Source organism: Rattus norvegicus, chromosome 1 (assembly GCF_021556685.1).
Source record: "Rattus norvegicus strain SHRSP/BbbUtx chromosome 1, alternate assembly SHRSP_T2T, whole genome shotgun sequence".
NCBI lineage: Eukaryota > Metazoa > Chordata > Mammalia > Rodentia > Muridae > Rattus > Rattus norvegicus.
This window is the reverse complement of record NC_141534.1, coordinates 145,151,451-145,212,398: the sequence shown is the minus strand read 5'-3', so window position 1 is coordinate 145,212,398 and position 60,948 is coordinate 145,151,451. Positions and strand designations below refer to the sequence as shown.

At 45.6% G+C, this 60,948-nt stretch overlaps 2 protein-coding genes and 1 long non-coding RNA gene across 4 annotated transcripts; 1 reads left to right on the top strand and 2 right to left on the bottom strand.

Moving 5' to 3' along the window:
- Nucleotides 1–1,399: 1,399 nt before the first annotated feature.
- Nucleotides 1,400–10,988, bottom strand: Mrps11 (mitochondrial ribosomal protein S11). 2 transcript variants are annotated; one of them, XM_087582066.1, is made up of 7 exons: nucleotides 10,922–10,988; nucleotides 10,654–10,720; nucleotides 10,420–10,527; nucleotides 5,424–5,522; nucleotides 3,533–3,662; nucleotides 2,388–2,453; nucleotides 1,402–1,750 (listed from the first exon to the last, which is right to left on the bottom strand). In XM_087582066.1, exons 2-7 carry the CDS (start codon nucleotides 10,716–10,718, stop codon nucleotides 1,643–1,645), a joined length of 576 nt encoding a protein of 191 aa, XP_087438192.1. In that variant the 5' UTR covers nucleotides 10,719–10,720; nucleotides 10,922–10,988; the 3' UTR covers nucleotides 1,402–1,642. The 2 variants fall into 2 exon arrangements, with proteins under 2 accessions (NP_001102618.1, XP_087438192.1); NM_001109148.1 differs by lacking the exon at nucleotides 10,922–10,988 and having other exon boundaries at nucleotides 1,400–1,750; nucleotides 10,654–10,791.
- A 36-nt stretch (nucleotides 10,989–11,024) lies between these two features.
- Nucleotides 11,025–19,775, top strand: Mrpl46 (mitochondrial ribosomal protein L46). Its single transcript, NM_001013068.1, is given in 4 exon segments — nucleotides 11,025–11,273; nucleotides 12,639–12,825; nucleotides 13,543–13,716; nucleotides 19,242–19,775. Coding segments are annotated over 4 exon segments (834 nt in total). The 5' UTR covers nucleotides 11,025–11,051; the 3' UTR covers nucleotides 19,493–19,775.
- A 12,495-nt stretch (nucleotides 19,776–32,270) lies between these two features.
- LOC103691168 (uncharacterized) lies at nucleotides 32,271–38,230 on the bottom strand. Its single transcript, XR_015647171.1, has 3 exons — nucleotides 37,921–38,230; nucleotides 36,030–36,105; nucleotides 32,271–34,597 (listed from the first exon to the last, which is right to left on the bottom strand). It is a non-coding gene; the product is annotated as an uncharacterized LOC103691168 (long non-coding RNA).
- Between the last annotated feature and the right edge of the window lie 22,718 nt (nucleotides 38,231–60,948).

Below are 60,948 nucleotides of genomic sequence, written 5' to 3'. Positions count from 1 at the left end.
TAAGAGGGGCAGCTGCTTCTAGTTCTCACTAGTCTCCATTCCCTAGCAACCACAACCCCAGCCCCGCACCGCCACTTGTTTCTTTTCTTGACCCTACCCAGTCCTCTGTAGAGAATCTTCATGAAGACTTTTCCCTAAACCTTTTAACTTTTTCTGCTTGAGCCATGAGGGGCTTTAGGTCCTTTCTCCATTTGAATAAAGGCCAGACCACAGCAAATCACAAAGAATGGTTTCAAAAGCTCATTTTTTAAAGTCAGTTTTCTTTGAAAATGTTACTCTATGGTCATCAATAAAGAGACTGCCACCATTTTCACTTTCTCGTACCCAGCATGTGTGTGTGTGTGTGTGTGTGTGTGTGTGTGTGTGTGTGTGTGTGTGAGGCATGGCGGTGACACTGTAATCCTAGTACTCAGAAGGTTCAAGGCCAGCTTGAGCTATATAGTGAGACTGTAAAACACCAGAATTCTTTCTAACTTGCTTGGACGGTTTTACATTACAATGCTCCTTCTAGCAGTGGCTCTCACAGGAGAGCCTCCAGGAGACTTAGTCACTCAGGACACTTCTCAGGTCCTGCTAAGGATTAGAAGGAGTAGGGAGACATTTTCCCTTCATTTCCTCTAAGTTGGTAGATGTCCTTTCTCCAGTTCCAACACAGTCCCTCCTGTCTACCCGAGGCCAGCAGTGGTCCTCACTATACCGTGCTCAGGGAGGCTCAAGGCTTCACCAGCCCAGCTGCAGCCCTGAATGGGAGGAGTTGCTATTATGCTGTGGGGATTTCCTTGTTAAGTATCTGCTGCTCTCTCAGCTGAGAGGCTTGAGAAGAATATCTCTCCCTTGCTGTGCTGCTCTCTCTAGAGCCCTGGGTTCCTGCATCCGTGCATGCTTGGCTGGGGGGCAGCATGCAGCTTCTGACCTGTGACTATCTTTCTGCCCCATCTAGGTTTACACCAGCATAGTTCATAGAGCCCCACCCCTCCACTACCCACCCTTCTTCCTGACAAATGCTGTCTTACACAACTCCACCAGCCTACTTTTGAGATACTTTTCCCTTGGATCTGGGAACTGCCTAAGTTCATGGAGTATGAGGGATGAACATTCCCAGAAAATATGAACTCGAGAGCACCCCTCCACGGCTAGGCTAGCTTCAAGCATGCCCACCACCTGTGGGATCCAACAGACTCCAGAGGATGGCAAAGAGCTCTCACCTCACCTGGGCTAATTGCTCAGTTGTTGGCTGTGACGAGATCTGGTCACCTCAGTTAAGAGGCTATAAAGGCAGTGTGAGGAGAAGGGGTGCAGTGGGTTGAAGCCCACTCACACTGTAGCCCTTCTATCCAGGCCACACTTATAGTCACAATCTTTCAGGAGTCTGTAACACTGGGAATGAAAACTCACAGCTACTACAGAGAACAGTCCTTTATTTTCAGAGCAGAGGCTGGAGCTGGCCACAGTGGCCAGCAGTTCCCACTCCCTCATGTCCAAGAGGCCAGCCTCGGCACCTCCAGCTTCTGTGCAAGGAGAGGAATGTTCTCCCAAGGAAGGCTCGAGAACAGCCCGCTCCAGCAGCCTCCACAGTGGGCTTTCTGTAGGATCCACCTGAGTCAAGACTTTAGGTCAGGTTCAGGTCCAGGTTTCCTTGCTATCACAGTCTTCGAGCCTTCCGGGGTCGGCAGCCATTGTGTGGGACAGGGGTGTTGTCTGTGATGGAGATCACTTCCAGACCACCCATGGTCAGTCCTTTGATGGCAGACTGGAAAGACCAGAAATAGGCAAATGGCATGGTCTTCAAAATGATGACCCAGTATCCTCAGACAGGGCCCCGAGAAGGATGGAAGCTCACTGTTGATGTCTATGACTCCAGCCCCCACTGCCTTCACCTTGTGCTTTATAATCTGAGACCAGGTTCTATCCAAGCACTCTGGTCGCTTTACAGGAGTGTTTTCCTCTCCTGGGACACACACATACAATCACACACACACACACACACACACACACACACACACACACACACACACACACACCCCAACACATCATTCTTTTAAAGTCAGAGAGATGTCACTTTCTTGGGGGAAGCTATAGTCCCACTGGTCTCAGGATCCCTTTCAAGATGCCCAGCACCTTGACCCCTCTCCATTGCATTCACTAGTCTGTGCTGAGGATCTGCTTGTGAGGTCCCCCATAGTCCACTCTTCCATCCCCAGAGGCTGGCACTCAAGAAGGTGATAAGTTAATCTATGACCCAGGCTTGCTCCTCAGGGATTAGCAGATCACAGGAACAGCAGAGAGGAACTTTAAGCGATGCCATGGAAATCTACCAAGGACTACTCTCCACACCCGACTCTGAAGAACACGTGTGCACACACTGTAGAGAACCCCTAGCTACTTACCCAGCGTCCTGGTCCAATGCCTTTCACTACGACTCTGATGTGGGTCACTCCTTTGCCTGTGGCTTTCTGGAGAGAGGCAAGTGGTTAGTGCTCCTGAGACAGTGCTGCAGCCCAATCTCTGGCTACTGTCTCCAGGAGACACGGGGTAAACGGCAATAACAGACACAAACAGGGAGGCAGAAGACACAGATTGAAGCTAAGGATGGATGGCCCTAGTGGACAGGGGTAGATTAGTGAACAGAGCCAAGGAACTACAGTGACAGCACTGCACTGCCACCTAATGGACATTTGGAGGTAGTGTCTGATTTCCCTCCACATGCTGAGGTGTTACCATAAATAGCAAGGTTGGGCCTTCTAAAAAGTAGGATTTAGTATCTTTACAGTTAAGTGTGTGTACAGTCACTGTGGATCCCGGAAGATACTCAAAAGCTACCATGCAGAGGTTTCCCAAACACTGGCATGTGTCACTTAGCTGAATGTGCTCTGTCTGATGGGTAATTACATTCTGCGTTTTGGGGATCATTACACATAGCGACCAAAGGTCTCCTTATGTCCAGCTTTAAAGGTCAAGGTGTTCCTTCAGGAAGTGGTCTTCCTGTCAGAGTACACACATTGTGGTCTCTGCTACAGCAGAGAACATGTGGCTCCGTTCAAGGAGCATCTGGGTTCAGATCAGGGAGCTGAACTGGCTGCTTGACTGTGACCAATCCCCCAGAATCTGATCATCTGAAAGAGGGGATAACAGCAGGTTCTTCTGAAGACATGGTAATAACGAAGGGCCTGGAATGGAGTTGCTTAATTTGCTTCTAGAAAGATCTATGACACTTCACTTTGCGACCTGTGCTATAGGACATGCTTCCTGAATAGAACACAAGCCCCATGCTGTCCCACTGGTCTTTAATGGAAGGAGCACTGGTTGCTAAGCCCTCAGCACTCTGGTTATCCCTCTGAACATAAACGACATCATTTCTTCTCCACTGAAGCTGAGAGAGAAAGTTGGTAACCTTTCTACAAAGGCCTCTTAAAGCAGCTGCAGTGTCAGGGCATCTAGTGGGCAAAGATCTCATTGCTTCTGAATCTGGTTTAATGAGACTCCCACCCCCCATAAGCCACAGGGAAACGGAACCACGTGGTCAGGTACTTACTGCTGCTGCAGCTATGCCTGCCGTCTGTGCTGCGATGCCGGTGCCCTTCTTGGCATTGCGAAAGCCTTCCGTGCCACAGGAGGCGCGGGCCAGGGACGTGTTAGTGGCAGAGACTACCTGGATCTGTGTGCTGGGAAAGGAGGCATGTAGCTCTACTACTGCTCAGGAAGGGAGGGAGGGGGCTTGCTAAAGTCCTTAGGAGCCACAATGAGAAAGGAAAGAAGGTCACTCGGCTATGCTAAAGGAAGATGATAAACCACACGCTTAGAGGGCGCTCCATGATCCAAGGGCAGGAGAGTGTTCCCGAAGGACCCATTTCCACCTGCCTCACCTGCGGCAGCATTGATGCCACTTGGTGTTTTATAAAAACCTGCATGTTTCACATTAGGCAACCGTTAAAAAAGACGAGGCTGAAAAAGTTTCGAGTATCTTCCACTCTACCAATGGGAAGAACGGTGTGTGTGGGGTGGCTTATCGCTGACAGGTGCACCCGCGTGGTGGAAAGAGAGGACTAATCGGTGCAAACTGTTCTCTGACCTCACGTGCTTATGCTCCACCCCCAACAACTAAGTGAAAATGTGATGAAGTATTTTTATAAACAGAAGGATATGGAGGTGTACTCCAACAATGACTGAGTCACATCCAAATACAGTGAGTGTCACCTCCAAACCCGTCGCCTCCCCTCGGCAGTGGACTGCTCTGAAGTGAACCTATTACCTATCATTTCAGAGTTAATCATAAAGACTCAAAAAAAAAAAAAAAAACCCACAAACCAGTTACCACTAAGCATTATCACAGCGGATAGTTCAAATGCTCATGACATTCTGTTCAATGACCAAGAATTATTTTAAGAGAAACTTTTTTCTAATTTGCTCTAAAATGGTAGACTTTAATTAAGACTGACTTTAAGAAAGTCCTAAGGTATGTTTTCTGTCTCCCTTTGTCACCCCACCTTCTGCAGAGCTTTCTGGGTGCTCCTGGGAGGGGGAAGTGAAGGGGAGCTGTCCAGGAGACCCGCTGGGTCAGCCCTGAGCAGGGACCACCTGCTTGTTGGTCTTGCTATGGTGCTCACTCTGCCTCGGGCGTCTCTTACATTTCCTGCACTGAACAGAAACATTCGGATGCAGGGCGGCCTGAAAAGGCACAGATGCAACAGACAGGGAGCTCAGAAGCCATGTCTGCGTGAGCCTGAGAGAAGGAAGGGAGATGCTGCTGAAGGCTCTGCAGCCCTCGGGGGCGCACGCTCTAGGCCAGAGTTGTTGTCTCCCGTGCTGTACTGCAACCGTGTGGCAGGCAGGCTGTGACCCAAACCTGCAAAGCTGTCACCGGTGCCCTATGCTTCTTCTGCAGCTGGGAGACCAACTGCACCGGTGTCCTGGGCTATCACACCATAGCAAACCGTAGTCTTTCCCTCACGGCCACACTTAACTCTGCAAGGGAAGGGCTAGTGCACAGGGCCTAAGGTAAGAAGGCTAAATAAGGGGCTTATACATTCTGGCTACTTTACAAATAAATCATGTATCTGTACATTGCTTTTCTCACCATTTGCTTCTAATGCAGTCCTGCATAGGAGTCTCAAGGAAGGCAAAAAACCCTTATGACTACAATGTACTAAATCTATTTTATACTTTCATGAAACTTAAGTAAAATTTATAAAGGAAGAAGATGGTTTCCCCAAACAAGATGAAGCTAGCATCTGACACCCCGACTTCTACTCCAAGAAGGCCTGAGGCAGAAGCAGTTCATAGGGGACTCACTCGGGCACCCGGTTTCTTACTTTTTTTTTTTTTTTTCTTTTCTTTTTTTCGGAGCTGGGGACTGAACCCAGGGCCTTGCGCTTCCTAGGCAAGCGCTCTACCACTGAGCTAAATCCCCAACCCCAGTTTCTTACTTGTTGTAGGTTGCTTTAATGTGTGCAATTGGGACTTCCTCAAATTTCATCCCTGCCCACTGCAGGGAGCTTTCCTGGCCTGGAACCGGAGGGTAAATGCTGCAATCAGAAGAAATATTTTCTTTGATTTCCCGATTGTTAGTCCCTTAAATCAGAAGAAATCTATACGTGCTTAAAAATAAAATAAAATAAAACAGGTTGAGTTTGGGGATGTACACTTGTGAGCCAAGCAAAGTGGGGGCAGGGTGGGAAGATGAATTCAAGACTCATCAGGGAGACACACACCGTAGGATAGACTGTAAGGCTCTACCCAGCCAACAAAGGCCTCAGACCCCTTAAACAACTCTTCCCCCAACACACATACCAAATCAAAAAGCACAGACAAACACCGGGCTCTGGAGAGGGTTCTCTGCGCTGTTTCTTTTAAAACCTGGGCACCCTGGTGTCTCAGGGTTGGGAACACTGGCCTTGACAGTGTGCTGAGTCACTGGGTTTCCCTGGGGCTGGAGTCTTCATTTCCAGGTGGAGAACTCAAGCCCAAGCAGAAAGAGGGCCAGCCTTGGACCAAGGAGGTTGGCTTTGAGTAAACAAGCACCCCACTGTCATTCAGCATTTCAGATGGGAGTAACCCGGCTGTTTCATTATGCCTACACACCTAAATCAGACTCACACACCCACACTGTAGTTCTACTATGCTGAACTCACTTGTAGAAAACACGCTACCATTCAAGCACAGCTCCCCCACCCCCCGCCCCATCTGCTTCTGTAGGAATATTTTCAAAAGCTAGCACAATGCATTGTTTCCTGTGGCCCAGTCTCAGTGTGATGCACAGCCTGTAGGTGGCTGGCCTATCAGCTTCTGTACTCCGAGGGAAAAATGTCCCAGTCCTGTACACGACATTACTGTTTCAGTGATCATCATTTCTCCATGGATTTTTTCCCCCCTCTGTTGCATAAATACAAGTCTAAGTCTGAGTAAAACCAGTATAGTGCCCTTTATATAGCAAGATTTAAACCAGGAGCCCAAGTCACTTAATCTGGGGCATGGCCAAAATGAGGCCTTTAAACTTCTCAGGTTCAGCTGGGCATGGTAGTGTATTCCTGCAACCCCAGCCAGGAGAGCAACCATGACTGTAAGACCAGCTACGATGACAGAGTTCCTGGTCATCCTGGGCTACATAGCAAGAAGCAGTCATAAAACAAAACAAAACGAGATTCTACCAGGTTGAAGGTATACTGAGTTCTTCTGAGGAAGGCTCTAAGGAGAGACAGAGCTTTCTGGGATTAGTCTTTCTGCCTACTCTCATGGCGGGGAGGTGTGGCAAGGTGTGGTTCATTTGCTAATGGACTGCTTTATTTTGCTTTGCTTTTGAGGGTCTCATTTCATAGCTTTGGCTGGCCTGGAGCTCACTACATAGACCAGGCTGTCCTCCAGTGTGGGATCTACCTGCCTCTGCTTGTACTGTACTGGGATCAAAGGTGTGCTCCACCATGCCTGGCTTAATTGTAAAATATTTAAAAATGCAAATACAAGCAACCAAGGAATGCTGAGAATGGGAGAAATATGGCACTGTGATGGGTAACCCAATACCAAGTGGTCAGCCCTGAGGAAGTATACATAAATGTAGCAGTAATCACACTCATCAGGTTATATTTATGTAGCTAGGAATATACCTCCTCCCACAATTAAAAAAAAGAAAGAGGCTATAAATTTGAGAAAGAGAGAAGGGGATATAAGGGAAGAGAAAAACGGAAGAGGGGGAATGATACAATTATATTTAAATTCAAAAAAATTATTTAAAACTCAAACTACAAACGCCGTAGCTGGCTCCGTGTCATCTGGCACTACTTCTAAATGACCACTGATTATTTCAGCTAGATCTCCACAAGATCTGCACTTTCATTTCTAAACCTTGTCTCCTTTAATTGTCATCTGTCCTACCTTGGCTATGTGCTTCTTGGGGTCACAGCCAAAACATGCGTCATGACCTTGGCTTCCTGGCCATCCTTCAACCCCTTGCTATCTTCTGGACAGCACTCTGAGGAGCCCATCAGATCGCTGCCACTCCACACACCTCAGCTGCTACTGCTCTCCTGGTGGGGACTAAATCCTAGTCTCAACTCCCCTGTCTCTCTTCACATCCTCCTGGCAAACTCCCAGCCCTTGTTAACCACATCTCTCTAGACAGCTTGAGTCTGTGCAAACACGGCATGGTTTCTACACCAGGGCTTTTTGACTGACATTTTGGATAAAACACTTCTGTTGGTGGCTGTCCTGTGGACAGCGGGGTGCTTGACTTCACTGGATTCTATCTCCTAACTTATGACCACTAGAACTTTTTCGTCACTGCTAAGTCCCTGGGGGAGGGGAGGGGCAAGATCTGTCCCTGCCAAGACCCAGTGCTTCATCTTAATGAATTGCCAGCATCAAGCAGGCTCTCAAGATGCCGGACAATCATCCTCAGTTCAATCATCCTTCCGCCCTCCTGGATGCCTCTTCTACATTTCCTTTTGTCTCCGTAAACATCTGAGGCCTTCCTGTTTCCTCAGGGCCAGCTGATGGCCTCTGCAGAGAAACAGAATCAATCAGACTTTCTTCCAGCCTCCACCACCAAACATCTGTGCCCACGGCCTTTGAGGACTCTCCTGTTGTCGTGCTCCAGCTGCATTATTAGCCCCACAAGGACACTGCTCTGGCAATGTTCCCACTTCACCATCAGCCTTTCTCCTGCTTCTCAGAAGCAAAACATACGGTCATGTCATAAAAGTCAAATCAACAAGAACAACAACAACAAAATAACCTCCCCCACATTTCAAATCCCAGGTTCCCAAGAGCTTCTCATTTTCCCTTACAGCAAAGCCTCCATAAAGGAATGGCAATACTTGTTTATTTTCTTTGAAACCAACCCACACTGATGAAAAGTTATTTCTGAGCTCCTCATCAGAAAGGCTGTAGTGAAGGTCACCAACCAACTCCATACTCTTAAATGCAAGGAGCGATCACACTATGTGCCTGTCAACCCGTCCTGTCTGCAGTGTCAAACAAGCTCAGTCCCCTACTTTGCACCACGCTAGAGGAAAATCTTGTTTGGCTTCTTCCTGTCTTGAGGAGGATTTTTCTTTTGCTTTTTCTTCCTTTCCCCAGATATCTGCCTATACGACATCTCATCTCTACTCTGACGTGGTGTCTCAAATGTTTTCTTTTATTATACAAGGCCTTTAAAGAGTAAGCATAAGTCATCTTAAACTTAACCACACAGGTCTCAACTGTCAGTCCTGCCATTTTAATATATAACAATTCCCTATTTTCAGTTGTTTGGAGCCCAAATTTGGGCCATCATGCCTTTCTTTTCCTCACATTTTATATTAACAGATCTGTAGCTGGTGTGGACGGATGCCTGTAATCCCAAGTACCCAGGAGGCTAAGGCAGGACTGCCCCAAATTCCAGGTCAGCCTAGGTTGCACAGCAAGACTTTGTCTCAAAACTAAATAAAACACCAAAACAAAAATCCGCTGGCTATACCAGTAAAACTATCACCCTGTTCTAGACACCATCATTTTTACCTATTTCTATTGTTTTCTAACTGCTCTCGAGTCTTTTCAGCTTCCATTCTTGCTCCCCGTGGCTTTACAGACTCTCTGAAGAGTAAGGCTGAGGCTGGGGTATGCTCTTGTAATCCAGGCACCCAGGGGTAGCCTGGGCTGCACAGCATGGTCATCCTAAAAATGATGAATGAATGAATGAATGAATGAATGAATGAAATGGCATCAACTCTTCTCAGAGCTGGACAGGATATGGCTATGCCTGACTGCCTGCTTGCTGAGAGGGCTTTTACTGTTGGAGCAGGGATGTTACCAACAATCCTACTAGTGTCTGGGATTGCCAAATGAATGAATATAACAGTCTTGGATTAAATTCTATCAGTAGCTCCTCACTGTCTGCAGTGGGTAAAGTGTAAAAGCTCCAGAGAGACAGGGCACTCCTTCACCATTTGGATCCTTCTAGAGCAGTGATCCTCAGTGTTCTTAATGCTGTGACTTTAACACCGTTCCTCATATTGTGGTGAACCCCAGCCATAAAATATTTTTGTGGCTACTTTATAACTTCAATTTTGCTACTGTTATGAATCATGACATAGGTATATGTGTTTCCCGATGGTCTTAGGAGACCCCACCAAAGGGGTCACAGCCTACAGGTTCTGAAATGCCTTTCTAGAGGCATCACATGTGAGTTCTCTGACAGCGTGCCTTTCCACACGCTGCTACCTTTGCCTGCAATGATCACACTGATCTTGTCCAGCTGAGTTCCCAGTCACTATCACACTCTACGGTACTTTAAGTCTTGTGTGACTTCCTCAAGGTTGCCTTGCTCTCTCAAATGTCCAGCCAGTTCTCACCTCTATTATCCGGCTGATCAGATTATGTTTAACACATTTGCGTGTGTCTTCCTTGCAAGTTTCTGTACTACTTCTGGGGAGAAATAGCTTCCATTTCCAGGACTTCTCATGGTACCCAACAGGTAGTTGGTTTTTGTAACTATTAAACAGATGTGAAGGCACGTGAACGTATACACAGCCCGCATAGGAAGGATTATTACTAGTGGGACGTTGCAAGATGCCGGTTCCCAGGGTTAGGCACAAAATTAAGAAAGGTCCAATCTAAGATGTGCAGTTAGTGTAGTCCTTCAAGACACTTGGGTTGGAGGCAGAGAAAGATGCTAGTCAGACCTAAAGTCTATCTTACAAGGTGTATTTATATACACCGGGCTCTTAGCTAGCTAACAGTTGTTAAGTGAACAGCTACTTTATGCCACAACTCTATCTTCACCAACAACTCCTCTAAGCATTATCTCCACTTTTAGAATGCTGATTTGCACAGGCTCCCATAGATGGCAATTGACAGCCAGGAATCCACTGTTTTCTATGATTCTGGCGGGTAACCGGCAGAAGTCACAGGTTGCGAGTTTCCAGAGGGCTGGATCCACTTAACCCTCACCTGAAGCGACTCGGAGCCGCTTCCTTTTCAGTGTTCTGCCTGGCAGCTGAGTCTTCTAACCTCGGGGCTCCGGTGTGGATACTCTTAGCTGGGGTAATGGCCACAAGCCTGCAAAAAAGGAGAGTCCGGTGAGGGACTGGATTAATGGTGTTTGGGGGTTCAAGTGACACATAGGACTGGAAGGCAGGCGGTCAGGCTCGAGAGTGACAGTGGATTCGAAAGAGCAATCCTTACCTGGTCATCCCAGATCCAGCCCAGGACCGCAGGAGCCACGACCCGGAGTTTCTTACAACCTGCATGACTGAAATTGACCCTCGTCAGCTCCCGTCTCGGTTTAGCCATGAGCCCCACCATGAGCATCTGTGGGGGCGCTCACATAAGGGAAATCACCTGATTGCTCTTAAATAGTCATGTATTTTTGTTCAAATTAAAATGCTCTTTAAAGCCATTTATATGGGAATCTTTCCCCTTTCTAGTGGTCTAACAGTAGAATTTCACCTACCTTTTCCAAAGGCAATGGTTCATTCTACTTGGTAAACCTGCCTCCTCGCCGGCGCGCGTTGCCTCATGGGAACCTGGGGTTGGCTGAGGACCCTGCCGGGAGCCGCGGTACTTTGTGGGAAGACGGAAAGATGGCGGCGCCCATAGGGCGTACTCTTTTAGGGGTGGCTAAGGGCTGGCGGCAGCTTGACAGACTCTGGGCAGGTAGTTCTCGTGGCCTGTCCCTTGAGGCTGCGCCCTCAAGCAGCCGGTCTCCATGGCGCTTGTCCGGCGCCTTGTGTCTGCAGCGGCCACCGCTGATCACCAAGCCGCTCACCCCACTGCAGGAAGAGATGGCGGGTCTATTACAGCAGGTAAGACAGGCAGGCACAGACTTCGTGGTGCGGTGGAGGGAAGCAGCAGAACCAAGGAGGTCTTGATTCCATGGTGACTCTGGTACTTTGTCTGTCCTTGAGAAAATGCTTTCACTTCTCGATCTTTAGTGACTTCTGCAAGATGAAGTTACCGTACTGAGTTGCCTTAGTATATAGCAGGTGTTCAAAGAGTTTCATTGGCTTGTTTTCGCTTGAGCATTCTGTGTGGATAGTTCGCTCAATACAGTAGGGATCTGGTGGTGAACAGGAACTACTCTGTGTAGCTTAGGAGCTCTTAGACTACAGGGAAGTCTTTGTGATGATGTTATGAAGAAAGTCGTGGAGACAGTGGGCACGTCCTTAAGACGCACGTGGTAAAGTTTACTTTGCTTTACCGCAGGGAGCAATTTCTGTGAAGGGCAAATGAGAAAATACCGGCAAAAACCCAAGTGTAGTTGCTGTCAAGCTGTCAAGTCTCAGTAGATAGTGATGGAAGGTCTTACATATCCCTTGACTCCATAAGGCTTTTGTCTTGGGAATACTAAGGGAAACTCCCTTCAGTGCTTTTTGCTCAATGTATTCACTCGCTTGACCATTTTTTTTTAGCAGTCCTTTTTTTTTTTTTTTTAAACCATATAGATATGGTTGTCTCGGGGTCAGAGAGTGGGAGGAATTAAACCTTTCTCCTCAGTTCCTGGTTTATTAGAGGTCATTCTGAAAGCAGGGGTTGAGTGCTATGAAAGTAGGGGTTAGTTAGATTGGTAATGGTGTTAAACTAATACTGTGCATCTGTGTGCAAAGAGATAGGCAGTTGTGGCTATGATAGGCACATAGCTCTGGTTCCCAGAGAGTTTGCAGTACTGGAATTAGGGGTATAGTCAGTAACCAGTCATATAACTAATTACAGACTTTGGTAAGTGCTGTTAAGGAAAACACAGTGTACTAGAAGAGTTTTACACAGAACCACATAGGTTTGATTTTTTGTGAGAAGTGCCCAGGAATATCTTTTTGAGAAAGTGGTATTTAAGTTGAAATTAGAGGGATGAATAGAGATCCGGAAGAAATGGCCTGAGGAGAGAGAGACTAGGAAGAAGGGATGTTGTAAAGTACTCAAGGCAGGAAAGTCCTTGAATAGATGCTGGTCAGAGACTAATAGACGCAGTGCGAGAGGTGGGTCCACAATGCCCTCTGTTCTTCCTGACCGTCTTGATCTCTAACTGCCTGCTTATAGTTCAGTGGGCTTTTAAAAAAATTTGTATAGTGTTTGATTATATTAAGAGTGTGTTAAGAGAAGTACTTTTTAGCCTGCCAGGGACACGGTAGCTTTTGCTTTTTTCTTCTCCCTTTTCCTTTTAAACTTCCCAGGTAGAGGTAGAGAGAAGCCTTTATTCAGACCATGAGCTCCGTGCTCTGGATGAAGCACAGCGACTGGCAAAGAAGAAAGCTGACCTTTATGATGAGGAGCAAGACCAGGACGTTACACTCGCACAAGACTTAGAAGATATGTGGGAGCAGGAATTCCTCCAGTTCAGACCTGGAGCTCGGGAAACAGGTTTGTGACCTTCTGGGCCAGCCACAAGGGAGGGAGACACGGGCATTCTCACATCCAAATGAAGAACAGTTGCCTGACTTTGGCTTTGCATTTTAGAAGCTTCAAGTAAGAAAACAGCTTTCAGGAAACTAACACTCCCCTCCCTATTCCTTATATCTTCCTAACACGAGTATTAAAAAAGGCTTATGCTATATTCAGGTTGTCTCGGGGTCAGAGAGTGGGAGGAATTAAGCCTTTCTCCTCAGTTCCTGGTTTATCAGAGGTCATTCTGAAAGCAGGGGTCAAGTGCTATGAAGGTAGGGGTTAGTTAGATTGGTAATGGTGTTAAATCCAGTGGAGCAGAGGTTTTTTGTTTTTGTTTTTGTTTTTTGTTTGTTTGTTTTGTTTTGCATTGCCGAGGTCTGAACTCGAGCCTCCTGCTTACAAGGGAAGTGCACTGCCTCTGAGCTAGATTCCAGTTCTTAGTGTTTGAATTTTTACAAGCATTGCTTCTTTTCCAAAGGTTTCAACTTGAGAGGAGTTTGGTGCCGGTCTCAGTTCTTAGCTTTCATTTTGAGTTAGAGTTAGGCTTTGGCTTTAAGTTCTTAGAGGACACACAGGGGTTGTGATGGCCCCTAATGGAAGCTCTAAAACTCAAAGCTCTAAATTGGTTTTAGTAGATCATATTCCTTTAATTTTTTTTTATTTTTCTCTCTCCTCCGATCATCCCTTTTGTAGAAGCCGATAAAAAAAATGACAGAACCTCATTGCATCGTAAGCTAGACAGAAACCTCATTCTCTTAGTCAGAGAGAAACTTGGAGACCAAGATCTTTGGATGCTTCCTCAAGTCGAGTGGCAGCCTGGGGAGACCCTTCGAGGGACAGCTGAGCGAATCCTGGCCACACTCTCGGGTAACTTCTTTACCTCCTCCTGAATCCCTCCAGATTCATTTCAGGTTGGCCGAGATTGGGCATAAGGATAGAGAATGGGAAGTTTAATGGATACTGATGAGTAAGAAGTCAGGTAAGAGGCTGGGTGTGGAGGCATACTTCTTTAATTATAGCACTTGGAAGGCAGAGGTGATGGGGGTGTGTCTCTGTGAGTTCACAGCTAGCCTGGTCTATATCCTGAGTTCAAGAACTACCAGACCTACTTAGTGAGCCCCTGTCTCAAAACACCAAAAACCAACCAAACAAAAATTCCAGCAACAATTTTCCTTAGAATTAAGTGAGTATTTTTAATCTTAATATATTGAGTTTTTGGTACATTAAACACCATTCTTAGCCCTTCCCTCCTCTCCTTTCTGCCTGCCTGCCTGCCTTCCTTCCTTCCTTCCTTCCTTCCTTCCTTCCTTCCTTCCTTCCTTCCTTCCTTCCTTCCTTCCTTCTTCCTTCCTGTCTGGTAGCCAGGCTGGCCTTGGACTTGCTATAGATGTAACTGAGGATGACCTTGAATTTGCGATCCTCTTGCCTTCACCTCCTGAGTGTTGGGATTATGTGCTTGAGCCACAGTCTTATGCAGACCTGAGGATGGATCCCGAGTCTTGTGCATGTTATGCAAACACTGTACCAACTGAGGTATAGCTCTAGCACCGAGGGGAGAAACCTCGGTTGCTAAGTTCATTGCCTTAATCTCTTAGGTACATTTGCATTAATCAGAATTCTTACACTCAGGACATGTAAGTTTTGTTTTTTAATACTAGAGATGGAGCTAATAGCTTTGTAATTGGCAGGCAAGCATGATACCACTGACCTGTATTTCTAGCACGGCTGCCTGGTACCATAGTGTTGCAGTAAAAATAAAAAATGGATCAGCAGCCACCAGTACCCGTGTGTCCTGGTTGTCTCTCTGCCAGCCGCTTTCTCACACTGTCCCCTTGGTGGGTTGCCACGCCTGGTCTTGTTCTGCAGACCGTCCTAGTGTGGCACCACGCCACGCTAGCCCTAGGCATTCTATAGCTGCCCTCTCCAGGCTGTCTCTCTGCCCGCCGAGAACTTTGCTTACATCCCCTGTAGCCCAGTAAAATCAAAGTCCTAGAAAGTTGTAATTTGTCCATCAGATTTATATGTTAAATCTCAGTCCACAATGCATCCACATAGTAAATTCACTGCCAATTAATAAAGATATAAACCGCCCACCTAGACAAGATAAAATTGACCTAGTCCACCTGTATCTGGATCATCAGTCGTCTCCATCTTGATTTTTCCCGCTTCTCCTTCTCCTCTCTCTTTCCTAGACTTTTTCCCCACCTACCCTTCCTTCTCATCCAATGATAGGCTTCGCCTTATCCTGGATCTGTCTTGCTGCACAATGACATCATCTTACCATAGCTCGTCCATTGATGCAGCTAGAATCTTCAACATTACCTCTGCCCTCGTTCTGCCGCATGCGTCTTTGGGTCTTTCACATCACCCTGCCGTATTTTCACACTTTTAGCACTTATGTCCTTTACTTCTCACTAGACTATGGTATTACTAATAGTAGGGATGGATCATGCTTTGTGCGAGACTGTTCTGTGTATTGTAAGGTGTCGAGTATCTTTGGCCTCTACTCACAAGTTGCTAGTAGCAGTATTTTGTTTCCCACCCCTATCCCCAGTGTGACAACCAAAAAAAGTCTCTCCATATTGCCAGAGAGCAAAATTAGCATGGTTGAGAAACAGAATACTAAAAATGTAAAAGAAAGTTCCGCCTTGCTTTTGTTTTATATCTCCAGTGCTACTACATATGGTTTCTGCATAAAAATCCCTGTCACATCTTTGCATAGAATTTTTCAATGTTTTCCATAGACATACAAGTACCCACTCATAGCCTACAGTTTTTATCCTGGTCCCAATCTCAGCAACTCTTTTTTTTTTTTTTTTTTTTTTTTAAAGATTTATTTATTTATTATATGAGTACACTGTCACTGTCTTCAGACACACCAGAAGAGGGCATCAGATCCCATTACAGATGGTTGTGAGCCACCATGTGGTTGCTGGGAATTGAACTCAGGACCTCCTGAAGAGCGGTCAGAGCTCTTAACCACTGAGCCATCTCTCCAGCCCAACCTCAGCAGCTCTTAGTGAGTTAATGTATAATCCGATTTCTAACTGAGGAGAGCTTTGTGCTCCTTGAGTCAGTGGATTTTCAAGCATCTCTGCTTTGTGACATGCAGGTCCATGTAGGAAGAACGCCGTCTCCAAGTAGAGAGCTCTTCATCCCAGACTCCTGTGTGAGCAGGAAACAGTTTTTGGTGGGTACAGTTGTCCAGGGCCCTCTGCCAGTGGGTGGCAGTGAAGAGTTGGGCACTATGCCCGCTCCATGGTTACTCCTGCCGTAGTGGGGAATACGTTCTTTTGCCTCCGCCATTGTGCCTTAAATGGTTTATTTACATTTCATTCCAGCTAGAATTCTGGGTCCCCTGAAGGTCAGGATAGAATCCGCTCCTCTTCATGAGTTCTCCGTGGATCCTGCCATGTAGTGGCCACTTGCTGGGGTTGAGTAAGTGGCTTTGGTAGTAGTGTGAGCACATGGCCCCTGGGTTGGCTGTGCCAGGGTAAGAGCTCCTAGAAGTGTGAAATGTTTCATGCCCCTTGACCCTTCTCACTAGCGGCCTCTTTAGCCTGTGGGAGAGGCCACACGCTACAGTGCTTCTGTCAGTCTTAGCTGTCCCGTAGGAGTCGGCAGTCGTGGTTTTGTTGGGTACACATTCTGGGTTCCCTCATACAAGCTTGCATGACCAGTGCTTGGTCAGCTCTCCCTCCTCCTGCCTTGTGGAGAGGGGCTCTGTCATGGCACATGCTTTCTTTTACTGTTCCCATCAAACACATGCTTAAGGAAAGAAAGTATACCAAGTAGGCATATTTATATTTAATAAATACATAAATATAAATTGATGGTAAGTAAGCGTATTTCAAAGAAAAGAGCACATTTAAAGTAGAACAGCGAAGAGGAGTTTTCACAATAAATATTTAAGAAAAGCAAAAGTACATTCCTTCCCCACTTGCTCTACCCCTCTGCAAGATGGAGTCATAGGTGTGCATGTGGGGGAGGTGAGGATTTGGGAGCTGAGCCTGCTTGACTTCCAGTGTGTGGTGATGGGAGCTGTTACGGTGGCGCCTGCTTACCTGGACCTCTCCAGAGTAGGGAATAGTCATTTTAGTTTGTAGCTGTGGCAGCAGTAGAAAGAATCTCTCTTGAATTAGTGTGTGGTGTTGGCCTCTGCTGCTGAGACCAGCCATCTTTCCATGTGCGCATTGTATTCTGTGACCTGTCTGCTCAGACTCCTTGTTTGTAGTGAAATTTTTTTAATTTGATAATATTTTAATCTGTGTTTTCCAGATTATAGAAAAATGGTATACCTATTCACTTAAGTTTGGAAAGCACAGGAAAATATAAAGAAATATAAAAAATAAAGAAAATATAAAAAATATAAAGAAATATAATTCCACCACTCAGATTCCAGATGTCTGCTCAGCACTTGCTGTAGCATGTGAACATACTTTGTATGTAAATTCATCTGGTGCTAGTAATGTTTTGTTGAGTTTGAGAACATCAGTTCATGCATATGTTTAATGACATCAGCCTCTAGTAAGACCAGCATGAGAAATACTTCCTCCTTTTCTGAGGGGATGCTCACTGACACTTCCTTTCCTTGTAGTCTTTTAGAAACGATCTGTACATATTCCAGCACATAAAGATTTCTCATTAAATATTAAATTACTTGTGTGTGTGTGTGTGTGTGTGTGTGTGTGTGTGTGTGGTCATGTACATGCTAAGCATGGAGTGTAAGGTCAGAGACCAATTCATGTGGGTTTGTTCTCTAACCATGTGGGTCCTGGTGATCTTACTCAGGTATCATGCTTGGTGGTGAATACTTATACCCTCTGCATCATCTCTCAAGTCCTGACTTCCATTTATTTTGAGATAGGTTCTCACTGTGTAGCCCAGGTTGGCCTTGAACTAACCAGGTTGTCTAGTTTGCCCTTGAATTTGCAGCTCTCTTGGCTCACTCTCCAGACTGCAGAAGAAGAGAGGCATGTGTCCCAAGCCTGGCTCCTAAGTGCTTCTGGATATATAAGATATTGTTCCTTTGTTAAGTGTGCTGAAAATTTTTTTCGGAGTCTTTTGTTCTTTAAGACAGGATCTCATGTAGTCCAGGTTGGCCTCAAACTGACTGCATAGTGGAAGATGACCTGGAACTGCTGATTCTCCTGCCTCTACCTCCCAAGGAGCTGGTTGCTTTGGGAGCATTGGGAGTGTTGGTGTTGCTAACACATCCTGCTCCAGTTTATAGTATTGTCTTTGGCGGGGGGGGGGGGGGGGGAGGGGAGACAGAGACAGAGACAGAGACAGACAGAGACAGACAGAGAGAGACAGAGAGAGACAGAGAGAGACAGAGAGAGAGAGAGAGAGAGAGAGGGACTGAGAGACTGAGAGACTGTCTGTGTGTCTGTGTTTATGTGTCTGTGTGTGTCTGTGTCTGCTGTTTTATTTTTTTCTCTGAAAGATTTGAATTTTCTGTGAGCAAACCTAATTTTTTTCTTTTTTTTGGAGCTGGGGGGACTGAACCCAGGGCCTTGCGCTTGCTAGGCAAGCGCTCTACCACTGAGCTAAATCCCCAACCCCAATTTTTTCCTAACTTATTGTCTTGTTTGGTAGGCTGTCACCTTTTGATATGTAAAATATCACATATTCTTCTAACACTCTTGTTTTTATTAACTGAAAAATTTGAAAATACACCATAATTCAGAGAATACAAATTGTTCATGAAAGCGTCCGAAGTGAACAACTTCTATGAAAGTGTGAACCCGTGGTATCAGTTACAGTGTGAAGACTGAGGTTGGGCTCCAGCTCTGCTTTTTGTTTGGCTAACTGTTCTTCAGTGCCGCTTAGTAATTCTGCACTTTGCTGGGTTAGGGTCATTAACTCTTTCTTGACTGCGTACTGCAGAGATCAGATCTGACTTGGGTGGGGTGATGGATGCCTTTGATCTTAGTATTAGAGATGTTGAAGCAGAGAGGTCACCACTTTGAGGCCGGTCTGGGCTACATAGAAGGTTCCAAGCTATCCAAGTTACAAGGCAACACTTTCAGAATCTCCCTCATGCCTACTCCACTAAAGGTCAGCTCGGAGACCCTTTAGAGGTGATGAGCTTTGATTGGCAGATAGCCAGTTTCTCGGTCCTGTCTCGGCAGTTGATGACAGGGCCGAATGTGGAAGCTATCTGCCATGACTCCAGATCATCTTAATTCACTGTCAACTAGGCCCACAGTGGCAGCCTCGCACCTAGGCTGGCATGTGACTTGAGAGGGAGGAGCCTCTTTCAGGACTGCCACACTCAACTGGATCACCTTTAGCTCTGCTAGAAGTGGCTTTTCTGAGCCTCCTGTGATCGGGTGAAGAGGCAGCAGATGGCTGTACCCTAATCTTCCAATTCTCTCTTTTCCTTTCAGAAAACAACATGGAAGCCAAGTTCTTAGGGAATGCACCCTGTGGCCACTACAAGTTCAAGTTCCCTAAGGCAATTCGGACAGAGAGTGACCTTGGGGTCAAAGTCTTCTTCTTCAAAGCTCTGCTGCTCACAGGAGACTTTGTGCAGACTGGGAAAAAGGGTCGGCATGTGTGGGCCAGTAAGGAAGAGCTAGGCGACTATCTGCAGCCCAAGTACCTGGCTCAGGTCAGGCGGTTTCTCCTGGACCTCTGATGGACTCGGCTGCCTGTGAATGTTGCTCACACAAGTCATGTGTGCACCTCAGGCGCAGTGTTGACAGACCGTTTACAGGAACTGTCAAGCAGCAGACTCAGTTCTGAGAATTAGATGTGCCTGCCATGGTGTTGAATTTTGATTTGTCCTTGGAGGACAACTGGCTTCGCCTAGTGAAGAGGGGCCAAGACAGAGTATTTCTCCATAGCAAGTAAAAGCATTGCGTTACAGCAGACTAACAGACCTACCGGGCCCAGAAAATAAAGAAATGAATTGACCTAAATTCCCCAGTTCTGATAAAGTTTCTGGGCCTACGAAAAGCCTGTGTGTGTGTGTGTGTGTGTGTGTGTGTGTGTGTGTACACATACATACATACATACATACATACATACATCTTTTCCATCCTAGCTTCCCTTTTCCCTTTGATAGGGAGGAAATACCTTCTTTCTCTTACCTTCATGAGCTTCCATTTTGGAAGTTTTATATTTAGGAGATTAGTCACTTCTTAACTGTTTAGCAATGGTCATCTGAAATAAAGTTTGGCTTCTCTCCAGCCTACCATGGAAGAACCGTGCATGGCCAGGTGGTACCCAGGGAGAATGCTATCTTCTTGTCTCTGGGGTTTAGGGCTTTGGCCGATGTGTGGCCCAGAAGCCGGCGTACAGATAAACACGTGCTGCATAGTTCACTGCAGCTGACTCAGAGCCAGGGATTGCTCGGACACTCGCAGACCCATCACTGCCCAGTTTCTCTCACATAGACTTCTGGGTAAACTGTCCAGCCCTTTCGTGTGAGCTTGTGAAGTGGAGTTCCTGTTTCCACACCAGTTGGTACCTGCTGTTCTTGCATGTGTTCAGGGAATTTGATGGTTTTGATCAAGATTGGGTTCCTAATCCTGTTGCCTCTGTTTCCCCTTTACCTTCTGCATGGCTTCTCTGATAACTGATGTCCCCCGTGAGAGGCTGGCTCATCCGGAGCGATGCTTTAGAATGGCCATAGTCATAGGGTCAAGGTGCACTTGTTTGGAGTATGTTGTATCTGTGAACTGTTCTGCCTGATGTTAGGGCAATGGGTATCCCTAACATAGAAGGCAGAGGCACCAGGGTTATTGTTGTACACATGCATAACTCCTGTTATAGCGTTTCTTCCTTTATTTTTACTTACTGTGGTGCTGGGGATCCAGCCTATAGCTTTGTATGTGTTAGGCCAGCACTCTACATGGCCACACGCTCAGCTTACAGCCGTGCCTCTAGTGGTAAATAGCATGTATGTAATCAGTAAGTTGAGAACTGGCACCAGGATAACCTGCTAGTTCCTGTGACATTGCCCCCAGAAGGTCAGTATTTTGAGATAGCATGGACGAGATGGAGTACTTTAGAGAAAAGCTGAAGATTTTAGAAGTGCCCTCTTGTGCAAACAAGGACTGGCTTAGTAGCCAGAATCACTAGTAGTCTCTCTGGGAGGTCAGCTATGCTGGGAAGGGGCTGAGTGTAAAGGAGGGGGTCATGAAGGAACCCCAGCCTACTTGTTTTAAAATAACTGGGGAGGATGGGCCCATCACAGACTATGCTCTTAATTTTGCTGGAACTGGTCCTTGAGGATTTGTGTTTCAAGGTTCGCCCCTCAAAATCTAGCATGCCCAGGATTCCAGGCTGTGCCCATGTCTTCATTGGTTGCATTCTGATCCTACTGCTCTAGCTACAGAATTTCACAGGTCTCCGGAATCCTCTCCAAAGCTATTTTTATTTTTAGAGTGTGATTTTTGCAGAACAAAAAGGTAAGTCTGCATAGTGTTAGAAATGACTGCTGAATGGCACCTTGAACCATCCACTGGTTGCCAAATGTGACCAAAAATTGTCTTCTTTTGTGTCTGTCTTAGAGCTACAGTTGTGATGAAGTGAGGAAGCACCATGACCAAAAGCAAGCTAGGGAGAAGGAGATTGATTCAGCTTACACACTCACAGCAGTGTTCATCATCAGAGGAAGTCAGGAAAGGAACGCAAACGGCCAGAACCCAGAGGCAGCAGCCAGTGCAGAGGCCATGGAGGGATGCTGCTTACTGGCTTGTCCATCATGGCTTGCTCAGACTGCTTTCTTATAGAACTCAGGACAACCAGCCCAACGGTGGCAGCACCCACAATGGACTGAGTTCTTCCCCATCAATCACCGTTAAAACGCCTTACCAGCTTGTGGGGCCCACAGCTTTATCTTATGAAGACATTTTCTCAATTGAGGCTCCCTCCTCTCTGAGGACTTTAGCTTGTGTCAAGTTGACATAAAAACTATCCAGCACAGTGTCCTGGGGGAGAAGGGCAGGGCAAACTAAGTAATGATTCTATTTCAGGGGTCGAGTACCCATGAGAGAAGGAGAAAGTGCTGTGTGTGATGTTGAGGGCAAGTAGCAGGCATGTATGTGCCAATCAGGAAGGGGTGGGGCTGGGGCCTGTGTGTGTGCACCTGTGGGTAATCCTTAAAACAACCTCTGAGACCCTCAAAAGTCTTGAGAGGTATGCAGATTCTCCCAGTGATTCCTAATCTCCTGAGACAATTTCTTTTAGCTCTATGTGAAAATCCTGGCACGCTTGTAAACTTACCTTCTAGGTCACCTCCCTTTGGGCCACTTCTGACTTCTTATGTGCTGCTAAAATTAACTGTTTAAGACTAGCCAGCCTATGCTTCTGTCCAACTGTACCTCAGCATGCTGGTGAGTCAGCTCTCCCTGTGACACCAAGCTTAGAAAAACCAGCAGGTTGTTTGAATTTTTGGCATGTTTTGGCTGCTACTACCATAACCATAGTGAAGGAACTCCCAAGGATGGTGACAGGATGAAGTTCCTTACCCATGAGGTACATTTAAAAGATTTATTTATTCTATATAAGTACACTGTAGCTGTCTTCAGACACACCAGAAGAGGGCATCAGATCCCATTACAGATGGTTGTGAACCATCATGTGGTTGCTGGGAATTGAACTCAGGACCTCTGGAAGAGCAGTCGGTGCTATTAACCACTGAGCCATCCCTCCAGCCCCACAAAGTACATTTTCATCTAAACTATCTGACAAGTATCTTTATCCCTATTTTATCAATAAGGCAAAGACTTGAAGTGGTTACCTTGTTCAGGATTTCTTGCTAGGTGTTAGAGGCTGGTACTGAAGCCCATTTCTGCAAGCAGCAAGTTCTTAATCTGCCTTAACTATCTTGCCTGTAAAAACCAAGATGATGTTGCTTCTCACCCAGGTGATGTGATAATTTTTTGAAAGCTCTTTAGCACCATGCATAGCTTGACATCAACACTGTGGTGTGCGTGTGTGTGTGTGTGTGTGTGTGTGTGTGTGTGTGTGTGTGTGTCCCACTTTCTATGTAGGCTCCCAAATGCTCTTGGAATCACCTGTGTAGTCCGTATCTCTTAAAACCTCTCTCACCTTTCCTAGGGTGTGTATTGCGAAAGCCAAGCATTTCTGACCTGCTTGGAAAGGGACATGGGTAATTTGAACATTACTGGGTTCCACTCAAAACAGGAGTGTGGTGGATCAGCCCTATAAACTACCTCGACTGTTTGGATATATTAGCCTTGCCCGACCCTGGACCTGGGAATCCAGAGCTACCTTTAGACCCAGGCTTATGGGGGCACTAAAAGCAGATGAGACCTGGCGACCCATTCTATTATCTTATGAAGGGGAAACATACCAGCTGAAAGGTCAGGAACCCAATTATTAAGCATTCCCAGATAGCTGAGCTCCAGACACACAAGGTGAGATAAAACCCATTAGCCTGAAGTCTCAGGGCAGTCACAGCCCCCGCCCTTCCGGGAGGCTTGGATGATGGCCAGTTACTTTTACCTGCTGTGGGACGTTACTTCATAAAATTGGGTGAGGGAGGAAAATACCACTGTTTCCAATAGAGGCATCCATTGTAGGTGGGGGGTCATTCTGGATATGAGCCATGGCTACCTCAGCTAATGGGTCAGACTGGCTGCTCTCCAGGAGGGTAGGAGGGCATGAGCAATACAGAAGGAAACATAGATGCCTGTATGCACACTTAGCTATCCCACTCTGAAAAGCTATGAACAAGTACTTCTGAAGGCCGGCAGCATAGACGGGCTAGTGACTGGAAACTGAAAGTGGATGTCCTGCTTCAGTCTCTGAAGACTGGGCTGACTTCGGGGAGGGAGAGTGCCTTAGTTAGGGTTTCATTGCTGTGAAGAGACACCATGACCACAGCAACCCTTATAAGGAAACACTGAGTTGGGCCTGGCTAACAGTTCAGAGATTTAGTCCATTGTCATCAGGGCAGGAAGCATGGCAACATACAGGCAGACATAGTGCAGGAGAGCCAGCTAAGAGTTCTACATCCAGATTGGCAGACAGCAAGAAAAGACAGTGACCTGGATTGAGCATCTGAGACCTCAAAGCCTGTCTCCAGTGTCACAATTCTTACAAAAAAGTCATACCTACCCCAAGGCCACATCTCCTAATAGTGCTACTCCCCGAGCCTATGGAGGCCATTTTCGTTCAAACCACCACAGAGAGCCTTTAAGCTCTCCTTTCCCTCCAGTAAGGGGAAAACCACACTAACGTAGTCAGATGAGGGCTCCTTGGAATAGTGACCTTTCAATATAACCTCTGATAGAATGGGCACACTAGTAGTATGGGCTTGGGAAAACAGCCAGCTGATGAAGCCTGGAGTAGATGAATGGGAAACATCCTCGATTGAGAAGCCAGGTAGAGGCTTCGCAGATTCTTCACTGGTGGTTGGAGACATGCATGTAAGTACTATAGGTGATACAAGTTTGAGGTGTGCACTTAGGCTGTCCCTGGAGACCTTCACCATACAAGGCCTCTGAAGCAGCTTCTTGCTGAGCACAGTCCTTGATGCCCTGACTGCTGGGCAAGGGGCAATTGGAAGCTGACATATTATCAGTCAGGACAGATTCTGGGTTCTTGTGGCCATCTCTGGAGGTGTCACAGATGGATGTTGTATCCTCCAGAAGGGGAAGGGACCCAGGCTCTTATGTCCTGGGGCTTCTTTGTGTAGCTCTGGCCAGTTCTGTTTGTCTACATCACCTGGCTCATTCACGTCAGCCCCGCACGGCAAGTTTTATTCTTGCCATTTGTCTATCAGGACATGCATTTAGGGAGGCAGGGACTTTGTAACAGTCTCCCAGCTAACGTATTGGAGCCAGCCTTTGAACCCAGAGCTGTATGATCTGAAGCTACCCCATCTCCTGCTGCTTGGACACTTGCCTTGCTAAATCGGAATTCTTGAAGCAGTGACCCAGGAGCAATCAACTTCAGCTTGGTGGACCAGAACCCCTGGATAGGTTGAGAGCCTGAGGATTTGGAGTAGAGAACTGTGAGGCTTAAGGAGCTGAGATTCTTAGACATGCAGAAGAGAATGATGAAAGCCATGGTCTTTGTGGTGTGCATGGCACAGGAGGTTGGCTCTCCCTCTGAATGAGTGTAAGGCACAGTGGTGGGAATTTGGAGAAGGAGCGCGTGGGAATTCTTTCACGCGTGAGGGTGAATTCTTGAAACATTTCAGTGATCCTTTAATAAGCAAAGGAGAGGAGAAGGTTTTCACTGCCAAATGCTGGGAATAAAATGGTGATTAAAATCCTGGCTAACATCCCCGTGAGGGGCCAGGAAACAGACCCATCAACAAGCCAAAGAGACTATGTGCCTGGCTCTCTCCCCTGTCTGGCTTAGGGAAGGCCTCCTAGTCAGGGCTGAGTGGAGATCATAAGAGCCCAAGAATGAGGAGGAGGAGGAGGAGGAGGAGGAGGAGGAGGGGGAGGAGGAGGAGGAGGAGGAGGGGGGGGGAGCCAGGAGAGGACAGATAGGAAATTGACACGAAGCCATCTGCAGAGACTGCGACAGAGTTCTGTGGGGTGTGAGAGCAGAAGATGGGCAATCCATCTTTGTGTCTTTGCTTCTTAACTGTCCCAAACAGCTTAAAGCCAGTTATCTGAAGGCAAAGTCATATATTTCTTGATCTCATTCAGAGCCGCATCTTCAGTGTTGATTGGAATCTAAGCAACAATGCTCATCTTGTCAAAGTGAACTGTGGAAGTGGATCTTAGGTGTCACCTAAGTCCAACATGGCCAGAGTGTGTCCTCAGATAATGGGACTAATCATGCTTTATCTGACGGAGTCTGCGATGGCTATTCCCAGTTGTCAACTTGACTATATCTAGAATGATCTACAATCCATAAACAGAAGGCACCCCTGTGATCCAGATACTGAGGCTGGAAGGCACAGGCTTTGATCTGGATCTTGATTTGGGATGACATAAGCTTTTGATCTATACTTTAAGGCATAGTGCCCATGAAAGATTAGCCCCAGGCAAGGTGATACTCACCTTTAATCTCAGGAGACTTAAGCAAGAAGATCTTTGAGTTCTAGGACACCCTGGGACAGAACAAGTTCCAAGTAAAGAACACTTTAGGTCTGGGCCTGGTGGTATACATCTTTAATCTGGGCCACACCTTCTGCTGGAGGCCTACATAAGGACAATGGAAGAAGGAAGGCTTCCTTCTCTGCCTGCTTGCACTTGCCTGCCAGAGCATCTGTTGGAGCCTACTTCTTCAGGATCCCAGATTATACGGAAGACCAGCTGAAATACCCTGCCTTATGTGATTGAGGGATTACTAGATTCTTGGGCTGCCCACCCACAGGTGCCATTTGTTGAGTTAGTTGGACTGCAGACTGTAAGTCATTCCAATAAATTCCCTTAATCTGTAGGGACATTCCATAGGTTCTTTGACTTTAGAGAAACCTGACTAATACAGAGCCCAAGTTTAGCAACTGCTTTCTCTTTGGGGTCTGTCATGCATAAAATACTATGATTCCTGCATCAGTTAGAGCCAACTGACTACAGATGTGACCCCAGACCTAGAAACAATGGAATTCCAGCTCCCTCTGCCCTTGCAGGAACAGTGTCACACGTAACCCAGGCTGGCCTTGAATTCACTATGTATCCAGGAGTGGCCTTGAACTCCTCATCGTCCTGCCTCTGCTGCTGGAATTACACTTGGCTACACTGGGATGTTTGTGAGAGTATCAAGAACAATCAGAGCCACTCCACATATCGTGATGGTCTTGTCTCCCCTGCCCCAGGCTCACTTCAAAGCAGAGGCAGAAGCCCTTGAAAAAGCAGAGGTACTTAGAGGTCTCACCTTCAAAGATCACAATCTAATGGTTTGAATCCATGAAAATCAACTGTGTATATGCTGTGGCAGCAGATCCTGTAGTGTATCTCAGTTTCTAGTGTTTGTATAGCTCCCACGGCACACTCCTTCAACTAATTATTGTGCAGTAAATTTTGTGGATTTTCTTTTTGCTTGTTTTAGTGCTGCATTTGAACCCAGGGCCCCACACATGGGAGACAAGTGCTTTACCACTGAGCTACACCCTGCCTGAAGCTAATGTCTTTATCCACATACTCCAAAAGAATCTTGGCCTCAAAGGTGACAGCATAGCCCATCCCACTCTTTGGGGGACATTCTTCAGCTGATAGTGGGGCTGATATAAATGCCCAAGCTGGTTCATTTTGGCCTTGGCTGATACGATTGAGATTCTTGGTGTAACTGGAGGTCGTTTGGTATCTAGGTGGACTCTGAAAGGAGGTCTAAAAGGTGTCCAGGCCACGAATGCAGCTAGGAGGAGTCTGGCTTCTCCAGGTGGCAACTTGAAGATGACACTCACTTCGATGGAAAAGTAAGTTGCAGATATAACTTTTGGATTTTGCAGCCATACCTCTTGTACAAGCTTTTCGGTCCTCTTTAGACATCTTGTGTGCATAAGTGTGGCAAAACCAGCTTAGCATGCATGTCTGTCAAAGATGACCCATGACCACATTTCTCTACCACATGCCACACAGAGAACACTTCTGTACACGTCTGCTGTCCTGTCTCACTCTTCTCTAAAATGCGCTCTCTCTCTCTCTCTCTCTCTCTCTCTCTCTCTCTCTCTCTCTCTCTCTCCCTGGAACATCACGTCATATGCCTTTGATCATTCGCATCACATTCAGCTCCTTGGACATTCACAGCACACACAAACATGCACACCGAAAAGCTATCAATATTCTGGCCACGCATACACATACCTTTGAATGTTCACCCCCATCACACCCAAAACCCTCCGATGCTTCTCCTACCACACAAGATGCAAACCTCTGAGATCGACCCAATACACCTGTACCTCTGATACATCTGTGCCTGCCACACTCACGTGCTCACATGCATACATCGCTTTCTCCGTGCCTCGAGACTGATTTGATAATTCACGTGCACATTCTTGAGCATTCCTCACACAAACCCTCATGAATATTCACCTCACGAGTCTCAGGTCCTTTGCCCCGTGTGTGTGTGTGTGTGTGTGTGTGTGTGTGTGTGTGTGTGTGTGTAAACCCCGTAACCTCTCAAGCTTTCTTGCCGGCTGGCTTCTAACTGGATTTGTCCAGTGAGAGGTCCTGGCAGGAGGTTAAAGGGAAGAGAAGCTAAGGCTAAGGATTCCTTCCCACTGTGTGCCTAAGTCGCCTGCTTAGCATCTCTGTGGTCCACAGCCTGTAGCCCTCTTTGATTCACCTTCCTGCAGCCTGACGGGTTGCACTGCTTTCTTTCTTCCTCTGTTCCCAGCCCTAGGGGTTGTTGTTTTACTCTTGCTACTCCCCAAACTGCCTCTCCATACCCAGTTTCATTTCCAGATCTCTCAGCACCATTGTAACTCATTCTCCATGTTGGAAACTCTCTTTTGCATGGTGTAACGTGAGCTACCTTTTCCTAACTTCGTCCTGACTGGTGTTGAGCCAATGCCATGATGATAATGGAAGTCACGGTGACACTTATACACACGTGTAATGTATTTGGATCATATTACTACCTTCTCATCCTTCTCTTCTTCCATGGTCATCTCTCTTCAATTTTGGGGGGCATTATTTTTTCTCCACAGTCTACATATGAGAGAGCCCATGTGACAGTGTTTTTATGAGTCCAGTTTATTGCCCTTAGCATCCATTTTCCCCATAAGTGACATGACTTTGTTCTTTGTGGCTGACAGCACTCCACTGTGAACACATACTGTGTTCTCTATGTTCATATGTGAATGGGCACCTAAGCTGATTCCACATTTTGGCTTTAGTGAATAGTTGGTCATCAACACAAGCACGAAGGAGGCTCTGACATGTGCTGATTTTGATTCCTTTTCAGATATACTCAGGCGCAACACTCACAGGAGAACATTCTCCTGCCTACTCCACAGTCTTTCCTCCTACTGTGGTCGGATCTTTGTTGAACTGAATCCTAGTTCATACTCTTCAGGTATTTCCCGAGTGAAGGAGTCCAGTGACACCTCCTCCCTGCTGCCCCAGACTCTGTCTTCTTGGATAGCATCCATTTGATGGACAGTGTCCTTGTAGAAACTTAAAGGGGCATTTTATAGGACCAGATTTTTGCATCATTTGGCTAGATATGATTTCAGAAGCCAAGTGGATCATCACTCCCTGGGTCCTCAGGAAAGAATGGGGGCCATATTTCTCCCCCTAAAGATTTATAGTGTGGCAACTGGTCATTGAATCTAAATTCATAGTTCTTGGACACATCCTTGGACAAACCACTTTGATATTGTCTTTCTTGTTCTCAAAATTACGAGATATTGTTGCCAGTCATTTATGACTGTTTTCAAAATGCCAGGGGAACGGTTTAATCTTGAGCAAGTTTTATGCCAGCATGTGGGCCTTGTTCTCTGCATTGGCAGCGTAAGTCAAATTGGAGTCATATCCTGGTTGGGGCAGCTGCTGGTTCATGTGCCTCAGGGATTGGGTGGGTCTGTGCAGTACACATCGTATCCACAGGGAGGCGCCACACACAAACGTATATACCTTCTAGCTACTCTAGGCCAAGAGCTGAGCTGTGGGTCAGAAAGCCCACTGGCTTTTCCGCTTTCTAGCACGTTATTACCACCAGGCGGACATCTGCCCTTGACAAACTGAGTCAAGGCAGGGCTGGCCACTGCAAACACGCAACTATACTGCAAGGAAGAAGTCGCCAACCAAATCGTTAATACATTAGCTTAATGCATCAGAAGGAGCTGACAGGATTAAGCAGAGATCACTAAAAGGGCAAGGCAACTCAGGAGAGGTTGAAAGAACTGGAGAAGAGGGCAAGGACACCAGCATGCTAGCAGGTTGCCCTGCACTTGATTCGATTTCACAGAGTCATGGGTTGGTGGGTTCATCCTGTGTTCTAAGTTTCTCTGTCGCCCGTAAGATGCCAGAGGAAAGTTGGATTGAAGAAGCATCTCCAGTTGACAGATAAGAGAAGAGCTGGAAAGAAGTGGTTTGTTATGGGCAGAGCTGGATCTTAAGTCCAGTCCTCCTGTGCCAGGATGCCTGGTTCAAGCAGGACATCCAGGCTCCTGGAAGCAGCTAGTTTTACCCGAGCCTGGAGTGGGTTCGGGGGATTCTATTCATCACAGCTTCTGGCCTATGGCAGGGAGACAGTGCTGACCTTGGCTTCACATGCAGCAGAGAGTAAAGCTCATTGAGTCACCTGCTTCTACCCCCTTGCCATATTTTGGAGCAACAAGGTCTGGAGTTGGTCACTTGACAAGGATGGAGCCAAAAGCAAGAGAGTAGGAAATCTTGGTTCTCATCCTGGGCTTTGCTCGCACGTGCTGTGGGCTCTGCTTGGTTCTAGTGTGGGGTTCTCAGCATCTACTGGGAGCCTATGGGTCTCTGCAATTGCCCTCAAATGCCAACCTCCTAGGTGCCAGCCTTGCCCCACCGCCAGCATCTCCTCCCCTGCTGGCCAAGCTCCTTGGCCTTTGTAAGACCTGCTGGGCAGAGCGGAGGATTACCCAGCATGCCAGGGTTGTGGAGGCCAGAGAATCATGCTCTTGGCTGTGCACAGCTTTCCCTGGGATTACAAGATAATGCATTTGAAGAAACATTAATGCATCCAAGTTTATGGATTATATGGGAACGAAATCGTAGTAATCTCCTCAGCCATCTGGGCCTTGATACCACTTAGCCAGGACCTCCCAGAAGCCCCCCAGGCCATCACACAGGGCTGGGGACAGGGATGGCCATGTTCCTTATTCCTCAGGCTAGGCCAGCATTTTCTAAAGGGCCTGGAAGGGCCCTCACAGTTTGTACCTTCAGTGTCAGAGAGGTGGGCAGGGCAGCGATAGCGGAGCAGAGATGCAGAAAACCATTCATTACCAATAATGCTGCATATGGGCCGCCAACCTGCGTTTGTAGTGAAAACCCGACTTTGCAGTTTAGAAAGCATCATTAGGCACATTTCTAGGGCTGGAGGCGGGGAGGGGGACTTTTCTCCATCTTCCATCTTCCTAGAGAACTCTGAGCGATGGAAGCCCAGCCCTTCTCTACCTCCAAACCAGGGGACGCAGGTTCTCTGCAGCCAGGACATTGGATTGTGTACTCACGGCAGAGGGCAATCTCCTGAAGCCTTTAAAAGGGGAGGAAGCGGAACAGGGCGACGTGCAGGGGCAGAGCACATGGAGTTTTGACTCTAGCCCACCAAGTACGGATTCGCTGTCTCTGTATGACCCCTAGCGGGTCATCCATACCTTCCGGGGTTCTTCCATGGAATAAGTGTGCCTATTTAAGGTAAAGATTATATTTGTCTGTTTGTACACGTGCAGCAGTGTATGGGAGGAGATGAGTGGACAACGTCTACTACGTGGGTTCCTGGGACCGAACAGATGTTTTTCAAGCTTGGAAAGTAAGGACCTTTACATGCTCAGCCATCTTGCTGGCCCAGCCGTGCTTTCCATATCATTCATTCATTCATTCATTCATTCATTCATTCAGTAGTGCTGGGGGTTGAACCCACAGACTCACAGTGCTATGGAAACACTTTAGCACCGAACCACATCTTTAGCCCTTAAGTGCGTGTATTTAAAGAAGAATCTTCTAACTATTGCCAGGGCCCTACTCATTCTGTATGTGAGTGAGGTTGTAGCGGGTAGCTCGCACCAACGGTATTCTGGTGTGCAAGCATTGGGAGGTGGTGGGTGGGTGGGTGGTAGGTGTCATTGGTATGGTACCTCATGCTGATTTCCTTGGTGCAAACGCTCCCACTGGGGTTAGCTTTGATGTCCCACTAACTGCAGAGCTGAGAAGAAGTACATGCTATTAGCTTTAAAGAGTTGGTTCCACTAAAGCTCAAGGCTGCTACCCACAAGTGGGAGGAGGCTCCTTAACAAGTATTACACGGTTCAGATACAGCTCAGAGGTAGAGTGCTTGCCTTGCATGCACAAGGCCCTGGGTTTGATGCCAGCAGTGAAAATACAACGACAGGTGTTCATACCGGTTGGTAAATGGTCCCTATCTCAAGAGCCCCTCCCTTACCCCAGGAGCCTTGGCCCTCCTCCAGTGAGCATCTTAACCTCTCAGTAATCCATCCACTACAACGATGAACCCCTGTGTCAGTGACCTAGCCAGTGTTTCTTCTGGTTGGTCACGGCTTTTGAACCAGTAGATAAATGATTTGGGTACCACAGGCCTTGTGGCCCCCAAGATGTCATGCCAGTTTATATAGTGGCCCTGACTTATGGGGATAATGCGTGATTACTGCCAGCTCCTTTGTGAGGCCTCCTCCCCTTGCAGCTTCAGAGAATGGCTCTAAGGCAAGGAGCAAGCCTGGTATCTGGAATCTGGACTGGTGTAATAGAGGGTGTCTATCTCTATTAGGGTAGAGCCTGTACACGGTTTGCTTAAATGATTAAAAATGCAATCAATATGACCAGCTTCACTGGCTTGGAATATCATATTTCTTTTATTTCTCCAATTAGCTGCTCGAGCAGTCTTGATTACTCAGAAGTTTATTTAGGAGCGCTCTTTTGAGGCTTCTTGTCCCATCGAGTCGTTGGCTCTGTATGAAGGAAGCAGTCCTATTTTCAAACGCCAGGCAGAAACACAATTCAAGCCGGATCAGTTGGCTAGCTGGCAGGCTGGGTTGGAGGCTGCTGTTGTGCTTTGCTCGGGACTCACAGCCTGAGAGGATGTGCCAAAGTAGTTGGAGTCAGGCAATGTGGAGCAAGGCAGGCAGTAGAAATGGGCGGGATGGGTTGGGGTGTCGACATTGTGGCAAGGTCTGTGGTGAAGTGACACATGTGTTTCAAGAGCCAGCTGTGGCCACGGAGGAGCGTGGGCCCAATGTTATCGGTCTGTCTTGTATTTTCAAATGAAAACCACGTATGTGGGGATTTATTTTTGAGGCATAGCTGGCATCCAATAAAACACAAACTTAATGAGTTTTCACATATGTACACATCCTGTGTATATAAGCTTCATCCATAGAAAGATCCAGTCAGTTTCCACCCTCAGAAATGCCCTGCTTGCTTGTCACTGGGTTCTTCTGCCAATACACAGGTTAACTGTTTGACTTGAATAGACAGAGGTGAACTTCCTTGGCCCTTAGAGCTCCTGTGATGACTGCACAGGCTATGTTCTCTCACAGCTGCCCTTTCTTAAACCCTTTCTAGATTTATGTACATTTTGTTTTAAGACAAGGGTCTTCCTGTATAACCCAGGTTGGCTTCGAACTCTCAATTTTCCTGCTTTCCACGCCCAGCTCCACTATCGGGATTTATTCATGTTACATGCACCACCGGGTCATTCCTCTCTGCGGCTGTGTATGTCTCAAATTTGTCTGTGCATGCTCTTGCTGAGGAACACACGTTTGGGCTTGTTTCCCCCTGTGAACTGTTGTGAACAAAACTACCATGAACTTTCAAGACCCTCTTTTTTGCACACACATGCATTCAGTTTATCTCAAATGCATGAGATTGGTGCTTGTAACCAATTCTATTCCTTATAGATTACATCAATTTACACTGACACAATGTATGTGAGTCCTGGTGGCTCCCTTCTTCGTTGGCACTCTTGGCCATCTGTTGGCATCGTAGTGGCTATGAAGTGATACCTCAGTGTAAATTTGTGTTTCCCCCACTGAATGATGACTTTGGTCACCTTGACATGGATTTATTGGCCAGTTAGTATCTTCTTTTGGAAAGTTTCTTTTCTGGAGCTGAGGAATTCTTTAGTGGTAGATTTCTTGCCTAGTAGGTGAGAGATAGATCCATAGCATTGCAAGAAAGGAAAAAAAGGAAGAAAGAAAAAAGAAACAAATTCTTTCCATTTCAACTTCTTGCCTTTTTTTTAAAAAAAAACTTGAGGTAATTTATCATTGTTGTTATGGTTGTTGTTGTGTTACATTTATTTATTTTGTGTGCACAGGCACATGTGGAGGACAGCCCTTGGGAGTTGGTCCTCACCTTCTCCTCTGTGGATCTGGGGGATCTAATTCAGATCTTCAGGCTCGGTGCCATGTCTCTTTACCTGATGAGCCATCTTGCTGGCCCTTATTGATTTGTATTACATGGATGTTGCTTATATGAATTCTTCGGGCTTTATTTTGTTAGCAATTTCTATTTTAATCCATGGTGGTCAGAGAATTTGCTGTATGGTTTTAGTATTTGAGATTTACCAGTTTTTGTTTTATGTCCCAATTATATGGGCTACTTTGGTGACTCTTCTTGTAATTTTGGGTGGGTTTATTTTTGGTACTGGAGGTACTCGGGTTCTGCAACATACTAGATTAAAAACTCCACCGAGCTACACCCCAGCCTCCTTTTATTTATATTCCACAAATAATTTAATCCAGAGATGACAAATATTGTTTTCTCTGGATGAATCTCAATTAGATCTAAGTAGATGTGTCTACAGTTGATGGCGTCGACACAGGGTTTGGGTGTTTGTCTATTTCATGACTCTTTGGTTACTTGTTTCATCCATTACTGAAAAAATATATCAATCTAGCCATGTTTGTAGATTTGTTTGTGTCTATTTTTAGCTTGTATTATATTACTTGTATCATCTGAAGCTCTGTCTTAGATGCACAGGTACTCATGACGGTGAAGGCTTTCTGATGAATTGATTCTTTCATCATTACATTGGGCCCCATTTGTTTCTAGTAAAAGGACTGCTCGCTTGACACAGACACCATTACTGGTTTTACGGATCATCTTTTCTTGTCTGTTTACTTTTAAGCTGCATCCTTCCATTTAAAGTATGTTTCCTGAAAAATAGCAAGGTTTGAGCTTGTTTCTTTTCCTAAATAATGACACTTTTCTACCTTTCTTCCTCCTCCCCGTTCTAGTCCTCTCTACCCTCATCTTCTTCCTCTTATTTCTGTGCATTCACATCTATTTGTTTTACTAACATGGCGTTGAGCTTACCAATCCTTTCTTCTAGTCTGTTCAGTCTGTTACAAAATTGTTTATTCATTTCAGAGAAATTTTCCCCCCTGTATGTCTAAGCTTTCTACTGGATTATTCTGTAACGTTTCTGACTCTCAAATGCAACTCACTGTTTACCTTCTACTTTTATGATTTTTCTCTAACTTCCTAAAATACTTGCAATTGTTATTTCAAAGTCCTTGTCTGATAACTCCATTATCCAGGCCACCTGTAGGGCTGCTTCTGTTGACTCTCTCTCTCGACATCATCACTCTTCTTTACATTTATGAGAATTTTAAATCACAGATATATAAAATGGAAGCAGGAGGAATTAAAGCAGGCAATGTTTGCCCTTCCAAAGGGGATGTTCTTTATTCTTGCAACAGAAAACAAAAATATGGATGCCATTGGTTTCAACTGTCTTGAGTAGGGTCCAACTTCTCCATTGGAAACTAGAAGATTACATGATCTCTGTCTGATTTTCTTTCCTGGCTCCGTCTTTTTATTATGTGAAAGAGCTCCTGCTCTGCTTTTCAGCCCAAGTCCGTATAACACTGTATACCCAGTGAAAATCTAGTGGGGGAGAACGGTCAGTCACGACTGTTACCTCTTCGTTAAAAGCCAATATGGCATTCCAGGTTATCTTGGTTCTCCTTTATTTAAAATAACTCCAATCCCCATTCCCACCCTCCACACACTGCAGGCTTCCCTCTTTGCATCCCCACAGATCATAGGGAAGAGTGAAATCAGTTTCTAGTTCCTACTGACTTATGAAAGACTGTCACCATCTTTAGAACTTGACTCATTGAGATTTATCTTAGTCCTCAACTCTCTCTCTCTCTCTCTCTCTCTCTCTCTCTCTCTCTCTCTCTCTCTCTGTCTCTCTCTGTCTCTCTCTTAGTTTAGCTGATGTTTTCTCATTGTTATGATGGGAAAGAGTGCCTAGATTTCATCTTTCATGGATTTGTCCAATTTACCCATAAGCCCAGATATTGTTCCTTTAGTGTGAAATCATTACAATTTTTTAAGGTAGCACAAAATTTCAACTAATAAAAAATACAGAACTAAGGAAATGATTCTATGGGCTGAGATAGCCCACGAGCTTTTATTTTATAGCCCCTGGTCTGTTTTCCTGAAGAAACAGTGTAAAGGTTTTCATTAAGATCTGCTGGTACTTAGGAAATGGTGACCTTGGGTTCTTCATGTCCTTTCTAAGTGTTACATTAGGCAAAAAATGCTAAGAACGTACTTGATAAAGACATATATACTCACAGACAACACATCTCCAGCCACTGAAGTCCCTGGAGTGCATCAAAGCTTACTTTAAGTCCACACATAATGGTGTTTTCTAGAAGAGGAAGAATTCAGGTGACAGAGACATGTATAGTGTGTGTGTGTGTGTGTGTGTGTGTGTGTGTGTGTGTGTGCATGTCCACATACGCACACATTTAGGGAAGCTAATTAGCCAAGACTCTCAAGTGCACTGCACTGTATAACTCACACACCCTGCACTCCATACCAAGATGCCTTTTCTCCAAACTCAGTTTGTGCCCATGGTGTGGATCAGGAGAACAGAGGACCTAAAGGGTAGGGGCTGATGGGAAATGAAGCTATTCCCAGTGAAGGCCACTTCATCCCAACAGACCTTGCCTTCTGTGATGGCAATCGTTTCCCCATCTGTTTCATTAGGAGCAGTTAATCTCAGACTTCTCTAATGAAACTTTTAATGAGTCCAGTGATAAAACTCTGCACAGAATATATCATTCTCCAGGAGTTAGTTGAAGTTCTGTCAAATGCTTCTCCCTGGGGTTTGCAACTGATCAGTGGGAAGGGAAAAAAAAAACCCAGAAATCTGTGCTTTTGAGAATTGGGGGCAACATGGTGGGTAGGGAGTTATGAATGAGTTCATGGGAATGTTGGACTTGTGTTTGCTCCCTTGGGCCCACCATGGTAATGAGAGGTTGCTAATGACTGATGTCTCGAATAGCCCTTCATTTTCATCTGGGAACACTTTCCTTCCTCCCATTCTCAGTCTTCTCTTCTCTACTTCAAGTCTCTGTTTCTTTTCAGCATGTTGGTTTCAGTTCAGCATCAGAGCTCACGTGATTGCCCCTCTGAAGCTGGATAAGCCCATCCTCAGTGGCTTCTCAGAGTTCTTACATTTGATTCACCATTTCTACCTTTCTTGAAAATTTAAAATCCTCAATTAATTAAATGCACTCAAACACACACAATTTTTGGGTAAGTAGATAAATGCTAAAAACAATATAATTCTCACGGATGTCTTTATGCCGTGTGTTAAGGGAAGAAGTGACATGCTTAATGAGGCACTTTGCAGAAATCCAAAGGTTAATTCAGAAGATTAAATAAATACTCGGAAGTGCACACAATTCTTATAAACAGTTTTATATATGGTTCAAAATAGGTGACACATATTTAATAGCAATGCTGTAAAATTCTAAATCTAATTTGGAATTATTAAATAAACAAATGCTCCAAAGCATATCAATTCTCTAGGGGGCAGTAACCAAGTGGACAGGAACGTTTTTCAGTGGCTGATGCTATTCTAAAAACACAGGCTCAGGGGAATCTTGTGGGGTGGGGGTGGGGGTAGCAGAACCTTGGGTTTTATATTGTGTGTATAAATACGAGGTACAGAACTCTGGTAGATACATCATGCCCTTCGGCATCATACAGCACCTAGTTTAACTTTCATTCCTACTCCCAGGGTTCTGTGATATGACATAGAACCACGGCCGTGCCTCTCTCTGTAGGAACGGAGCCACCGATGGCTAGCTTAGGGAATGGGAAATGGCTTATTGTGACTGAGTCAGTCAGGGCTGGGGCAGTAGGTACCCACCCACATTCCAGTGCTGATGCCTTCCTTCATACAGAGGAAAGAACCCATACTTAGGTCGAGGAGTCCTGAACTTCAGACGGTGTGCCAACGCTCACCAATGGGCTGTGTCGATTACCTGCAGCAATCCTCAGCCTTCACTCACACAGAATGAGGCTTGTGGCATTTTCTCCAGGGCTTTTTGAAATCTATACTGGAGAAGAGTTCTCAGTAAATGGTGCGAAGTGCTGCGTGCAGCGTTAATTTGGATGTGCTCCACCGAGAATTTTGAACACATTCCCAAAAAAGCAAGCACTAGGTACTTACCACTAGGTAGGCCCTGTATCAGGCACTCTGTGGTGGTGGGTAGAACAGTGGATGAGAATTAGCCCTTGGTAGAAGGATGCAGTGTGTTAACCCACAGCTTTGATTGAAGTGGTTCCTAGGCTTTACGTCTACGTTGGAAATGTACTTTTACAAAAGTCCCAACCTCGTGTGACTTGGCACCGTGAACATGTCGTCTTCACTTTCCAAGCATCTGCTCTCCAGTTTCTGGAAGTAACTAACACTTGTCCACCCAGGATAGAGTGAAATGTGGCGGTTCACTTCCAAGGCGACCCAGGTGCATTCCCGACATGCCTCGGGCTATTTTCCTCCCGACATGCCTCAGGCTACTTTCCTGGGGCTTATTATTTCCCTTCGGGAAATAGGACTTACTCTCATTTTCTGTTAAGGTGTTTCTCGGAGGCTAAGTGAAATTTTAGAGACCTAGGGTCTGGCTGCTGTGGCTGTGTGAATGAAGTTGCATCTGTGGCTCCCCCACCCCATGCACAACTTGATCATTCAGCTAGGACTTGGAGTCCCTGGAACAGACCCCTGTTTCTGTTGATTAGACCAGGAGTGGCCTGGATTAGAGCGGGATTAGCCCTGACCTGCTCAGTTCCTCCTTCAAATCAACTCGCACATGAAGATGAGCTGGTGAGTTGTAAGGTTGAGGAGGGAAGCACCCAAGAGTCTGAGCCAGCCGGCCTAACCCCAGGAAGACTGTGGAAGGCCTGAATGATGGATGGATGAGCTGGAACCACAGAATTTGGATGGGGTCTTGGGAACAAAGGTATCACTCAGAAATGGGAGCTAAGGAGGGAAAACCTGGAGCATCCTTCCAGATCCCGTGACGGTGGTAGGAAGGAAGGAAGTTTTCCTTCCTGTTCAGTGCTTCCCAGAGGATCCCGTAGTCCTTCAGTTAAACACACTACCGATCAAGCTAGTTTGGGAGGGAGTTTCTTTTCTTTGCAATTCAATGAGTCCTGATAAGATGGGTGTCTCAGAAACTGTGTCTCCCATGCCATGGGGTTGCTGAACACAGGGACGAGTGCCCAAGGGCTATGAAAGTACAAGGCAGGGGTAAGCCACTCACTGGTGAGTGGACCATAGCCTGAGAAAAGAGCTGCTGTAGAAACAAATGTGTCTGAGAACACTGGAGGAGGTTGGCTAGCTTCCAGACATGTATGGAGTGACTGTAATGGGGTGTTAGCTTCTGGGACAGAAGACAACTAGCCTGAGTGACTTTTGTAAAACCCCAGGAGACATGGGTGTTGCTTGTCTCCAGAGTTCTCACTGGCTTCATTCCTTTTACAGTTCTGGTGCTCCATTGGCCTGGACCAAAAGTCTCAAGATGTTCCCTCATTCTCCGAGGTGCCCTCCATCAGCCCTGCATTGACTCATTGGTTCTCAATCTCATCCTCTGTCTCCCTCTTTCTTACCTTCTTCTTCATTTTGATATTAACATCTGTATATTAGTAATTAAAGAGCTCACAGTGTAGGTGACAGAGGAGGCCTGCTTTGTCCCTGGGTTTTCTGGGCCTTGTCAATCTTTTGACTTTCAACAGTTGGAGCGAACCAATCCTCAGTCCTGGGACTGTGTCTCACACACCGTTCTGTACCAACCTTATGGTAGATGCTTAGAAGACATTTGCAGAAATGAATTTAGGAAGATGTACTTGATTTAACAGTATGTTCTTCTAGGCTCTTTTCAATCTAAAGGGATATGTAGACCCCTAAGGCTGTGGAAGAATAGAGAAAAGGAAAGAGGTGAGTATTAGCAGCAGTTAGGGATGTAGTTGGAGGGAGGTAACCAAAGATACGTTTTGGGATCTAAATTACTCAGAATAGTTCAAGTGCAGAGACACCAAGACTCAAGTGTCCTAACATGAGTGGATATAAGTGTGGTATGGGTATGTGTTTGACAGGTAGTCTGCCATGTGGTAATTCAAACACTTAGGCTCCTTCCATGTAGCTCTATTATCCTCCAGGACCTCAAAATATTCTGTTAGAAGCTCTGAATTAAGGAGAGATAACAAGAGGGAAGGAGATGGGAGGGGAGTTAGAATGGAAAGGGAGAATGGGAGGGAGAGGAGAGAGGGAGGGAGAGGGAGGGAGAGAGAGGGAGAGAAAGCATGCTGTCTGTCCCTATGGAACGCTTCCGTGGGCTAGGCCTAGGAGTGACATCTTTCAGTTCTCCCTATTGATTAAAAGTTTAGCCTTGTGACTTCTAACAATGTATACCAGGTAGTAAGAGGTTAGCATGTTATCAGATGACTGCCATCCATGACTACTGACAGTTTAGAGGTGGGGAACATGCTATGCAGCATGGGGTCACTGGTGGAAACTGGAGTCCATCCGAAGGAGGTGGGAGTAGGGAAGCTTCAGGAAAATATTATGGCCGACCCAGGAAAGAATGAATGAGGCAGGGAAAGCAGGCTTCCGATTGGCTAATGTGATCAATTTCAGTGGTGTGGTTTTGAAGATTTAGAGGACATCATTGTGTAATGCCTGGACCTGGGTCACTGGGACAGGAGAACAGTGTCCTGTGGCATCAGAGCCCAATAAAGCAAGTGCTAAGGGGGTGGCTTCAGATTGGTTAGTTTGCCAGGAAAGCTGCTCTTGGGAAGGTTGTTTACTAACTCCAGGGTCTGCTAACATTGGAGGGGTCAGTTTTCTCCAGGGTCCTAGGTGTCAAACCCACATATTAAAAAGCTGTAGTTCGTTTGGTGACCACACCTAATTGTAGGAAAGACAGGGGGATGTGAGATTGCTGTGTGCTCAGGAAATGGAGACACCCCTTTGCTGGGTGGGGAGAGTTTGACGTTTGAGGTTAGAAGAGAGCGGAACACGTGGCCTCAGGACAGATAGCTGACAATGTGAACACGATACCGTCTCTCAGACTGTCAGTTTCTTTACCTTTAAGTGGGGCTGGTTATCAGAGCCACATTTCACAGGTTGTGAGAATCAAGTAAGATGTTGTATAAGACGAATTTGGCAAACTCCAGTGCTGTTCAAATGTTAATCATTTTGTAATTCTTCCAAGCTTGCGGGCCCAGTGTGCCTCTTTTCCTCCTCTTGGAGTGAAACTCTGTTGCCATCCTACAAGGGACCTGCCCTCCAGCCTGCTTGGAGAGGTACCTAGGAACAGCAGGCATGGCTTGGTTCCCCAAAGCCACACACAGAGGCTCTGAGGGTCTTTGCAGGGATGGTGCAGGATTGACAGCTGTGGCCTGGAGATTTCACACTGCATCCAGCTGGGAACACATGGGGCTCCAATGAGAGACGCTGATCACCGGCTCTGCCAATGCTTTTAAAAAAACGTTCTTTTGCCCCATTTTAAATCAGTACATGCTCATTAAAGAAGTTGTGTTAAATATAGAAAAATACAGGAGGAAAACAAGTGTGCACCCTTGGTGCACCCCACAGTCAGGGTAACATTTTGTTTCTGTGCCCCCATCTCTCAGTTTGGTATTCCCTCCCCCCTTGAAATGGCTTTTAATTCATCTATTCCTAATCAGAAATTCATCCTGATGCACAGTACGTACAGAATTCCAACCTTACAGAGGATTATGCGGGGAGGAAGCGGTCTCCCTCCCCTCCACCCTTCTCTGGAAGACAGCCTTGGTTACCAGGCCTGGCGTTTCATTCCAAAGTTAATCAATGCACACATAAGTATATGCATGCATATTCTTTTATTTTTACACACACTCCAGCACGGTATATACCCCTTTCAATAACTTGCTCTTCCACATAACAATATATCCCAGAAAACGTGCCATGCCAGTTTGTGGAAATGTCTCCTACATTTTAAGGGCTGTACAATACCCAGTCATACGAATTATATTGCAGTTTAGTTAACGAGCCCGACAGCAAAGGATAGTTAGGTTGTTCCTACCCTTTTCAATTCTGACGATGCCACTATGAATATTCTTGGGCATATGTCACTCCTCGCATGTGCAGGCGTAGCCATGCCATAGGATAATTTTCTGGAATTGCAATTACAGGATTAAAGAGTCTGCACATTTTAAATATTATGGTTTATTGCCTCCATAAAGGTCACATGCACGGAGAGTGCATATGAATGAGAGCCCCAGCTTCTTCAGGATCTTGCCAACAATCTGTTATTAAGCTTTGTCAACTTGGCTAACGTAATAGGTAAAAATGGCATCCCGTTGGAATTTGTAAATCTTTTTCATGTACTTAAAAATCCATCTCACTTCAGTTACTGTTAACTGTTTTATCTTTCCCACATTCTCCCATCAGACTATTGATCTTATTGATTTGTAGAAGCTCTTTGTATATTATGCAAATCAGCTCATCTGTGACGTGTTGCAAGCACTCTCCTCAGTTTGTTAATCTTCTTAAGACGTTTCCGTAAAGACAGTTTGTGTGCGTGTTTGTGTGGGTACATGTGTATGGGTGTGCACGTGTGTACCCAGGGCAGAGGTTAGCCTCAGGTGCTGCTCCTTTGGAAATCTCCACCTTGGTTTGGAGTTTTCTCATTGTTACCCAAAGCTCTTCTTTTTGGCTGGGTTGGCTACTCAGCCTGCAGGGATTCTCTGGTCTGTGCCTCCTTAGGGCTAAGATTACAGTGGGCTATCCTATCTGGCTCTTTTCACTGGTGCTGGGAATTGAACTCAGGCCTCCCTCCCATTCCTGTGGTACACACTCTACAGACTTCCCCACCTTTCTAGCCTCCAAGCTTTATTTTTTCGAGGTCAATGAAGTCAGCCTCTTTCACCATAGGCTTTGAGCTTGTATCATAGTTTTATGTCTGTTCCTGTTGGGATCAAACCCAAGGTCTTAGCATGCTGGTCAAACTCTCCACTGTGCTCTCTCACCGAGCTATGCCCCCACCTCTGAGTCCAGCTTTGAATGAATCCACTGAGGAGGGGAAGGTCAGGAGGCAGAAACAGGGGCTGTAGGGGAGAAGGGAGAATCGACTAAATCACACTTCGTTAAAAGATACCACAATGGGGTCTAATAACTTGCATGCCTATTTTAAAAGGAACTGAAGATCTTTTGTACTTCAGGAATGTAAAGTTTCCTCTGGTGCTTTTGTGACTTTATTTTACATTTTCAAAGGTTTCTTCTTTCGGGAATTTATATTGGTGTAAATAATAAAGCTAAGAGCAAACTTTTTTATTTTAAGGCCAGCATTTTGTTTCTCAGGTTGGTCTGAAGCTCACAGCCTCCTGACTGAGCTCCCTAAGGGCTGAAATTCTAGGTGTATTCTACCACACCTGGGTTAGAATTTCGTTTACTTTGGCTTCTGAGACCCAATTCTCTTCCTTTCAAGTTAGGGCCAAAGTTCTCCTACTGTCATTTGTTGAACCCCCATCTCTAGTTTTATTGATTAAAATGCTGTGCTGAGTCTGTTTCATCTTTACTCCTCCTTGGGCTGGCTTCTGGAATCTCAAATCTGTCTCATTGGTGGGTTCTCTAAAGGAAAAGTGGGAGGAGTCGATGTTTCCACTGAGGCCTGCAAGATGAGCAGCAGTCGACTGGCTCAGTACCGGAGACTGGGCTTGCTTTTCAGGAGGGAGAAGCAGCCACACACGTGAGAAGGCTTTGAGGTGGGGATCACCTTCTCACTAGTCTGCAAGAGGTGTGGTGACCAGACGACAGACATGAGGCACCAGCAGGGCTGGGCTCTGGTGCCGCTTTCCTCTCTCTTCTGTTCCCAGATCTTTCTCACAGACTCCTCAGATGGTCTTTTCTCTGAGTGTATGTGCTTATGGTGTCTCCTCTTCTGACAAGGAGGCACTGTTGTACGGAGGCCCTGTCTTTAAAGATCATATTTTCATGAACTACCACAGCGAGGGACTCCAACCTGTGATTTCCAGGGGACGGGTTACACAGTTCAGTACGTAATAGATGGGGAAAGCAGAGCAGAATTTCTTAACTCTTTCTACTCACAACCCTTTTTACTGGAGTAAGTTGTTTTATTATTATTATTAATTAGTATTAGTATTGGTTATTTTATTTATTTACATTTCAAATGTTATCCCCTTCCCAGTTTCCCCTCTGCAACCCCCCTGTTCCAGCCCTCCTCCCCCTGCTTCTATGAGGGTGCTCCTCCAGCCACCCACCCACTCCCGCCTCACCTCCCTATCATTCCTCTATCCTGGGCCAACAAGCCTTCACAGGACCAAGGGCTTCCCCTCCCGCTGATGCCCGACAAGGCCATCCTCTGCTACATATGCAGATGGAGCCATGGGTTCCTCCATGTGTACTCTTTGGTTAATGGTTTAGTCTTTGGGAGCTCTGGGGGTCGACAGAGTGAGTTTTATAGAGTTCTATGCATGTAGTTAGTTAAAATACCACCACATGTTAAACATTCACTGACAACTAATCACACATTGGCTTTTAAATAAATGCATTTTATATTATTTTTGGTATACATATAATTTTACCACTTATCAAAGACAAAAGCAAATTTGCATATTAATGAGATGGAGATTGTTTGTTTAGTTTTGAATTGTGTAATGGTCCAGATTCATGTGGCACTATAGAACATCTTCATTGTTTTTTTAAAGTTGATCCACAGTTAATAATTGCCAATACTGAGTACACCAGTCTGTACAAAAAAAGTAGTCCAAGATGGTCAAAATGTATCGAGGGCCGTTTTAGAAACTGTCCAAAACTGTTCCAATCCCAAGCCGGCAGTCACAGATGATTTATTGTGAGATTCAAGTCGGCAACTCAAGCATCAATTTAAAAGTCAACCATTTGAATACAAGATAGTCTAAGTATACACTAATTTAATATCCACATGGTATGTAGTGATGGTAGGAAAATAGTGGAAAATCTTAGTTTTGCATAATGAAATAACTGTTTCTATAAGAACAGACACACAGTTAAAAACACTGCAGGGGGCAGGAAGATGGCACTGTGGGTAAAGGTGCTTATTGCCAAGTCTGATGACCAGAGTTTAATCCCTGGGATACACAGAGTAGGAGAACCCATTTCTGTACATTGTCCTCTGACCTTCACTCATAAATTTTAGTGCATGTATGCATGTGTGTATACGCACACAAACACACGGATAAATGTGACAATATCTTTTTAAAAGGCCCACTGCAATTCACTGCAACCGTCTGGGACCTGAGCTGGGGTGTTTGGGGGCAGCCAGTGTTCAGTGGCATTGACTGGGCAGTGTGACAGCATATGCAGTCCAAAAAAGCACATACTGTGTCTTTAGGGCTGAGGCTCCAGTGAAGTCATGTGCTCTCACATGGGCGTGCCACCAGAACACATCAGACCCAATAAACATTTGTTTTTGAAACAGTTTCTGGTCAATATGTGCTACCACCTGATTCTCGTCCTTCCATGTTCAGTTATACGACACCACGTGTGATTGTCATGTGTGGCTTAGGAAGCTGGGCATTGGAGGAACCCACAGACAGAAGCTCTTTGTGACTAGCTCCCAAGTTAGGAGCCTAATAGGACAAGATGAAGCAGGAGTGGGAGAAAGGTGGTTTGCTCAGGACTTGGCTGAGTTAAACATCTCTTACTTCATCTTGTTCGAGACCCCATGCATCAGAACTTGTGATAGATCTCGGGACATAGGTATTTAAATACTTATCAGACTGAGTATTCCAAGTCTCTCTTTTAAAATACTGGTTCTTCTTAATGGAAGGGTGATGATGGTGCACGTCTTTGATGGAGGCAGAGGCAGGTGAATATCTGTGTTTGGGGCCAGCCTGCTCTACAGAGTGAGTTCCAGGACAACCAGGGCTACACAGAGAAACATTGTCTTGAAAAACCAAACCAAACCAAACCAACCAACCAACCAACCAACCAACCAATCAACCAATCAACCAACCAACCAACCAACCAACCAACCAACCAACCAACCAACCAACCAACCAACCAATCAACCAACCAACCAATCAAATGCTGAATGAATGGATGAAGGCAGCAGATTGACTCCCTTCTGCAGGCCCTCCAGGGGCCAATCTTTTTCACCTGAGGCTTCAGCATAGCCATCAAGCTCCCTCTCTCCTATGGCCTCCTTGTGCCATGAGCAGTGAGACCTGTGTATTAGCCAGTAATTAGCTTTTAATTAGAAAAGCACGGCTTTGCTTCCACGAAGGGACAAACACCTTTAAAAATTGAATTACTGTAATTGAATAAATCTCTTACCAGATAGTTCTGAAAATTCCAGTTCTTTCATTATGAACCCCATCGAGCAAAGCTTTGTGGAAATGACCAATTAATATGGCAGCTTCAGGAGCACCACTTGGCATGCAGTTGTTTTCACCATGAATGATGGCCTGGTTCTGAGTGCTACAGGGTTCCCCGGATGCTCCAGGCTCCTCTGTGGGTGTTATCAAGGTGTAGCCAGATACCCGCAGCACCTTCAGGCATCCTGAACCAGAATTTCGGAATTTAGGTCGGACTAGAGAAGAGCCAGGAAATCTGTTGTAAAAGTTCTTCAAGAGGTTCTCTGGGTACCCCAAAGAGCTCCAAAGGCAACTGAGAATCTCTCATCTGCCAGCCAGCCATGGAAAGGGCTCCTGACAGACTGTCCTCTTGCAGCACCCTTAAGCGTCTATTCATTGCGTATACGGTTAAGAAACAATCAGAGGAAAAAAAAAAAAAAAAAAAAAGAAACAATCAGAGGGCGCCAGGCACTTCATAGGGACGGGGAATGCATGGCAGTCTCTTGTCTGCCCCAGTTTACTCTAAGATCTTTTTCATAATTATTTCATTGATTCATTGTGAATTTCACATCATGCACCCCAGTCCCATTCATTTCCAAGTCCTTTCATATCTGTCCTCCAGCCTTGTAGCCTACCCCCAAAAGATAATCCAAAAAAAAAATCTCACTGTGGAAGCGATGGTGTGTCACGGTGTGCCCCACAGTGCACCCCTTTGTCCAAGCAGCTTTACAAGCAGCACTGCTGTCCACTGCCGTGAGTTATTGGCTTCTGGTTCCTCACCAGGACTCTTCTCAGATATCCTGTTGTCCTGTGTCATGGAGGTCCTGCAGCTTTGGATCTGCAGGACTGGTCCCTTCTCACTCTCCAGCAGTTCATAGATGGGGAAGATGTTGGGGTGGGCCAACCTAAAGCCCTGGATCTAGACCTGGGTTGGATCTAGAACTGAGTTGGTCAGCCTCCCAGATCTCCTGCGCCAATGTCACCAGAGCTATCTCTCCCTTGTACAAATCACTGCTGGTGCCACCATGGGGTGACCAGTGAGGGACAGGACCAGCTCAGCATGGCTCCTGGACATCAACATGGCTTCACATGGCTTTTGGTAGTAAGGTGGTCCACAGACATCAACATAGACCTCTACTGTGGTAGAGTTACGATCCCAGACATAGCTCTCTACAGCAGCATGGGCCCAGATATCACGGTGGTACCACAATGGCCTCTCCTGTTAGGCCTCACTGCCGTCACGTTTCCATTCTGCCTCTCAAACACACCAGAAGAGGGCATCAAATCCAATTATAGATGGTTGTGAGCCACCATGTGGTTGCTGGGAATTGAACTCAGTCAGTGCTGTAAACTGCTGAGCCATCTCTCTAGCCCCAGTTCTGTCTCTCTTTAGAGCACTCATGCTGCTCTGCTTCTCGTTCTCTCCCATCTCTTCACCTCGTATTTGCTCATCGTACCGGTGCCGCCTGTAGCCTCTGGCTATCTTCTGTCTTGCGCAGCAAGGTTGCAGGCAGGGCTTGCGACCCCTCTAAGATCGTTTTAAAAATTGCACAAATGAATTGATCAATTGAGGTGATCATGCAGGACTCCGTGGGAGCCTGGAGTTGTGTCTCAGGTCTGGTCACTCAGTGTCAGTTCGCTCATCTTTGCTAGGCTTTTATGCTTTGTGGGGCTGCTGATTGCCCACCCTCAACATTCAAATTGCAGAAAAAAGCTGAGCACATTCTAGAGGCCAACTGAGGTCGAGGGCCATAACCCAGAGCATGTGCTGTTTTAGCATGGGCTGCAACCTAACCCATGGCCACCGGGAGAGGCAGCTGACTTCACTGCTAAGTCTGGGAAAAAGCTTCCTTCCTCCTGGTTTTGAGGAGAGAGAGAGTGTGAGGTTCAGGACTGCCACTGTCATCTGGCCATCCCCAGAGAGTGTGTGGGGGCACTAGACAGTCCATGGAGGAGAACAGCTGGAAGGTTGAGCGTCTCTGTTTGTGGTGGCATCATTTCTAATCTTTGTAGTGAGCACAGTCTGAAGCTTTCCCACCCCTAGAATACATAGAGATTTCAGTTATCAAGTTTCTTTTGCTGAAGCCAGTTTTAGGCTGAGTTTTCTATTATGACCAGAGGATTGCCGATTCTGGTTATCAGGACACAGTGCCAGGAGTGTGCTTGAGTATTTCGCATGATGCTCAAACTCAGACGCCCCTCCACTTACGATGTGTGGCTAAGGTCCCATAAGCTCATTGTGAATTGAGAACCTGAATCATTGAATGCAATGAATGCGCACAGTTACAAGAACATCCCTGACCAGCTACGTGGCACGCGGCAGAGTATTACTGTTTTCCTTTGGAATTGCAGAGCCAGCTGGGAGCTGTGGTTGCCACTGGCCAGCCTGGCAGAGGACATCCTATTGCACTTGCACTAGACCTAGGAATGATGAACCATCATTAGGCAGATGACTGTCTGTATTCGCATTACGACTTAGGTTTGATGATTAAGTATTTAAAATCCATTTTTTTAATCCCCAGGAGCTGGTGAGAAAGCTCAGGGAATAAGGGTGCTTGACGCCAAGATGGACAACCTGAAATCAGTCCCCAGGAGCCACATGGTAGAAAGGGAGAGCTGACTCCCAACACTTGTTCCCTGACCTCTGGCTGCCAAGATACCTCTGCCAGTGCTCGCCTGTGTGCCTATGTTCTATCCCAAGGCTTCACTGCAGCATTGGTTCTGAGTGTGCTGTTCTGGGCACACACACACACACACACACACACACACACAGACACAGACACACACACAGACACACACACACACAGACACACACACAGGCACACACACACACTCACTCACAAATAAATAAATAGATATAATACCTTTAAAATGATCAGTAATGGGGTTGGGGAGTTAGCTCAGTGGTAGAGCGCTTGCCTAGCAAGCGCAAGGCCCTGGGTTCGGTCCCCAGCTCTGAAAAAAAGAAAAAAGAAAAAAAAAAAGATCAGTAATGGGCTGGAGAGATGGCTTAGTGGTTTAGAGCACTGACTGCTCTTCTAGAAGTCCTGAGTTCAATTCCCAGCAACCACATAGTGGCTCACAACCATCTGTAATGAGATCAGATGCTTTCTTCTGGTATGTCTGAAGACAGCTACAGTGTACTCATATAAATAAAATAATTAAATAAATCTTAAAAAGAAAATCAAATCATCAGTAAAACAAAACATTTTTCAAGTACAAGTGTGTATAAACATGTGATATAAAAAAAAACATGTGATATAGCCCTATCTGAAACATTAACCAGAGTATTATCGCCTGTTTACGCATCGGCAGCCTTGTATCAGTCTTACCCGAGTGCCTGGGTTCAGCTCTGCTGCTTCCTCTCATGTATTACAGTGGGCATTTCCAGCCTTGATAATGGTATGTGACTAATTCTGACAGAGCTAGGGCCGGACTTCAGACCTTGGATTCCTGTTTTAATTCTCTTTGTCCTCTACTGCACGGAGGAATAGAATTTTCTTGGAATTCAGGTCATTTTAATGTGCGTGTGTGTGTGTGTGTGTGTGTGTGTGTGTGTGTGCGCATGTGTGTGTGTGCATGTGTGATTGTATATGTAGAAGTACAGGGGAGGTCGGAGATCAACACTGGGTGGCCCCCTCAGTTGTTCTCCATCGAATATCTTGAGACAGGGTCTCACTGAGCCTTGAGCTCATGAACTCAGCAAAATGCTGGCATCCTCCTGTCTTTGCTTTCTCAGCATTAGGATTCTATGGGTTCTGGGGAATCAAATTCAGAAAGTCAGGCTTATGTAGCCAGAAATTTACCAATACAGTCATCCCCCAACCCCAGAGACCAAATTTAGGCAATTTAAAACTATTTTCATTAGTTTACAAAATAGAAGGTAAATTAAAGTCATTTTAATCTTTTTTTAAATAAAAGATTTATTTATTTTATGTATGTGAGTAGACCGTTGCTACCAGACACACCAGAGGAGGGCATCAGATCTCATTACAGATGGTCGTGAGCCACCATGTGGTTGCTGGGAATTGAACTCAGGACCTCTGGAAGAGCAGTCAGTGCTCTTAACCACTGAGCCATCTCTCCAGCCTCAGTTTTACTTAGGGATCCCACCATCCCTCCCTCCCTCTCTCTTTTCCTCCCTCCCTCTCTTTCTCCCTCTCTCCCCTCCTTTCTTCCTTTTTGTTAATTTTTGTAGTACTGGGGATTGAACCTAGGGTCTTACACATGCTGAGCCAATGCTCTTCCACTAACCTACACCCTCAGCTGTTTTTGTATTTTTTTTAAAATTTAATTTAATTTTATTTCAACGGTCTCACAAAGTTACCTAGATTGGCTGTGAGCTTGCTCTCACCCAGGCAGATCTTCACTTTAACAATCTCCCTGCCTTCAGCCTCCTTCCCAGGCAGACTGCCTTTTCCTCGTGTCGGCGCTTCTGTAAGCACTTCCGGTAGAGCCTACCAGTTACTTATGAGGCTGTTTTATGGGGATCTAGACTTGCTCAGAGGTGAAAAGCACCTTCTCAAGTGACCACTCTTCAGGGACAGAGGACTCTCAGATGGTGGCTTGCTTTAGAAGGTAAGAGACTTTTAAAATGCATGTCCTCACATGTGTTTATGATGGGCTCATGTGAATGGTGTACATGTGTGTAAACATGTCCCTGTGTATGAATTTGCACTGTTTTTTCAAGGCACTAGTGGGCAGAAACAAAGGCCTTTTGTCCCAGAGAAAAGTAATAGGGCGTCAATGTTTCCATCTCTGTCCCTGTCCTGTCCCAGAGGATGCTAACATGAGGAACTGGCGGATCTTAGGACCAGGCCAAAGAACTGGCCCCAGCTGTGTGTCAGGAGGGAGGGCGAGGCAAGGCACAGTGGCCAGCCATCCCAGAACAGTCTTTGTCCCAAGAAGGGCTGACTCAGATGGCATAGGGGATCCGTTCTTATCCACCACGGGGTGACTCAGGCTATCAGCAAATCACAGCACTCTGGATTTTTCCATGCAGCAAGTGTGTAGGGTGGGTGTTCGTGTGTGGCCCAGGGCTTGCCAGTGAATGTACATTCAGGGGTTGACAGGAGCCATTTGGCTGTGCCTCCCACTCACCGAGGGCTTCAGATGTGGGCTCTTGATATTATCCCCAAATGAGGTTACATGTGCAGTCCGAGAGATAAGCTGACAGGACGTGGAGGAGAAGGCATTCATCATCCGGCTCTAAGTACATTGCATTACCAAAGCATGCCGCCTGCAGTGCCCTAGGAATTAATAGTTCATAAGGCCTGTGATATTTTGTAGATAGCACAATTATATGGCATTTAAAACATATAATGGCAATTTGTTAAATGTAAACATTGCAAGCAGCCACAAATTTGAGAGCTTGGTGGTAGAAATTTCTCATCCATGAACGTTTTGCAAACTTCCAAATTGTACATGGTGTGGGGCTCTGGTCACCACTGAGGATCCCTTGGTGTACAGCTCCTGTTAGCCATCAGGGATGATTATTGATATGCGAGACTTTGAGCCCATGGGCTGCGTATGTGTGCGTGTTGGCATTCGGACATATAAATGTATGTGTTTATATGTTGCTGGGAGACCAGGGTACAACTATCCTTAACTCGTGAGGACTGAGGGTGGGAACTAGGGGAGGGGGCGGGGGTACTGTCAGACTGCTGCCAAGCCAAGACGTCAGGGGCATAACTTGATTTAGCGATTTGGCCCGAGTAACCCTCTCAAAATAGAAAAATCAAGGACCCAGCATGGAGGCAGCCTGTCTGGGCTCGGACTGGTAATAAAGGCTAACAAGAGTTGATGGAGCCTAGAAGCGATGGGCTGAGATGGCCCCGAGCTGCCTGGCACCCTGAGCCCGGCAGCCATCAAGTATTGCCCAGCCTGGCCTAATGCTATCATCCACAGAGATTCTCATTGATATGTACACGGAGAAAGGGACAGAAAGAACATCCCTGCCAGCTCCTGTGGAAGGGCAGTGGATTCTGCAGAACCCTGATAGGATGCTACCCTTGTGGGCTCATAGAACAGAGGGCTTTACCTGTCCTTTGAAAGTGTATTTCTTAAAAATATTTATATAATCTAAACTATGTTCATTTTAGGAAACTAGTAAATATGGATGGCCAGATAGGAAAGGGAAGTAGCCTTAGCCAGAATCATTGCTGCACACAGACACTCCCCAGGCCAGGAGTGGGTTAGGATATGAAGTCATTCCATAGAGAGACCCATTAGCTAGGCAATACTTCAGAGATGTGCCACACTGGGGGAAGACTCGCCGTCTGGGGAGACGAGCCAGCTGTTTTCCTCTGGGTTGGGCATGATCACTGTCTTGCTAGTTGAGTTCTAAGGAAGTAGTTGACTTGCATTTAGGAGGACAGGTTATATGAAAACTACACTTCCTGAAATATGAGAGTCAGACTGAGCATGGGTGGAGCCTCACATTTTGGAAGGAAAACCGGAAATGAGAAGGACTGAAATTCAGCAGCTTCCTGTGCTCAGTGAGTAGAGGGCTGGCAGATCTCTTCCACCAACACAGTCCCTTTCTGTCTCTCTGTCTCTCTTCCTGTGTCTCTGTCTCGGTGTCAACCCAGTCCCTGCCTCCTGTAGTTGAATTGTGTGAAGTTGAATGCGTGTATTATGTAACTGCGTCTTTTCCAACTTTCCCTGCGTAGACGAATAAATCTCTATGATTGACAGGGACAGGATCTCATTTATTATGTCCTGGATAATAAATATAATATCTGTATTATTTTACTCATGGCATGCCACCGGAGAAATAATATCACAATCTGCGTAATTGTGTAATCAATCCCTTGTTTCAGGGCACTTGTTTTCAAACCTTTGTTAATTGCATCAGTATATTTCCTTCTACAGGAATCCGCTTCCCCATGCAATTACTTTCTTAGAACAGATTTTCTCAGGGAGGAATTCTGTGTCAAATACATTTGCAATTTCATCCAGTGGCCACTGCTAGCTTGTAGTTTTTTACTCTTGTCCAGGGAAGAGAAATAACTTAGAACACGTGGATAAGTTCCGGAAAGAAAAGAAAAGCGGTGTCTAGGTCACAAGTTTGTGGTGAAGGACATGGCCCATGGTGACCATGGACCCAGTCTGAAGACCACTTGTTTTGTGGTCACTCATCTTCAATCTCTCCATCATCTCCCACAGACATGGGGTTATTTCTTGTTCGTCAATAGGATGCACTAGGCTCAGGTCATCTTTGGTGTCCTTGATGCAGTGAAGATGGTCTACTACAATTATGGATGGCTTTACAGATATCAAAGGTTTTATCTTGACCGTATCTCATATGGTAGACTTTATTAGTTCTTCCTTGAGAAGGAAAGAGAAGAGAGGTGTGGGGAAGTATAAGGAGAGTCTCAAGGTCACAGACCTAAGGGAAGAAAACCTGGAGTTTAGCTCAGCCAGCATAAAGTGCTAATGGAAAGTGCTAAGATAATAGGAGGTGAGGAAGCAACTGGAGGACAGTTGCTCAGTATCCCACATCTGGCCTAGTCGAGGAGCCAGAATTTATTGTGTCATTGCCAACTGCTGTTTCTCCCTGCCTTGCATCCATTACTGTTTTTCATTTGTTAGAATCCTGGTATAGGTTTGAGAGCTATTCTTTTTTACCTGTAATTTTTAAAAATGAGACAGGTCCTCCTATAACCCAGTCTAATAGTTAACTCATTGTGTCGTCAAGTACGAACTTGAAGTCCTGATGCCTCTGCCTCTACCTTCAACGTGCTGGGATTATAGGCACGTGCTGCCATGGCTAGCTGGTTTGAGGATGGTTCTTAAGTGGTCACTAAGGAATATTTTACATTTTTTTAGAGTGACTCCTTGCTTAACTCACGAGGTTTGTCAATAGGATGAACTAGGCTCAGGTCATCTTTAACGTTTGCAGGTCAAGTTTAACGTTGCAAAACTTCAGTGTCTGTCCCCTATTTTATAAGGCTTTGGAATAATGAAACATGGAAGGAGTCCACTCTTTCCTTCAGAGCTCACTGTGTTCTCATTGTGTGTGGCATGCATGCTACTCAGGTCTGCGTATCCTCTACAGTCTTGAGGGGCAGCTCAACTTCAAGGCCACCAGTTCTCGCAGGCTTGCATGTTATGTCTCTCCCAGGTCTGCTAATGAAGCAGAAATGGTTTCTCTGAAGAACATTTGCCCTGCCCCCCCCCCCCCCCCCCGAGTGACAAGATTTTGCTTCAAAACCAAAACCAGGCCCCAGACATGTCAACTGTAGTTCTCACATTTGGGGCTAGCCTCACATTATACGGCTTTCTGTTAGCTTCAGATCTACCAATAATGGAGGCTCAGTATTAGAGCTTTACACTGTATCTCAGACCTCACCCCAAGCTTCCCTCACTATGTATCCCATTAAAAGTTGGCAGTCTGATGGGTTTCTGGTGACGGGGCATGGAATTATGATCAAAGCATGATGAAAAATGTTCTGTTGTTTTCAGAGTTAAAGAGGCCCATCAACCAACATTGCCTTTATTCGGAAGCGTTCAAATATACACTTCATTTGGGGCTCTAATCTTTGGATCCCAGAAACCTCATGGGGCAATACATTACTGAATTTTCAGGAAAATTATTTCCCACAACTTGGCAAGTACTCACAAAGCAACCCGAGTATTTGGTACTTTTTGTTTACCAGCTGCTGTTGGTGTAGTGGTCCCATGTGATGGTCTGTGGTCTTATGTAATAATGAAGGTGCTTTCGGACCTTCATCACTACATAGTAATATTCATTATTAATAATATCCATGAACAGACCCTGGAGCTGACACATTTCATTGCTTGCTCTGCTTTCTGTTCCCCCTGAATAAAACTGAAAGCAAACAGGACTTCTGGAATCTTCTGTTTCTGGAGATAGAGAAAAAAAAACATATATTTGAGATCATGGCTGAAGTACTGTTTCTCAGGGTTCAGGCTTAGTCACTCCCCGGAAAATAGAGAACATCTGGAATGGTAGCTGCAATTGGAATGATTAAATATAATAATGTACTATTATTGTCCAAGATTTGTCTTTTTTTTTTTTATTTTACAAAGGCCAAAGGGAGAATTAAATGGCACTTCCACCTTTGAAATCTTTGATAGTGGCATTAATCCCTGAATTGCCCCCAGGAATGCCATAATGAATGTTTTGTCATTGTGTTAGGAAAGAGTGCCAAGGGCTCTTGCTTGACCCTTATTACAAAATAGCCTTTACTTAATAGCTCATAGGATTAACACAGGAATTCTGACCGTGGCTGAGTATATTCCTTTTTCAATTCTATAATCATAAAATGGCAAAATAACCGTGTTAGCACTCACGGCCAGCTCTACTTAACCCCGGCTTCCACAGCTTCTACCTAAGCAGTAGACTGCAGCGATTCACCAGTTACAAGTGTTAGCGGAAAGCCAGGGTTAACTATGTATCCTGTCCCTCATGCCCCTGCCAGAGAACAACTACCCTGAAAAACATTTGTATGTCCCTTTGGTAACCATTAGGTGAAAGATTTATAGTACACGCTGCGGCGGTGTTACACAATTGTTCTTCAAGGGTACCCAGTCTCCTTTTCAATCAGAAAGCTTTGGCTCTGTGAACTGATTTTGGTCTGGGAATTGGGTGAGAGGTAGGGAGTCTCTCTGATGGTGGCTTGAATCAATCTCCTGCTTATCAACTGTGGCATTTTTTTTTTTGACAGGCATGAGGAGTAGAACCTTAGGGGGCAACACATTCACTTCACTCACACAGGGTTCATTATTTACAAGCTCCCTATAGGGCAGCCCTTTCTGTTCAGTGCTGGCCTAGCTGCCTGTTATGGGAACCAGAGCTACCTTTTCCCTGGCAGCTGAGGACACCTAGAACTTTGCCACTCCATTTCCAGGGATTATTTCTTAAAGCAAGGGGCTCATTTTAATGACTGTGTCTCCTGCTTTTATAGTTGGTTGTGAATACATAGGAGTGGATTCTGAGGGATCCACCCTCCTCTAATCTATGTACTTCTCAAGATCACGGCACCCTGCACACCCCCATATCTCTGGGACGGGGCTGAGGATACCACAGCTTCTCACCAGTGCTTATAACCTCAGCTCTTTGAATTTTCTCCTTGATACAAGGTTCATTTTCAACTATAGACTCTGGTTTTCAATCTAGCAGCCAACCGAACAAATAGAATAGACTCAACAAGTATCTGAAAACATGCTTTGAACCTGGAATCTCTGGTAGATGTCAGCATAGGACCAAAACTAACGTTTTTCTCTTCATGCTCCAGATTCATGAGGCTCCATTCCCACATGTGTTTATGTATATTTATCACAGGCTGCCCTCATGTAGCCCAAGCTAGCCTCAAATCCACTGTGTAGCTGAGGCTTACCTTAAGTTGTTGAGCTTCCTTCCCTGTGAACACTCCCTTCCAAGTGCTAGGGACATAGTCACGCTCTACCACATCCAGCCTTTACTGTGTTTTTATTTTTAAAGATGAACATATAGTAAAATTGACCTTGGGGAATATAATTTCATGTTCTAACACAGATTTGTGTAAGCACCTCCAGAATCAGTGTACGAAATAATTTTACCATCTCCAAAACTCCCATGTAGTCTGTCTCTCTAGTTACATCTGCATCTCACTCCTAATCGCAGTCTAATCAAAATCATCGATTTCTCCATTGCTGCTTAGCTCTTTTGAGAATGTCACGTGGATGGACTCATGTTCATGTAGCCTTCGACTGACATCTCTTATACACTATAACACATTCAAGACCCACCTATTTCTGTGGCATACACCAGCAGTCCTTCATTGTCAACTGCTCAATACTTCCTTGTATGAAGGGACCCAATGCCTGTGTGTACGTTCATCGTCTGAAGATTGTATAGCTGTTTCTAGATTATCGAATTTAGGAACAGAGGTCCTACAATCATCCATGGACAGGTTTTGGTGTGGATGTTAAGCTTTCCTTTCTGTGAGTAAGTGCATGAGGAGTGGGTCTGGTAGGTCATCGGGTAAGTGTATGTTAAGTAAACTGAGATTTGCTACCCTGCTTGCTAGAATGAGCACATGCCCTGACCACATCTGAGGACATCGGGTGCTACCTTTTTTCCTAACACTTGGTGTTATCAGTTTCTGTTTCGTGTAGCTATTCTAGTAGGTGTGTAGCACAGCCGGTGTTAGTTTGTGCCTCCTTAATGGATTATTATGTATTTTTCATGTGCTAGTTTTGATGCTAGTTTTTAGCATGTCCCCTCTGTCCAAGCATTTTCCAAATTTTATGATTGGGTTGTCTGTTTTTTGGCTTTTGCTTTTGGTGGAACACATCTGTAATCCCAGTGCTGGGGAGGCTTTCTGTATTATCTGTCAGAATGGCACAGTCATTTTGCCTGGAAGGCTCATTGTATTCCAGAGAAACAGCTCTATTTACAACAAGGGGCAGAGCTATAGAACAGGGTTTCTGGATTTGGCTGCCATATTCACCTCCTACCGGTCAAGAACTGACTTCTGGCCCCAGGAGTGCACACAGTTAGCCTGGGTAATCTAGGACCCAGCACTTGCTCTCCAGTGCCTAGACCAGTGTCAAAGAAACAACTCATTATATTGAAGGGTGAATGGTATGACACCCAACCATAGTATTGGGTCCTGTGTTGTCTTTTTTTAATTTAATTTAATTTTTTAAAATTATTAATGGATTATTTTTTGAGACTTGTAAGAGTCTAGATAAAGAATATTTATTAGGTGCATAGTTTGAATATGCCTTCTTCTGGCTTATAACCTATCTTTCTATTGTGTTAACAATGTCACAGGACAAGTCCACAGTTCATGTGAAGCCAACTTTTTCTTAAGGATCCTCCCACTTTTGGTGTCATGTTTTTCTCCTGTGTTTTCTTCTAAAAGTTTATATTTAGATATCTAATAATTCTGAGGTTTTAAAAAGTAAGCTGTGCAAACCACTGAACTGAGAATGGGACCCCCGGTGAAGGAATCAGAGAAAGGACTGTAAGAGCTTGAAGGGGCTTGAGACCCCATATGAACAATGCAACCAACCAGAGCTTCCAGGGACTAAGCCACTACCCAAAGACTCTACATGGACTGACCCTGGGCTCCAACTGCATAGGTAGCAATGAATAGCCTAGTAAGAGCACCAGTGGAAGGGAAAGCCCTTGGTCCTGCCAAGACTGAACCCCCAGTGAACGTGATTGTTGGGGGGAGGGCGGTAATGGGGAGAGGATGGGGAGGGGAACACCCATATAGAAGGAGAGGGGGAGGGGTTAGGGGGATGTTGGCCCGGAAACCAGGAAAGGGAATAATAATCAAAATGTAAATAAGAAATACCCAAGTTAATAAAGAAGGAGGAAAATAAAAAGTAAGTGTGATTAATGAAAATAGGGGCCATGAATTTGAAGGAGAATGGGGGAGGGGTAAGTGGGAGGGTCGGGAGGGAGGAAAGGGAAGGGAGAGATGTAACTAAATTATAGTTTCAAAACCAATCAACCAACCAAAAATTCCTAAAAAGGAGACAAACAAAAAACAAAAAACAAAAAAAAAAAAAACCAAAAACAAAACAAAAAAACAGAACTTCATTTAGAAAAGGTTGTAAGGGTTAGGATAAGATTCTTTGCACAAAGATGTCAAACTATTTCAACACAATTGTGAAAGGAGAGACTTGCTGTAGTGACCAGTTTTTGTGCCTGTGATAATTCGTTCTCTCTTTATGTGTGTGTTTCGGTTTCTGGTCCCGCCATTCTGTCATACTGACCTATGTCCTGGCTGTTTCCCAGGATCCCCTAGCATCGGTTACTGTAGCCAGAGTGAGCCCTCAGTAGGTGATGTGCATCTTACAACTGCCGTTTTCACTTTTAGATTGCCTTGACTATTACACATTTGCACACCACACACATGTTACCATTAGCCTGTTTATCCATAGAAATTCCTGTCAAGATTTTGGGTGGAATTATATTAAAATGTAGATCCATTTGCAGGGAAACAATAGTTTTATCCATTAAATCTTTTAATTCTGAGTCGGAGCTGTTCTGTGAACTTTTAAATTTGTGCACGTGTCTCTCAGTTTTAAGATTGTCTATGTTTTAATGTCTTCTATTTCTTTTGGCCTGAGGTCTCTATCTTGTGATTTGAATGGGTCCTTACTTCTGAGGCAGCTTGTACAAACTATTTTAAAGTTGTCGCCATTTCCATTATCAGTGATATCCCTACATCAGTGTCTCATGATCGTTTGTTCATATGAGTTGACTTTTTTTTCCTTATGCTGAATAATTTTGGATTATATCCTGAATATTTAAAATATCACATTAGAGGACTTTTTGGGTCTCTTGTAAAGTCCATGAAGACTGTGGGTGTTTCGGTTTTAACAAGCAAATGACCCAACTGGGCCCAGGCAGTCAGTTCTAACTGGCCTCCTGTGGACCATTCCAGTGTCTGTTGGATTGTTAGTCTTTGCAGTCCATGTTGTCATGCTGCTGGGGTCTTGTGCATGCTAGGCAAGCACTCCACCACAAAGCCACACCCCAGTGCCTGTGCCAGTCAAACGCATTGCTGAGCCATTAGTGATCTGTCTTAGGGTTTTAGCTCTTAGTATTTGGTCTATTGTTAAGGGTCTGATCTGCACACATGAAGCTCAGGATTGAGCCTGGCATCTCTCTCTCATTCTCTCTCTCTCTCTCTCTCTCTCTCTCTCTCTCTCTCTCTCTCTCTCTCACCTTCCAGGTCCTTGGCACTTGTAGTTTTCATCCTTAGAAAGCTGGGACTGTAGTTACAGTTACTTTGACTGAAGCTAAGTGACAAAAAGAAAAGAGATAGAAACAAAAACCATAGGGTCCCATCATCCTCTGATGGGAAGTGGAAGTTTCCTAAGAATACCCACTGTCACTTTCTCATGTCGCAACATCATGTCAACACCTGAGACCTGGAGCATCAGGGGATGATTAAATAGCTAAGAGGAGCTGGAGGTAAACAGGGGAGCAGAAATCTCTCACGTTCCCTGAGCAAACTTCCTTTTTTCTTTCCTTCCACCCTTCCTTCCTTTCTTCTATCCTTCCTTCCTTCTTTTTCTTTCTTTCTTTTTTAATGTGGTGTGTGTGTGTGTGTGTGTGTGTGTGTGTGTGTGTTTGTGCACGAGCACGCTGCACTTACCTGGGTGTGCTGCTGTGTGCACCTGTGAGTGGGCAGAGGCCAGAGCAGGATGTTGAGTGCTCTGTGCTCTGTGGTCTGTGACTCTCTGCCTTGTTGCCTGGAGGCAGGGTCTTACTAAGTCAGAAGCTTGCCACTTTTGCTAGGAGGGCTGGCCAGTTCTGGGGAACCTGTCTCTCCTCTCCACGTCTAGGCTTATGTGCATATGTACCCATGCCTAGAGTTTTATGTGAGTGTTGGAGATTTGAACTCAGGTTCTCAAGCTTGAAGAGGAAATGCTCTTACCCACTGAGCTCATGCCCAGAGCTCTCTATCCTTATCTTTCACGAAAGAAGATCCGGGTGGCTCCTCCTCCTTTGGTTCTTTCTGTCTGCGCATTTGGTTTCTGGGATTCTGCAATTCAGGTTGGGGATACCAGAGGAAACCTAGAACATACTGTGAGCTCTGATCTAAGCCCCAATTTATACTGCTTACTTTCCAGAGACCCAGAAAGTCTCCTGCATGCTGTCTGGGCTTCATCTGCATGCTAACCAGGAAGCACAGGATGCAAGGAGCTTGTTTCATTTTCCCAAGAACCAGGACCTTTCCTTGTATCCTTGGCAATTTAAACAGAAATATCCTGCATTTTTACCACATTGATCGTTTTCTTTCAGATATGACATTGTGACAAACTGTAGAAACGATCCTTAAAAGAATAATGTTTGCCAAGTGTGACTTTGTAATTGGCCTCCTCTGTT

Bases quoted from the DNA above. Each gene is read 5' to 3' on its own strand.
- Mrps11 (XM_087582066.1), bottom strand. From the start codon at position 10,718: ATGCAGGTTGTAAGAAACTCCGGGTCGTGGCTCCTGCGGTCCTGGGCT. The intron at 10,528-10,653 runs GTAAGGATTGCT...CCTTTTTTGCAG, and splicing joins GCTGGATCTGGGATGACCAG to GCTTGTGGCCATTACCCCAG. The intron at 1,751-2,387 runs GTAAGTAGCTAG...TGGTCTTTCCAG, and splicing joins GCATTGGACCAGGACGCTGG to TCTGCCATCAAAGGACTGAC.